This window comes from Furipterus horrens, unplaced genomic scaffold (assembly GCF_987537825.1).
Source record: "Furipterus horrens unplaced genomic scaffold, mFurHor1.1.pri manual_scaffold_9, whole genome shotgun sequence".
NCBI classification, from domain to species: Eukaryota; Metazoa; Chordata; class Mammalia; order Chiroptera; family Furipteridae; genus Furipterus; species Furipterus horrens.
The window spans coordinates 100,243,230-100,301,940 of record NW_028327179.1 but is presented as its reverse complement, the minus strand read 5'-3'; the positions used below and the strand labels follow the sequence as shown (position 1 = coordinate 100,301,940).

General features: G+C 55.8%; 2 protein-coding genes across 4 annotated transcripts; one reads left to right on the top strand and one right to left on the bottom strand.

Moving 5' to 3' along the window:
- The first annotated feature begins 12,619 nt into the window (after nucleotides 1-12,619).
- Nucleotides 12,620-29,064, top strand: WDR86 (WD repeat domain 86). Of its 3 annotated transcripts, none has more exons than XM_090287713.1 (7): nucleotides 12,620-12,970; nucleotides 13,479-13,736; nucleotides 18,451-18,592; nucleotides 21,350-21,770; nucleotides 22,423-22,558; nucleotides 25,570-25,673; nucleotides 25,967-26,205. In XM_090287713.1, the coding sequence occupies exons 2-7, from the start codon at nucleotides 13,574-13,576 to the stop codon at nucleotides 26,138-26,140; spliced, it is 1,140 nt and encodes a 379-aa protein (XP_090143839.1). In that variant the 5' UTR covers nucleotides 12,620-12,970; nucleotides 13,479-13,573; the 3' UTR covers nucleotides 26,141-26,205. The 3 variants fall into 3 exon arrangements, with proteins under 3 accessions (XP_090143839.1, XP_090143840.1, XP_090143838.1); XM_090287714.1 differs by lacking the exons at nucleotides 12,620-12,970; nucleotides 25,967-26,205 and adding exons at nucleotides 13,153-13,311; nucleotides 28,280-29,064; XM_090287712.1 differs by lacking the exon at nucleotides 12,620-12,970 and adding an exon at nucleotides 13,153-13,311.
- A 988-nt stretch (nucleotides 29,065-30,052) lies between these two features.
- Nucleotides 30,053-50,011, bottom strand: NUB1 (negative regulator of ubiquitin like proteins 1). The gene is made up of 15 exons (XM_090287711.1): nucleotides 49,934-50,011; nucleotides 47,314-47,431; nucleotides 44,753-44,920; nucleotides 44,569-44,627; nucleotides 43,416-43,486; nucleotides 41,127-41,309; nucleotides 40,879-40,967; nucleotides 39,511-39,617; nucleotides 34,481-34,667; nucleotides 33,795-33,902; nucleotides 33,129-33,281; nucleotides 31,595-31,741; nucleotides 31,165-31,260; nucleotides 30,402-30,612; nucleotides 30,053-30,284 (listed from the first exon to the last, which is right to left on the bottom strand). Exons 2-15 carry the CDS (start codon nucleotides 47,428-47,430, stop codon nucleotides 30,106-30,108), a joined length of 1,875 nt encoding a protein of 624 aa, XP_090143837.1. The 5' UTR covers nucleotide 47,431; nucleotides 49,934-50,011; the 3' UTR covers nucleotides 30,053-30,105.
- Nucleotides 50,012-58,711: the final 8,700 nt, after the last annotated feature.

Below are 58,711 nucleotides of genomic sequence, written 5' to 3'. Positions count from 1 at the left end.
CTGAGCCTCTCCCTGACTCAGCCACAGGGTGGCTCCCGCCCTGCGCTTCCAGCCAAAGCCTGGCCCGGGGTTAGTGAGTCTTGGCCTCGGGGTTCACGTGGCCTCGGGCCCCCTGCAAAGACAGGCTGGCCCGCAGGGACACTCACCCCTTCCAAGCCGTATGGACAGAAAAACAGGCCGTTGCATGAACAGGTGAGACCCGCGCGGATGGACGGGAAGGGGCTTGGAAGGAGCTTTCAGGGCTGAAGCGGGTGCAGGCCTCTGCCCCAGCCCCCGCCGGGGATGAGCGCATGGACCGTCTTGGTGGCCTCGGTCCTCCCCAAGCCCCTAGGTCCGCCTGGTGGGGGTGGGGGTGACGGGGGGCAGGCACCACCTCAGGGGGAGAGGGAGGAAGAGCCTGTCTTGGAGGCAGCGGGATGTCCTCGCTCACAACACCTCCCCACCCACACTTGGGGGGGACCCTGCTGAGCACTAGGGGTGGCCCAGGCAGCTCCTGCCCCACCCGCAGCCCCGCTGGACCCCCACTAGGATCCCGACTGGCAGAGCTGCCTGGACAGACCCTGTCTGTCCAGAGGGACGTGGGTGTGCACCTTGAAGAAACCTGGTGCTGTCCTCTGCTGTGGACTGGGCTTTTAGGAACACAGGGGCACTGGTGCGGACAGGGGTCCGTGGAGTTGGGGGACCCCTAAGGTGACTACCATGGACCACACCAACCAAGACCTCTGGCTGGAAGAGAGATCGGGGCTGGGACGGCCTGAGTTGCCCGCAGCTCTGACCATCAGGTGAAGCTTGGGACCAGCTCTCCCAACACCACGCTCTGCCATCCCGGGGTCCCCTGCCCCCCACAAACAGCCTCCTGACTGCCCATGCAGGCTTCCGTCCCCTCCTCACCACACATCTTCCTGATTGGTAAAGGGGCTCCCAACTGGGAAGGACCGCTCCCCTTCCAGGTCGGCCCCTCCCTCAGGACCCCATGGGAAAGCACTTGAACCCTGGCATGAACGTGTAGGCTGGAACTGAGACGCGTGGGCAGGCTGGGTGGCCGTGGGACTGGAACCTGGAGCTTAGGGAGGGAGCACAGGGTCTCTGAAAGAAAAACAAAAATCCTGAGTACTGGGTTCTCCAGGAGGGCCCGAGGGTGGAGGAGCCTGGGATGGTGGCCCAGTGGAATGTGACGCTGCAGTGTCCCCGGTCCCGGGGACCGCTCACCCCCACCTCCTCGTCCCCCAGTGAGAGAGGTGGGAAAATGTGAAGCATCCAAGGCCCCCACAAGTCTCCCAAGACAACACGCACCCAGAGCTGGGTGGCAAGGGTGCGTGGCCCCCGCGAGTCTGCTGTGGGACCCTCTAAGCAGAGGAATCACACTGAGTGTCCACCCTGCCCAGGATGGGGAAGGGGCTGCCCTGCCATTTGCAAATGGGGTCCACAAGGGGTCTGCCCTGTACCCCCAAAGCTCCTTTCACCTGCACCCCAGGGACTGGGGTCCTCGACACCAGGCCCTTGGAACCCTGGGTGCTGGGCACAAAGGCTCCCCCGCAACCTCCCTCAGGCCTCGAACTGGGAGAGAGCCCCGCAGAGCTAACAGCAAACCAGTTCAAATCGTTAAGCCCGGGACGAGCCGACATTTAAATGTGACGTCACTATCTGAGTGGGAACAGTGTTTGTTTAACGTTGTGGTCTTGCTCCTCGTTTCTCTGCTAGTTTGTTCCTCGAGGTTGCACGGCCTGGGAGCTCAGCCACACTCGTGTCCACTGGCGTGGGAGGCCCTGCCTGCGGCCAGCCCCTGTCCCTAAACAGCTGGTCCTTCCTGCAGCTCTCCGACCCCCAGCCCCTCAAAGCTGCAGGCCAGGCATGGAAAAGGGGGGTCAGCGGGCCTCTAGGATCTCACTCCCCTTTCCACCCATGTGGGACATGGTGATGACGTCACTGAGCCCTGCCAGTGAGCCTCCCTCTGCGAGCAGAATTTGTCATTTTACTCATGACGTCCAATGGCACCGAGACGGTGACACACAGGTTATCACCCCTACCAACGAGGACAGCTAGACATGGTCTGAGCAACTTGCCCAAGGTCACACAGCCATCAGGAGTCAAACCCAGGTCGGGCGGATCTGTTTGCCCCAGCCGCTCTCCTGCCCGGATTGGGGTCTGTAACGACCGACCGTTTCAATAACGGTGGCTCCACCCATGCCCCATGGCATGCCAAAAGCATTGTCCCCTGTGACCTGGGAGGAACGGAAGGCAGTGGCCTTACCCTGGAGCAGGGCGTGTGGGGAGAAGCAGGCCCCGCCTTCTCCACCCACTGGGGCGGTGGGGGCAGGGGTGGGAGTGACGTGCGTTAGCTCAGGCCGCTGTAACAAAGAGCACCACCGCGGGTTTAGAGAACAGACATGCATCTCCTCATAGTTCTAGAAGCCGAGGTCCAGCACCAGGGCTCAGCAGCAGGCGTGGTTGCTCCTGAGGCTCCTCTCCTTGGGGTGTAGATGACCGTCCCCTCCCTGTGGCCGTCCCTCTCTGTGTGTCTGTGTCCTGGTCTCTTTATAAGGGAACCAGTCGTATGGATCAGGGTCCCTTGTAACGCCCTCGTTTTCACATTGTCACCTCTGTGAAGATCCTGTCCCCACGCACAGTCTGGAGGTGCTGAGGGTTAGGACTGCAACCTACGAAAGGGGGCGGGGACCCAGCTCAGCCTCTGCAGCTTCTCCAGCCTCCGCCTCCTGCTCTGGGAAGCCATTGCAGGCACGTCTGTTGTTCCCACTGTACGCAGCTGTGGAAGCCACGCTACTGACCCAGGAGACGGTGCTTATGAACGGGGGCTATTACTTGTTAAGTGACGACCTCAGCGTCACCCGGGGTATGTTGGGGGAGCCGGGAGGAGTGTCTGCATCACGCGGGAGAGGAGAGAGGTCAAGAGCGAGCTCTGAGTCTGGGCCCTGACTAGACCTTGGACACACGGCCCCGTGCCTCAGTTTCCCCAGCTATGCTGTGGGAACAACAACAGCACCCCCTAGGGGGTTCAGTGAGAACTGCATGGGCCAGGGCGCTCCCCCAGCTCCCCAGTAACCAGGGCAGGAGTCAGGCCTCACAGCCCTGCCCAGCATTCCAGAGGTTCCCCTGCACGTGTCCCCTGCACCCAGGGCTGAGCAGGAGTGGCACCTCCTTCAGTGGTAATTTAATGCTCCACCGATAGGCTCAGGCTCCCGGGTGACCTTCCCTTCACCCCGGCCCCCTGCTCCCTAATCTGCCAGCCAATCTGCTCTTTGCCTGAAAGAAGAAAAACAAGATCCCACCAGAAGGCTTGCAGGCAGGCCTGTAATTTGTCTGAAGTCTGTCCAGGGGGTCGGAGGACCCAGGGCCAGGCCTTCTGAGGGGTCACATGCTTCGCATATTTCTGTCTCCACTCTGTGGTTTGAGAAGCTGGGCTTTCACAGAGCCATCCCCTCGGTCCCCCTGCCCGCGGGGCCCCTGCTGACCACGGCGCCCACGGGTGGTGTTTATCAGGCCCAGTCTGACCGTGGGAAAAACATTCCCTTTGAGGTCCAGGCAGCCGTGCCCTGGGGGGCAGAGGGCTGGCTCAGCGGGGTTCTGTTCCCCTGTCCCCTGCCCGCGCCTCCCTCCCCCCACTGCAGGTGAGCCCGGCTGGCCCCCTGTGCCCCCCACATCTTCAAGGCCCCCTGTCTCCGCCTTCACCTACCAGGAGAAAACCCTTGCAGGTCCTCCATACCTTTGTCCCCTCAAGACCCCTTCAGAGTCTCACTGGAGACCTGGTGAATGCGAGTTTTACAAACTTAGCGCCCGCGTTCCACGTTGGGACGATGAATGGGGAAGTTCCGGGGTGCTCCCTGTCACTGCAGAGCGGCCCAGACGCAGCCCCGCCTTCTGACACCTCGCTGCAGAAACGTGCAGCCCCAGCTCCGTGCTGCCGGGGCGGAGCGCTGCTGGCGTGTAATGCGGGTGTCAGGGTCCCCCGCAGCCTAGAGGACCCTGCAGGTCTTACCCGCCCGCGCCTCCCCTTACCTGAAGAGTCCGTCACGTTTTTGCTGATCCCATCTGGTGCCCCATCCGAGGCCGTGTGGTGACAACTGAGGGAACTGAAAGGGCACAGGGGTCTCGGGAGCCGGGATGCGGACCTGGCTGAACCCAGACGTCCTGAGCCCCAGACCCCGCTCAGCCACACAGGTGTCTGCGGGCAGCCTGGGGACACGGAACGGAGGGACTTGCCTCTTGGGGTGTGAACCCCAGACCAATAGGACAAGCAGCTTTGCAAACAGGCCCTTGGCCTCCCTGCGGCCCGCAGTGGGGCCCCTCTTTGAACTCCGTGACTGAAGACACTCTGCAGCGTCCAGCTGACGTGGCTCCTTGGTGAGGGGAGCCAAGCGGGGGGGTGGTGAGTCCCGGGGGGCCTGCATGTCCGTGGGGTCCTGTGGGTTTGGAGAAGGCCTCTCTGGAAGCCGAGACCAGCCCCTTTCTCAGGACGTGGGGAGCAGGCTGAGCGGCCAGAGGGGCACCCCTGCTCTTGGTCCGTGCCTGCCCGGGGGATCCCCAGGACTGAACGCCCTGGATGAGGAGGCACGAGCCACGTGGGAGGGGCTGTGTCTGACCCGAGAGCTTTGGCATTGCGTGGGACTGCAGGGAGGTGGGTCAAAGCTGGGAGAGCGGGCAGGAGACCGGCTGAGCCACACCCTCTCTGTGCGCACCCCGCCTGCCCCCCGGACCCACACCTGGGGGCTGAGATGGGAGATGGGGGAGGGCGCAGGGAGCAGGGAAGCGGGGCCCCGGCTACCCTGGACCCCAGGACGCCTGAGCCCCATGAATGGAGAGGGGAACCGGAATGGGCTCCTCCCTGCTATGGGGCTGCAGGCTGGAGAGAGGAGCCTCCAGAGGTAGCAGCAGCCCTCCTCGCAGAGAGGGGACACTCAAGTGCCACTTTACACCTCATGGAGGGGCTGGACACCGAGGCCCCTAACATTTCTTGAACAATTACACTGCCCAAAACCCGGTGTTAAACCATTTTTAAAGATGATGAGGAGGGTATCCATATTACTCAACAAACAAGATAGAGGCCCTGTGGGGCGGCTCTATTGGTTAGAGAGCATCATCCTGATACACCAAGGCCGTGGGTTCGATCCCTGGTCAGGGCATGTACAAGAGTCAGCCAATGATGCATCAATAAGTGGAACTGCCCCGTCTGCTGTGGCTCAGTGTATTGAGTGCTGGCCTGTGAACCAAAGGGTCGCAGGTTCGATTCCCAGTCGGGGCACATGCCTGGGCTTTGGGCCAGGTCCCCCATTGGGGGTCGTCTCTCTCATGTGAGAGGCAGCCATACATTGGTGTTTCTCTCCCTCTCTTTCTCCCTCCCTTTCCCTCTCTCTAAAAATAAATTTTAAAAATATTTTTAAAAAATAAGTGGAATAAACTGATATTTCTCTCTCCCCCTCCCTCTTTCTAAATAAGTAAATAAATAATTTTACAGAAAAAAAAAGCAAAAACAAGATAAAAGGTAGAAGAAGATAAGGGAGGCCGGGGTAAGCAGGCACCCGCCATGTTATCAGACGCAGCACCAAGGCCTGATTCTTTGCTGCAATGGGACTCCCGTTGGGGCCAAAGCAAGCAGGGAAGCAGGCTTGGTTCCATGAGGCAGACAGAGTCCATAAGATTAAAAGAAACCAGTTTCCCAGGGGGAGCAGAGCAATTCCTGGGACTCAGGCCAGAGAGAAATTCTTCCCGGCGTCCTCAGGACTCGCGCTGCATGTCAAGAGCTACATCCTCGACGTATCCCTCCTGCAAAGAAAACAGCAAGCTTCCTGGGAGTTTTGTTAATAACATCCCACGGGCTAGGCCGGTGGCGTCATGCCAAGGTAAACTTTCTGCAAGGGAGAAGATTTAAACATCCCTTGTTTGCACAGGAATATTTAATTAATTCTAAGCAAATCGAATGGGGCTAAGAAAGCGCAGCCGGGCCCTACATGCTTACCAGCAAATGCTAACACCACCAATAACAAGGCAGCTAACATTTCTTGAACAATTACACTGCCCAAAACCCGGTGTTAAACCATTTTTAAAGATGATGAGGAGGGTATGTTATTATCGCTCTTCCACAGTCAAAGAAACTGTCTGAAAAAGCTGTGGGAGAACCTTGAGTGCCACCTCCAACGGGGCTCCCTGCGGGAGAAAAACGGGCGAGGCTTCCAGGGCAAAGGCCCCCGGACGCCGCTGGAAACCCCCGCGAGGCCGCGGACGTTTGGATCAGACGGGGTGGGCTGTCCGGTGGCAACGCATTGGGTGTCAGGAGGGCAGGACAAGGGCTGTGGTTCTCAGGTGACGCAATAAGACGTGGCATCCCCGACAGATGAAGGGATTCCCTTGTGGCCACATGTAGGGTGTCCATTGCATGACCCCGCCCTCCATCCCAGACTGGGGTTGCCTTTGTGCACTCAAGAGTCCCTTTCTTGGGGGGCCTACCTTTGGGAACGGAGCATGCACGTGGGGGTCACGTAGGGTGGTCCCTGGAAAGCAGGGGAGCTGTTGGAAATGTGTCCGCGGAAAGAAGGGGCTTGTGGGCTGGGGAAGCCACAGCGCGGCCGGCAGGGAGCGACAGCTGCCACAGTGGCTATGGCTGTGAGCAGTCAGCCAATGGCAGGGCCCTGCCCCCAACCCAGTGAAACTCACGGGAGAGCCATTACATTCCCGCTCCTTGGACATTAAATCTGGGGCCAAATCACACCCGAGAGAGGGTAGCTGAAGCCAAGTCCATTCATAGCATCGTAGAGAAGAATTCCCCAGTTCTGGCTGCTGAGACCCCTGGCCTTTCCCTAGTTCTTATTCCTCTTTTTTCTTTCTCAAGATTTTAATTATTTATTTTTAGAGGGAGGGGGAGGAAGGGAGAAAGAGAGGGAGAGAAACATTGATGTGAGGGAGAAACACCATGGGTTGCCTCTCATATGTGCCCCGACCGGGAACCGAACCCGCAACCCAGGCATGTGCCCTGACCGGGAATCAAGCCAGTGACCTTTTGCTTTGCGTAATGACGCCCAACTCACTGAGCCAGCCACGCGGGTCAGGGCCTTATTCTTCTCTAAATGTTCATGTCTTCCTTCGCTTGATTTCCTTCCAATGAACCCCCCTTTCTTGCTTAAACACACTAAACTCAGTTGCTTTCACCACCGCCCGGGATCTGGACTGACCCAGCTAACCCCCCTGTTCTGTTCCCAAAAAAATAAAGGCGGGTGTAGAGAGGGCCTCCGCCGGCCCTGGCTTCCCTTTAAAGGGACACTCACGTCCTGTAAAATACCCTTTGTGGGATTAACAAACCCTGGAGGAACTGGACTGAGCCTCAGAATCCCCACAGAGAGCAAGCAAATGCCTCATTTGGTGGGCAGCTGGAAACCTTCTGGCTGAATGGAAGCAGATGCTGCTACCCCAGGCCCCCTGATGGTCCCGCCCAGCTGCCCCCAGGCACACGCATGGCACATGCACGCACACACGCGCACACATGCGCTCCAACCAGGACGCCTCACGGTGTTGCGTGAGAGTGAGCACTGCTCACAAGAGAGATGCCTACGTGCGGAAAGTCAGACCTCTGGTGGGGACAGCGGGGCTGTGTCAGGCGCCAAGACACTGGTTATCATCTAGCTTGTCTCCGTCCTCAGAGGAACACATTTAGGAGTGGCACCCACATTTCTCTTTTTTTATTTTTTTAAAAAATTTTACTTATTTGCTTTTAGAGAGAGGGGAAGGGAGGGAGAAAGAGAGGGAGAAAAACACCAGTGGACCAGAGACACATCAGTTGGTTGTCTCTCACACGCCCCTGACTGGAGACCTGTCCCCCAATCCAGGCCTGTGCCCAGGCTGGGAATCGAACCGGTGGCCTTTCAGTTCACAGGCTGGAACTCAATCCACTGAGCCACGCCAGCCAGGGCCACATTCTTCATTTTATTATTCAGGGAAAGGCACTCTTGCCAGACCTCTGCCCAAGATCTCTCTCTAGGAAAACCCAGTAGGACTGGAAAAAAAGGAAGGCCCAGGAGGAGCCTTCTGAGTCTCAGGCACAGAGGTGTGGCCCGCTGCTTTCACGCCCTGACCCTCTATCATTCGGGGGACCCCTCATTGAGACGCGGATCACGACCTACCTGAAAACCCCCACTCCCTGGCTAAGCGATTCGTCTATGTCACCTCTCTGGGCCTCAGTTTCCTCATTTGTAAAATCAGGAAGATAATATGTGTCCTGAGACGTCGTTAAGGAAGTTAAAAGTCATTCCACAATGTACTGAGCACAGTGCAGGCCTTCTTTTTGCCTCTTGGTGACAGTGAAATAATGTACAAATCCCACTAACACAGGCATGATCGTCTGTTTTTGTGTTATTTTTTTTGGCGGGGGAGGGGATACGTTGCATAGAAGAGGTTCTACCAGCCTCGTCAGTCACCATCAGGAAGTGACCACGCAGACCTGGTTTCGCCCGTCTAGGATCTGCGGCAGGCAGGATGCTGGTAAGTGGGGAATGGCGGGTTAGTTTCAGGGAATTACTTGCAAGAGGAGCTCATGAACTTGGCCCGAAACCACCAACCCACCAGGCTGCTGCCCGCGCAGTGGAAGGCCGGGGGGCTTGGAGGCCTCTGTGCCTCCGAATGGCTGCAGTCTGGAATGCAGGGGAAAGCTTTTCTTGTCAGTAATTAAGGAGGAACCAGACCGGAACCCTGACGGGAACGGGCACCCGGGGAGCAGCAGGGACAAGAGGAAAGTCCCTGCCGGCCACGTGGCCGATAAATTGGATGCCGGGGCAGCAAGCCCGTGGAGTCACTTGGCTCAATTCTCGACAGGACGTTTGGGCTGTTTCCAGTTTGTGACTATTGGAAATGAAACGCATGAAAATTCATGAGTAAATCTTCATACGGACACATGCTTTCGTTCCTCTGGGGTAAAGAGGAATGGATGACTCATGGGGAAGGTGTGTTGAACTCTTTAAGGAACTGCCAAACTGTTTTCCCCAGGGCTCATGCTATTTTATATTCTCGTCAGACGTGCAGGAGAGCTCCAGGAGCTCCATCTTCCTGCCAGCAGGAGTTCTTGGGGCAGTCAGACTCGTCCCCTGTAGTCATTCGGGTAGGTGTGTCTGGTGTCTCGTTGTGGTTTTAATTTGCTTTCCCTAATGGCTAGTGATGCTGAGCATCTTTCCATGGGCCGCTTGGTTATGTGCACATCTTCTTGGGGGAAATGTATATTCACATCTTTTGCCCATTTTTAAATTGGGTTATTTGTCCCTTTACTGTTAAGTAGGAAGAGTTGTTGAAGTATACTCCGGGTACTAAACCGTTATCAGAGATGTGATTTGCAAATATTTTCTCCCATTCTGTGGACTGAGTTTTCACTTTCGTGATAGTGTCCTTTGAAACAGAAAAGTTTTTAATTTTGATGAAATCCAGTTTTTCCTCTTATAGTTTGTTTGCTTCTTTACGTTTTACGTGTCATATATAAGAAATTATTTCCTAATCAAGGTCAGGAAAATTTACACCTAAGTTTTCCTCTAAGAGTTGTATAGCTTTTAGCTCTTACGTTTTAGGCCTGTGCTCCGTTTTGAGTTCATTTTGGTTGTGGTGTGAGGTACAGGGTCCAAGTTCATTCCTGGGCATGTGCTATCCGGTTACCCCAGAACCATTTTTTTTAAAGATTGTTCATTGTCTCTTTGGATTGTCTTGTCACCCTTGATGAAAATGAATTGACCGCAGATGGATGAGTTTATTTCTGGACTCTCCATTCTATTCCATGGGTCTACGTTTCTAGCCTTAGGCTCTCCATTGGTTGATTTTTGAATGTTAAACTAATCTTGAATTCCTGGAATAAACCTCACTTGGTCATGCTAATGGTTTTTATATATTGTTAAACTCAATTGTTAAAGTTTTGTTCAGAATTTTTGCATCTATGCTCATGGGGAATATTGGTGTAGTTTTCTTATAATATATTTGATTTTGGTATCAGAGTGATACTAACGTCATGGAGTGAACTGAGAAGTCGTCTCTCCTCTTCCCTTTTCTAGAAGACTTTGTGGAGAATTGGAATTATTTCTTCGTTAAGTGTTTGGTACAATTCCCCAGTGAAGCCAGATGAGCCTTAAGTTTTCTTTGTGGAAGGGTTTTAGCTCCCAATTTAATTTTTTAAATAGATAGAGGGCTATGTATTCTTTTTTTTTTCAACTGTCACCCAATTATAAGTTTATTTATTTATTTAATTTGTATTGATTTGAGAGAGAGAGAGGAAGGGAGGGGGAGAGAGATCAATCTGCTGTTCCAGTTACTTATGCATTCTGTGTTTGATTCTTGTAGGTCCCCTGACTGCAGATGGAAGCCCCGCAGCCTTGGCGTATGGGGATGACGTTCTCACCAACGGAGCCACCCAGCCATGGTCTTGTTTATTGACTTTAGACAGAGTGGGAGGGAGGGAGAGAGAGGGAGAGAAACATCCGTCTGTTGCTTGCGGTGTCCCACAGCTCACTGCTGCTCTTCCGCTTTTTAAATTCTTTTTCCTCTGTTTTTTATTTTGGGTAGTTCCTACTGCTGGGCCTTCGAGTTTACTAATACGTTATTTTACTGTCAAACCCAGTCTGCGGCTAATCCCGTCCAGGGTTGACGCCGTTCAATTTCAGACATTGTTTTCACCTCTGGAAGTCCAGCCGGGACTTTCTGGGATCGTCCGTGTGTCTGCAGCACCTTTGAGCACATGGAACGCAGTCATGGTAATGGTTTTCACGTTCTTGCTGCCCGCCTCTCCGCCCCGCGTGGGGGCTGGGCAGTTACCTCCAGCGCTTTTCCCATCTGGAGTACTTTGCTCACCTGTACCTGTTGGTCAGTCCCCAGATGCACACCGGGGAGGCCCCTTCTCTGGATCTCCAGGGGTCCCTCCTCCCTGGTTCTCTCTCCTGCATCTGTAGCCACTTAATTCTTCCTGGATGCTCAGCTGTTTTCGCAACGCAGGGAGTCCTCTGGGCCCCATCCGGGCTCCCCCTTCCCACTCTGTGGCTGCCCTCATCGTTCACTGTCTCAGGAATCCCCCTTTCCCTGCCCAATGCCCATGGTCTGGAGAACTATGGCTCCGTCTATTTTGTGTGAGTTCTGTGGCTGGTGCAGGTAGGGAGCAGCAGGTTCATCTGGTCCCTGTGCCTACTTACCTCTCAGCCCAAGATGGAAGTCACAGCTGTGACTTCTGAAAGCTGTTTAACAACGGCCTTCCCTTCGTCCTGTTGGCCTCTGACATTTCCCTGATGCTGCCAGGAAGCGGCTGTGGGGGAGACCGAGTGGCCTTGGGGCGGGTGGGGTGCTCAGCAGCTGGCTTTCATCCTGCAGAACAGCCGAGCCTTCGCTGACAGAGCCCTGGGCAGACACCCCGGAAAGGCCCAGACATTCCAGCCCCAGAGGCGTGGTGGCCTCAGAGAGCCACACATACAGGTCCAGACTCTCCACTTCCCTCCGGGCCAGTCTGAGCAAACACTCTCTTGCTCAGCGGGCCTGACTTCTGGGTTCGGACGCCAGCGGCTAGACACCGTGGCCAGTACAAAGATTTTCTTGGCACGGGAAAGAGGTTTGATTGTTCAGCCTGCTTCCTTTTTAATCTTGAACCTGATTGGAACAGACAGTGACCCCTTGGAGCAGATTGAGTGTCGTTCTGGACATGAGGGGACGTAGGGCCCGGGGCTGACCCTCACACAGGGACAAGGGGACACTCTCTGAAGTCCAGTGCCAGCCCCGTCCCTCTGTGGATCCTGGCAATGCTGACGGTGTGGGGCCATGTGCGCATAGACAGGGCTCTCCCAACAATACTTTTAAGTCTCTGATAATGTCCTCCAAACAATAATAATAGTAATAATACTGAAGCTTCTTAAAGCTTTCCTTTTTTAAATGGCACAATATGTTTTGTGCTTGCGCGTGGTAAAAAAAAAAAAAAAAAAACAGCACACTGGAGACCCGGAGTCCTCCTTCCTGCCGGCACACATCCGGCCTCTGCGGCCTCCACCTGGGAGCAGGCTCCGCCTTCTGCCTTCCCCGCCCCTGCGCCCCGAGAGCCCGCCTCCGCCGGCTCCAATGAGTTCAAACCCCTGTCCCCCACCCTCAACCCATCAGTGGCCTTCCCCCACTGACTACAAAGCAGGGTCCTGCTCCTTAGGGTGAGCTGCAAACTGATTCACAAGTTTGGGGGTCTCCAGTTAGGCCGCTTGCAGGAAAAACGGCCCAGCGCCCTGTGGGACCCCCTTATGGAGTTTTCCTTCCGAGTGTGAATATGGTCAACCCCTGCGAGAAGGTCCCGTGGTCATGACGGGGACTGGCTTTGCAAAGCCACCCTGCTCACCAACCCTTGCCCCCAACACACCATCACAAAGCCCGTCCGAGGTTTGCTCCTCAGCGTCTCCCGAGAGCCCTGGAGGTCTCAGGAAATCCTGTTGCCTTTAGGACCTGGAGGATCCGAGTTGGGGATCACCCCTCCCCGCCCCCCGCGAAGCAGGCACCGGAACTGCTCTAATGGGAACCAGCAGACTGGCGCTGGGGGGTGTGTGTGTGTCAGGGCTCCTGCAGAGACGTGGGTGGACCCTCCGAGGCGCGCGGGAGCTCAGTGGGGGCGGGGGCGCGGGCGGGGGTGGCAGCCGAAAGAGGCCGCGAGGTGGGCGGGGCACAGGGAGCGACCCTGACCTCTGCGGGAAGCCCCACGCCACCACCCCCTCCCCGCGGGACGCCTTTAGGATTGGGGTATTGGTGCTTTCCCAGCTGGAGCGGGCTAGGGCGCATTCCAACAAGGGGACCGCCCCCAAGTCCCCCGAGAGCCTCTCCGGCAGGGTCTCTAGGGCTGGGCGTCTGGAAGAAGCAAACTTGCCAGGTGGCGGCGTGCAGCCGCTGCCCCAGTGAGTTACGGGGCGTGCGAGTCTCCCCAACCCGCCTCTCCGTCCACCTCCTCCCGCGTCCCGGGAGCCTAGAGGCGCAGCCGAGGCAGCCGGTAGGGTCCCACGTGGAGCCGTCCCCTCGGGTGCTGGGTCCGTGGGCGGGGGTGGCTCCCGAGGGACCGAGGCTGGGGGTGGGGTCTGGAGCGCTGGCCCGAGAAGTGGGAGGGGACAGGTTGAGGGGTGGTCTCTGAGGAGGAGCCAGGCTGGGCTGTATTGTTCGACACTCCACCTCCCCGAGCGCACAGCACCGGCCGGGGAGGGAGCGCAGCGCGCGGGGCGCTCGTCTTCCCGTGCTCCCCCACTGCCGGCACCTCGAAAAGGGACCTGGGCTTCCCAGCGCGCCCCGAAACCCCACTTCCCCACTCATCCGGGCCCAGAGGGAGGGCCCGCTCAGGTGGGGTACAGGTCTCCCGAGGGCGCGTGGGGCTGGGACTGCCCCATCGGAGGAACGGGGGTCCCAAGTGGGCCGCGCCCGCGGGGTCAGCAGGCTGCGCTGCCGGGTGGGCGGCGCTGGAGCGAGGGTCCCCCATCTCACCCCGTCGCGCCCCGTGCCCTCTGCAGGAGCCTGGCGCCCCGGCCGCCCGCGATGACCGCGGGACGAAGCCGCAGGGAGCGCGGATGCCTGGGCTCCCCTCCCTAGCGGAGCGACGGGCAGGATGGGGGGCGGCGGGTCGGCCCTGAGGGTCTGCGCCGAGCACCGCGGGGGCATCAACTGGCTGAGCCTGAGCCCGGACGGGCAGCGCCTGCTGACGGGCAGCGAGGACGGCACCGCCCGGCTCTGGAGCACCGCGGACGGCCAGTGCTGCGCCCTCCTGCAAGGTAGACGCGCCGCGCGCCCCGCCCCTCCGCTCCTGTCCTTTCCGTCCGCTCGCCGGACTCCGACCCCTTCCGCCGAGTCCAGCCCCCACCTCCCCGGGCCCAGCACCCGACCGCCCGGGGGCACACGGGTAGGGGGGCGGGCTGGGGTGGGCGCGCAGAGCGAGCCGCGATCCGGGTCGGTGGGCCGGGCCGAGGGGCGCCCTCTGCGGGGCGAAGGTCACTGGTCAGCCCGCTGCGTGAAATCGTTTCCGTTACAACAGTTTTAACAAAGAAAAGAAAAGAAATCGCACCTCTGGGTGCTCACCCCTTGGGGTGAGCGGTGCCCTCGCCGGCCTCGCACTGGCCAGGTCACCTCTGGCTGGACGTCCCGCTCTCCGGGCCTGTTGAGCGCCGCGGGTTCTGAGCGCCCCAGTGCGCAGTCCTCACACTCCTGTTATCCCACTCGTGCAGACGGGGAAACGGAGGCATGGGGTTAAGTAACAGCTGGTGGGGGATGGAGTTGGACTTCGAACCCCCCCTCCGCATCCGACCGCCCCCCCCCGCCCCTGCCCCCCCGCCCCCCCCCCCCCCCCCCCCCGCTCTCTGCTGCCTCATTTCATCTGCAACTTAGCATATTTGGAAACTGGATGAAATAGCAGGAGTCTCATACAAATCTTACAAACGCCTGCCGGCTTTTATCTGCATGCGTACTCATGGGAGGTGGATCTGGTTCTTACCCTGGGCCCCTGTCCCACCACAGCAGGGCTGGGGGTCCCAGCTGCCTGAGCCCTGGGGGCAGGGACGGGGGTGGCCGTGATGTATACGCGGGTGGAGGGAGCTGCAGCGAGCAGGCTGGAGAAGAGGTCCCTGGAGGGACGGAGAGAAGCCTGGCCAGGGACCGCACAGGGCAGGGGGCCACCACTTCTCACGCCGAGTCGCAGGCGTGTGCCAGCTTGGCCCACTCCAGCTCACCTGCTACGGCACACCCCGGACCCCTGGAGTGGAGCCCCCCTGATTGTGGAGGGGCACTTCGACTTTGAACTTGTAGCCAGTCCAGGGGTGTAAGGACAAGGAGGCGGGGAGGGCCCACGACCTTGGCAGGAGCCCCTGAGCCTCACTCAGCATGTTCTTCTGAACATAATAACTGCATCTTATCTGTGCTCTTCATCCCTCCGAAAATATTTTTGGTTTGGCTTTTTTGCTTATTCTGCACAAACCCGACAGCTGGCTGCCAAGGCGCTGTGGTCCCTGGAGCCGCGATGGGCCCTGCCTCCCCCATCCATCCCCAGGCTTGGGCGGGGCCTTGCTCTCCCGTGACCTGCGGGCGGAGGGGGCGGGGCGGGGCAGTGAAGCCCTGCCTCTGTCTGTAGATTAAGGTCAGGGGTCAGGGACGCCCTCTGTGGCCAGCAGGGCCCCCCCTCTGGCAGGGCTCTGAGCCAGCACCCACTTGGCTTGTGTTTTCTGATCCCGCTGGGTGCTTGGCGTGCACAGAGGCAGGGCTGTCCATGGGGGAGCCTTGATTGCTGCGGGGACCCCCGGCCACCTCCAGCCAGGTCCCCGGCAAGGGAGAGGATCAGCCTGGCCCAGCTTAAGAGATGAGGTCTTTTTTACATTGAAAAACTTACTTTTTAAGAAGATTTTATTATTATTTATTTTTAGAGAGAGGGGAAGGGAGGGAGAAAGAGAGGGAGAGAAACATCCATGTGTGGCTGCCTCTCATGGGCCTGCAACTGGGGACCTGGCCCGCAACCCAGGCGTGTGTCCTGACTGGGAATCGAACCGGCGACCCTTTGGTTTGCAGGCTGGTGCTCAACCCACTGAGCCACCCCAGCCAGGGCTGAAAAACTCATTTTTGTTCTCACCTCTTAAGTCTTTGTTTTGTGTTATATTTTTATTGATTTGCAACCAGTTTACATCTTCATCTTTTTTAAGTTTCATGTCATTAAAGCAGTCCCTTACGGCCTTCAGCATCCCTGGTTTCCTGGCGACAGGTATCCTCATGGTACTGTCTTTGTCAGTGTCTTTCTTGGCCTAATTTACACTCGTACCTGTGAGGTCTTCCTGTGAGGTGGGAGGAAGCAGCCTAAATGGGGATGATGCCCCCCAAGGTAGATTGTCTGGGGGGGGCCTGGGTTAGTCCGCTCAGGCCCGTGAGGGCCGCTGGACGGGAGGCTGTGCGGGCCCGTGCCGTGGCACCTCGCGGCCTTCCAGCCAGCCCCCCACCGTGCTGAGCCGCCCAGTGAGCACCTCTGGTCTCCGGGAAAGTTTGCTGATCATCTTAACATATTTTATAGACTCTTTTCTTTGCGGTTGGCAAAAAGCCGAGCTGTGTTTTGCCAAATACACTTTGCCCTCGACTTTTAAACTGACGTGTTTTTTAAGGGAAACATAATCTGCAGTTTCTTCAAGTGTTTATTTAATTCACACAAATGTTGTTTTCTCAGAGGCCTGGTCTAGGCCATCCAAGAAGACTGAAAACCATTTCTTTCTTAATTTAAAAAAAAAAAGTCTGTTTCTTAGAAGTCAGGAAATTGAGTTCTTCCAAAAGTAGCTAAGCTTAAACTCGGGGTCCCCCCCCCCAAAAAAGTATGAGTTATCCTGAAACTGCCCAGGAGAGTCTAAATCCCCATCTCCTTGATCCTGGATCTAAATGAAATTTTAAAATTCTATCAGTATCCTTGATATAATAAATACGTGTCCCAAACATGTGGATATTTTAATTCATCAGTCTTCGCATCTGCGAAATGGCTTGTAGCTCTGACATTCCTTTGGTTCTGTTCATTTTCTGGCACCTGAACTCACTTCCCCTGAATTCACTTCACGTAGACTCAGCTTCTGTCTGCAGTAGGAAGGTGTGAAGCAAGCCAGAGACACCTTTGCCTGAAGGACAGGCCCTACTTTGATGGGTCCCCGAGGTCTGCAGCTGCTTAATAACGTGGGTTCTGCAAAGACAGTGATGTTTGTTGTTGTTTTTAATTTAAAATATTTTATTATTTATTTTTAGAGAGAGGGGCAGGCAGGGAGAAAGAGAGGGAGAGAACATCGGTAAGGATCGGCTGCCTCTCACACGCCCCCCTGGCCCGCAACCCAGGCACGTGCCCTGACCGGGAATTGAACCGGCAGCCTTTTGGTTTGTGGGACGATGCCCAACCCACTGAGCCACACCAATCGGGCACCAGGGCGATGTTTAAAAGACCCGACAGCCGCACTGATAAGAGGGATGGCCAGGTGCACTGGGCCGAGACCCCGGACTCTGCACGGCTCTCCCTCTGTCCACCTTTGCTATGTCTCTGCTTCATCCACCATTTCTGCCAAACGCCTAAATTCTAGCCGTAGGGGCCTGTCCTTCTTTGGGGAGTGCTGTGTCCACTCCCAGATGCTCTCCTCCCCGCACAGGCACTGTGGGGACACTTCCTCCTCGGTCCTGCCTGTGTCAGGCTCGCTGACCGTCGCTCCTGGGTGGCTGCCCGCTCAGCAGGGACGGCGCCTGCACCCTCTGGGCCTCTGCACCGTTTCCTGTGACTGCCGTGACCAATGATCACGCTGGGTGCCTTAAAGCAACAGAAGTTTATTCTTGCACAGTTCTGAATGCCAGGAATCCAAACTCGGTGTCCCCGGGCCGAAATCAACCTGTCGGCAGGGTATGCTCCTTCTGAAACCTGGAGGGGAGAATGCGGTCGCCTCTTCCGGCTGCTGGTGGGTCAGCACTCCTTGGCTTGTGGCCACATCACCCCAGTCTTCAGCACCAGCCCCCTCAAGTCTCTCTCTGTTCTGTCTTCACACTGCTTTCTCTCTGTCCTCAGATCTCCCTCTGCCACCTTCTCATGAGGACACTTTAGGGCCTGTCCTCATCGTCCAGGATAGTCTCCCCATCTCAAGATCCTTCACGTAATTAATTACATCGGCATATGTGTCTTTGTCCAAGCAACGTAACGTTCTGAGATTCCAGGAGTTAGGACCTGCTCTTCTGCCTACCACGGTGTCTGTCCCCGAGTGTGAGAACAGCTGATGCCCTGCGTTGGCTCGGTCTGCACGACAGCCCTGCGAGACAGGCGCAGGTACCCCCCCCCTGTCAGACGAGGACATTGAGGAAGGGGCAGGTGAGACAGCTGCCAGTGGGCAGTCAGCCACAGCCCCGGCTGCTAGCCCAGACATTTGGGCTCTGAAGACGACGCCCTTGGCCTCTGTACTTCCTGCCTCCATAACACGGGGTTTGTTGAATGACTTGAGTGAATACCAATAGCTGAAAAGTTTGAGGAAGACTGAAAGGTGATGAAGAAGAGGAGGGAACAAAAGAATCCGGGAGAGCCCTGGCCTGTGTGGCTCAGTTGGTAGGAGTGTCAACCCGTAACCGAAAGGTTTTGGGTTTGATTCCCAGTCAGGGCACATGCCTAGTCCAGCCATGTAAGGGAGGCAATCAAATGATGCTTCTCTCTCTCATTCCGTGTTTCTTCCTCTCCTGTTCTCTCTAAAAGCAATGGAGAAATGTCCTTGGGTGAGTATTAAAAAAAAAAAAAAGATTCGGGGATAAGGTGAGTGCCCCCCGAGTTGCTCCTGGCACACCACAGACGCTCCCAGAATTGACTCGTCATTTCAAAGGGCCAGTCAGTTCTGGGTTTGTCTCAAACACGGCTGCCCCGTGCCGCCTTCCCGTCCTCGCCGTCTCAAGCATTCTTCCCAGGAGAAAAGCAGGAGCTGGCACGCCCTGTAGGCTCACGTCTCCCCTCGTCCGCAGGGCACGAGAGCTACGTGACCTTCTGCCAGCTGGAGAACGAGGCCGCCTTCACGTGCAGCGCTGACCGCACCATCAGGAAGTGGGACGTGCTGACCGGGCAGTGCCTGCAGGTGTTCCGAGGACACACGTCCATTGTGAACAGGTCAGCATGGCCTGGGGGTCCCTGGGCTGCTGGGCAGTGAGGACAGAGAGGTAGGCCTGGGGCTCTGCCCCGGGGGAACATGGCTTCTCTGGGGGAGCCCACTTGTGGCCTCGTGGGTTGGTCGTCAGGAGCACATAGCGATGGAAGGCTCAGGCACAGGACAGAAGTGCCCCGTGTGACAGGTGCTAACTGCACAGGGCTGCCGGTGGGGTTTGGGAGGCACCACCAACAGGTGGACCTGGCTGCACCACTGCCCTCTGCTGGGCGCAGGGAAGGGCAGCGGAGGCCACAGCTTCCAGGATGGGACGTGGCTTAATTGGTACCTGATGGTGGAGCAGGGACTTGGAGGGAGGAGGAGCCGATGGGGTTGGCTCTGATGGCTCTGAAGATGAAGCCCACGGTAGTCTTATGTTTCATTTAAATTTATATTTACTTATTCACTTCAGAGAGGGAGACAGAGAAACAAGAACTTGTTGTTCCATGTATTCATACATTCATTGGTTGCTGCTTGTATGTACCCTGACAGGGAATTGATCCCACAACTTTGGTGTATTGGGATGATGCTCTAAGCAGCCAACTGAGCTACCCGGCCAGGGCAGCCCAGGGTATTTTTATTTTTAACATTTTATTTATTTTAGAGCGAGGGGAAGGGAGAAAGAGAGGGAGAGAAACATCACTGCGTGATTGCCTCTCGTGCACCCCCAACTGGGGACCTGACGTGCAACCCAGGCCTGTGCCCTGACTGGGAATCAAACCAGTGACCTTTTGGTTCCCAGGGCGGCGCTCAATCCCCTGAGCCACAGCAGCCGGGGCCTAGCCCAGGGTATTTTTAAACCTCTCCTTTCCCTGTTGCACTTGAATACCTCTGCTCTCCCCCCACCCCTAGCCTCTTCTCAAGGAGGTTTGAATTTTCCCTATTAAATTTGGGTCTGACCTGAGCCATGGAAATTCCTCTGCTGATCACACTGATTTGACACTCTGTATGAAGCTTGTGGCCGGCTCAGACTCCTGAGGAAGTGCCCGGGATAAGCAGGAGTCTGGCCGTGGCCACCTGCCCTTGGCCCTCCCGCCGCCTCACTGACCGGGGAAACTGCAGAAGGAAAGGCCCGGCGCAGCGGGAGTGGGAGGGGTCGGGAGGCTGGGGGGGCCAGGCTGATGGAGAAGCGTGTTCTCAGCCAGAAGGGACGCCGCCAGCGAGGGCTTTGCGCACACCTGGGTCAGGGCGGGGCCTGACTGGCCTCATGGGCAGCACCTGGGATGACCAGACCGCCCACTGACTGACTGGGTACCAGCTGCCTGCAGTTGGAACGGTGCGCCCACGGGGCGAAACGCCACAGCACCCCTAGGATGGTTCCGAGCGGAGGAGGCAAGCCCGCCCTCCCCCACCTCCCAGCGGCCTGCCTTTCGTCCCCAACCCTTAGCTAGAGCAGCCAACAGGTGGCAGCGAAAGGGCTGCAGCTGGGGCCCGGCTCTCACCGCGCCTGCCGGCCCCTGCCCAGCATCCCTTCCCGAGCAGGAAGTTTGTGGCTGAGGAAGCGTAAGGGCAGCGGGGAGTCTCCTTAGGTGAGGCTGTGGGGGGCTGGAAGTGCTGACAGGAGGGAGGCGGCCAAGTCGCAGGTGACCAGCCTGCCCTCGGTTTGTTCCCGGAGACTGTCAGCTGCTTCTCAAGGGGAAATCTGGGCAGCGAGGTTTAGACTCTCCCATGCGCACACACTGTACACACATGTTCACACACACACACTCACTGCTTTTGAGCTCTGGGAGGATATTTGCATTGTTAATTAAGTGAACCTCTGACCTGGGGACAGAGAATTCCCTTCCTCCCGTGAATTCAGAGCCTGGCCTGGTGCATGAGCTTCTGGGGGCACTGCCCAGGCCCGGTGTCCGTGCCCACTCGTGCCAGGCCACACCTGGCAGCATGCCGGCCCCCAGAGCATCACCCGTGGGTGCCATGTGGCAACAGGTGGCCGCTTTCCTTTAGAAATGCACATGTCATGAAAGCCACAAGTACTAGGGAAGGAGTTGCTCAGAGACAGAGTCCATGTTTTAGGGGGTCCTTGTGGAGGCGAGGGGCCCCGGCATGATGCAGGCAGGGGTCTCTTCTTTCTGCCGGCCCAGCCCTCCCCCACCTGCGCTGCCTCCAGGCCAGAGGGAGCACAGGCCCCTTGAGTCTGGCCTGTCCCTAGGGGACCAGTGTGCCCCACCTTGCCTGGTTTTCAAACTGCAAGTCCTGTGTCCCCAGAAGCCCTTCAGTTCTGGGCAAACCTGGAGAGTGGGCCTCCCCTGCCAGTCCCCCACCCCTTGCCCTGGCTTCTGTGACTATGGAGCAGCTGCCATGGGCCACGTGTTGGGACGGACTGAATCATCCTGGCCATGGTCCCTGCCGAGGGGAAGGACGGGGGACCACAGGCTTAGCTCGCAGCGGGGGTTCTGGGCGGCTTCCTGGAGGAGGGGCGCCTGCAGCTGGACCCAGGAGCTGCGTGTGGCCGCTGGGTGGAGAGAGGGGCTCTCTTCTGGCCTCAGAGGCAGCCGATCTCTGGCCTGGGCAGGTGTCCACGCAGGGGCGGGTGGTGGTGTGGATGGCGCTGACCGAGGATGCTTTGAGACTGAGCTCCGTTCTGTGGGTGGTGGCCTCTGCCTGGGCTCACTGAACACGGAAGACGCCAGCCAAAGGGACCCTGTGACAGTCTGCTGGGTGACCTTCCCTGCCAGGCCACCTGCAGGTGTGACCCCCTGACCTTCCTCTTCTGCCCCCAGGATCCTTGTCACCAACAGCCGGCTCTTCAGCAGCTCCTACGACCGGACTGCTCGCGCCTGGAGCGTGGACAAGGGGCAGGTGGCCCGGGAGTTCCGGGGCCACCGCAACTGTGTGCTGCCTCTAGCCTACGCCGCCCCCTGGGACCTCCCCGGGGCCCCTTTCGAGGAGGACGCCGTGGCCGGGGGGCTGCTGGTAACGGGCAGCACGGACGGCACGGCCAGGGTGTGGCAGGTGGCCAGCGGCTGCTGTCACCAGACGCTGCGGGGCCACACGGGCGCCGTGCTGTGCCTCGTGCTGGACACGCCCGGCCACACGGCCTTCACGGGCAGCACGGACGCCACCATCCGCGCCTGGGACATCCTGAGCGGGGAGCAGCTGCGGGTGTTCCGGGAGCACCAGGGCTCTGTCATCTGTCTGGAGGTGAGACCCGCCTCCCCCTGGCCCCCACCTGCCGGGGGTCCCTGGGGTCCCCTGTGCTGCCGTGACCCAGGAGGACGACAGAGATTTACGTCTCACAGGTCTCGAGGCTGGAGCTCTGAGATCCAGGGGTCCGCGGGGTTGGTTCCTCCTGAGGCCTCCCCGCCCCGCTCTGTGCTCACGTGCCCGTCTGTCTGCGTCCAGGTCTCCTCTGCTGAGGACCCCAGTCATGCTGGATGAGACAGTAACCCCCTAACTGACACCAGGCAGTGGCCGTCACCAAGCCTGCGTGCACTGGTGGCCCTCCCGCGCGGGGCACCTAAGTGCCGTGTCTGTGGCCCCATGAGGAGGAACTGGCACGGCCCTTATTTAGGGTAAAGCCACCAAGGAGCAGAATCCGTGACTTGGCCAAGGGCAAAGTGACGGTCAAGATCTGAAGCCGGGCCGGCCTGACAGTCTGCTCGCCTGCCGGACCCCGCAGGCCCCGTGGAGCAGGGAGGCGCGGCGAGACCTGGGTGCCGGCCGGGCAGGCGGGTGGGACCCATGGGCAGGGGCATTGCTGGCTCCTGCCCCTTCTGCACTGAGGCCGCACATGCCCTGCGCGGTCCCCTTGGAGAGGCCGGGAGGGGCCTCTGAGCCGCCCCCTCCTCCTCAGCTCGTGAACCGGCGCGTGTACTCGGGCAGTGCCGACAGGACCGTGAAGTGCTGGCTGGCGGACACCGGGGAGCGCGTGCGCACGTTCCCGGCCCACGGGCACAGCGTGAGCGCCCTCAAGTACCACGCGGGCACCTGTAAGTGCTCCTGCCCCCGACCCTCCCGCATGCCCCAGTCTGCCGCGCCCGCCTTGTTACCGTCACTTGTCCCTGTCACTTCTCACCCCGACCAAGCCCTCCCTGCCCGGGGCCTCTCTGCTTCTCTACTTCTCCCCGAGGTTCCCCCCGGAGCCTCAGCTGCCGTTCAGGATGGCAAGCGCCCAAGGCAGAGGTGGCCGGGCCACCTCCAGCACCTGCACCTAAAGCGTGCCCTGCAGAGAAGGCCCAAATGAGGGTGTGGGGACTCTTCCCTACCTTTACGCCACAGGAACATGTCTCGACCTGAATATTCAGAGGTCCTAGGGTCAAGAGCACGTCTCAAGGACACAGTCTAATCCCCAGAGTGACACACTGCCACATCGCTTACTCCAGCCAGGCTTGAGTGCCACGTGCGTTTGGCCTCACCTGGCACTTAGGCTTGACTCCAGATAAGAAAACCCAGACCGCAGTGGTTCAGATGAGACAGTAGTTTGTTTCTCTCTCGGATAGAAGAATTTTAGGAGCTGTCAGTCCTCAGGCACCCAGATTCCTTCTGTCCCTTTGCTTCACGATCCTTGGCACGTACCTTCTATCTTTGAGGGGCCTCGTGGTTCAGAACGGCTGCTGGAGCGCCAGCCATCTCGGCATGCTTTAGGCTGGTGGTAAGAAGAGGGAAGGGCCAAAGGGGGCGTCCCTTACCTGTCCAGGATCCTTTAAAGCTCCTTCCTGGAAGCCCCACCCAAAGACTTAAAAAAAAAGATTTTGTTTATTGACTTACAGAGAAAGGGGAAGAGAAGGAGAAAAAGAGGGAGACGAATATTGATTGGTTGCCTCTTGCATGCCCTGAACTAGGGTCCTGGCCTGCAACCCAGGCAGGTGCCCTGACTGGGAACCGAACTGGTGACCTTTTACTTTGCGTGATGATGCTGAACACACTGAGCCACACCAGTCAGGGCAACCGCCCAGAGACTTTTGCATATACCTTATAGGCCACTGCCTGCAGGAAAGACTGAATAATGTCTCTTACCTGGGGACCTAGCTCCCAGGATTAACCAGGGTTATTTTGTAAAGGAGGAAGGACAGGAGGGCTTCATCCCGCAGGTCTCAAACTGTCACGCATCTGGGCTTTGCCAGCTCTGTCCCCATGGCTTGCTGTGTGGTTACACCCCAGACACACCCAAAGATAGACACTGTTCCCAGGAAGCAACCCCCCAGCCTCAGCACATCTATGTGGCAGGGGACCCCAAATTCCTGAACATTAAGTGATCCCCAACATTATATTTTGGTATCAGTCGCCCTTCCCCCACTTGCGCGCACGCACACACACACACACACCCCTTCACCCCAAGGCAGCCAGCCCCACAGGTGCTGAGCCTGAGAGGCATCTCCTCGGTCCTCTCCCTGGCACTGGAGGGCGGGAGCAGACCCGGGGTGGGGAAGAGTCACGTGGAAAAGTCACTGTGACTTCACAGTATGGGTGTTAGGTGAGGACAGAATGTGGGGCTCTGAAAAGAGCCTGAGATGCCCTCAGGATTCAGGTGCCTGACACAGACAAGTTATTTTTTTCTGCTTCCTGTGTGCGAACCTGTAAGTGTGATAACAACTCTGCTCCCGAGTCGGAACCGCCGATTTACAAAGGTCGCCTAGAGCGCCTCCGCTTGGCAGCCGCCCCTGTGTGGGATCCTGGGGAGCCCACCTGTTGCTCCGTGCGGAGGGCCTCGGCCCTTGGTCTTTGCCAACAGACTTCACTCCTGACCCTCCTGCCACCCCCGGGACACACAGCAGCCTGGCTGAGTTGCTGGGGAGGGGACAGTGGGAAAGGAGCTGAAGAGACCCCGACATGAAACTGCCCCCCCAGGGCTACACTCAGCGGTGGCTTTAGCGGGAAGGCTGGGAATAGGCAGGTGACGCAGGAAGGGGGTGCTTGCTGTGGCTGTTCAGGCTGTGGGGTGGGTGTAGCGGATGCTCAGGGTGCCGTGGGCAGGGGTGCTCCCTGCTGCAGCGCCTGAGGTCGTCTGCCCGCCTGCGTGTCCCTGTGAGGGGCGGGGCAGAGGGGGCTGGGAGCGGACAGCCACAGAGGCCTCAGCCGAGGACTAATGTGAATTCCTGGGTAAGTCACCCGGCGTCCTTGCCCTCGGATGGGGCAGCTGCGACTCGGCCGGCACCTTCTCCTGAGGGCTCGCCCTGTTTCTCTCCCACTTCCTGGAATGTCCTGCCAGGGGAGCTGCTGCCACCAAAATCCTAGTGTCCGGGTTGGCTTCTGGGACAACCCGGGCTAGAAGCTAAGGGACCCAGAGGGTCAGGGTTCTCAGTGCGGACCCTGACCAGCAGTATCAGCATCACCGGAAACCGGCCGGAAAGGCAGGTGCCCAGGCCCCGCCCCAGGCCGCCTAAATCAGAAACCCCGGTGGGCCCAGCAGTCTGCGCCTTACAAGCCCAGCAGGTGATTCTCATGACGCTGGGGTTGGAGAACCTTCTCCTGGTCCTCCAAGGAAAGGTGCCGGAGGTTGGGCAGGGCCCTGGTGAGCCCCTGAGGGCCTGGGCTCTGCTGGGAGGGCCAAGGTCATTACCGAGGAGGGCAGGCGCGCTTCTGGCTTGTCCTTGGCCCCAGCAGGCCGCTCAGATGGCGGGCGAGCCCCCTGAGCCGGGCTGCAGAGCTGCGGGAACACCGGGCAGAGACGCTGAGCTTCGCCTGCGGCTCCCGCCCAAGGGCCTGAGTGGGCACCGGGCCCCGGGTGGTGCTCCGGAGCGGTGAGGCCCCGGGGGCGGTGCAGGAAGAGGGTTCCGCAGCCACCGCCCTGCAGAGCGCAGAGGGCCCCGGCTAGACCCGGGAATGTAGTCAGTGAAGGGCCGCCTCTCTCCGCCACTTGAACCTTATTGACACCCTCGTGGGGGGCGGGGGCGGCCCCGAGCGGGTCCAGGTGAGGCGCCCCGCCCCGCCCCTGCTCTGCGGCGTCCCGGAGGCGCTGGGGGCTGGCTGGCGGGAGGCCCAGCGGCGCGTGTGTCCACAGTGTTCACGGGCAGCGGGGACGCCCGCGCGCGCGCCTTCGACGCCGAGTCCGGAGCGCTGCAGAGGGTGTTCCGCGGCCACGCCTTCATCATCAACTGCATCCAGGTAGGGGCTTCCGCCGGCTGTCCCCTGGGTCCCGCTGCCCTGGAGGGAGGGGCGGGGAGGGAGTGCGGGCCGCGCGCCCCCAGCACTGCACGGGCAGAACCTGCTCCCCGAGGCCGAGGTCCCCTGGGCTGACGTGTAGTGACCGTCGCGCCGACGCCCGGGCCTGCGGTGGCTGTTGGAGAGCCGGGGCTGTGCGTGGTTGAGCCCGCACCTGCGGCGCGCTGGGGCCGGGGCTGGGGGTGGGGGTGGGGGTGGTAGCCGGCCGCCCCACGCCCCGCCCCGCGCGCCCGCAGGTGCACGGCCAGGTGCTGTACACGGCCTCGCACGACGGCGCGCTGCGCCTCTGGGACGTGCGCGGGCTGCCCCGCGCCCCGCCGCCGCCGCGCCCCGCCGCCCCCCAGCGCGGCCGCTCCCGCCTCTTCAGCAACAAGGTGGGCTGCGCCGCCGCGCCCCTGCAGCCGGCCTGAGCCCGCCGACACCCCCAACGGCCACATCTAGGGACCCACGGAGTGAGCGCGCCCGCCCCCCGGTGGCCGGAGGGGACAGGGCGGCCCAGCCCGCGACCCGCGCGGCTGTTTTCTTCGCGTTCGTGGACGTTTGACTCTCCCCGTGCCCTGCGAGCCCGTCCACGGAAGGAGACTGCTCGCCCCGCGGGGACCCCAGCCCCACCCCCTTCACCCCGGGACACTCCAGGGTCCCCAGTTTCAAGTGCCCGAGGTCCCCGGAAGCCAAGCCTTTCCTGCTGAGAGGAAACGGACGTTTCTTCAAAAAGTCGCTGAGCCACAGATGATTATTTTTGCAAATCGTTTGCCTGAGGACGCTGGTAAAGACCCGAAATAAACGTCCTTCAGGGTGCTCTGGAATTCCTTTTCTTTTGCAAACTGAGTCCCAGCTTCCTCTCGGAAGGACAAGGAGAGGTGCCAGGAACCGGGGCCTCATACAGCTGCCCCTCTCAGCGGGTGAAACGAGAGGCTGCGGCCTGATGACCCCTCCAGGGTCGCTTGTGCAGGCAGTGGCCGTGGTAGAGGCTCTCCGGCCTGCTTGGGGCCCTCGGAGACCCATTGCCCCGGCTCCGGAGTGCCCATTTCTGCGTGAATCAGGGAGGGCACTGGAGCCAGCTCTACCCTCCTCGTGGTGAAGGCAGGACAGAGACACGAGCAACTGGAGTACCACTAGCCAGGAGGGGCTTCATGGGGGAAAGTGGGGTTCAGGCTGTGGAGAGGCTTGAAGGGGAGCTGTCCCAGCAGCCCTCTCGTCCCCAGAAGGGGCGCTCTTCTAACGCCTGGCTGTGCTGGCTTTCTGCACCTGCGGTGCCCTGCATGCCAGGCCCTGGCTGGCCCCTGGTGCAGGAAGAGAACCTGCGGTAGATGGCACTGCCTGCCCTTGAGAGCTCAGCATCTCACCAAGGACAGGCCTCTGCGCAGAGGCAGCCCTCCCTCGGTGTAGAGACGCAGGCGCTCCGTTGTCTCACAGAAAAGGTGTTTCATTAGCGAGGTGCACAGCTGGGCGGGCCTTCCCTGCTCCCGCTGTGCCCAGGTCCAGGCCTGATGAACAGGGCAGTGTTGGCACTGGGTGTGGTAGGAAGGGGTGCACACCCCCAAAGCTTGGGAGCCCAGGGGTCTCCCAAGGAAAACGGGCTTGCTGGTGGGAACTGGCAGAAGGCCCACCACTCACTCCGCATTCTCTGGGAGAGGCTCAAAGCACACAGTCCCCGTGCGGGGGGTCGCTGGGTGTCACCTGCCCGTGTCTGGGAGCACTCGCTTCCCAGCCGGGGCCTGCGCATCCAAGGGGGCTTCCCAGGACGCTGGCGTTCACGTCGGGGAGGGCAAGCAGACCGCCACCTCGAGTACCTGCGCCCAGGCTTACCCACCTTTTCAGACTGCTTTGCAGACAGAGGTGGCTTGAGGAAGCAGACGCTGGGGATGCTGCCAGCTGACACTGCATTTCTGCCTCCCCATCTTCGGTTCCCTGTTGTGCCCGCGACCGACAAGAGTGAGCACGTGTGCTGTGCACACTCGGGACGGCCACCAGGTGCAGCCGCTAAGCCAGGGCTCGCTGCGTTGGCTCCCCAGCCTGCCTCTCCCGGAGGGAGGCGGAAACGGAGCCCGCTACTGGGCGTTCACAGTGCGTAGCCTCGGGGAAGTTTGTAGTTCAGCATCACAGGGGCCTTCCCTGAGTGTTGAGCATGTAATGACCAGACAACCAGAAGCTGTTTCTTTGCCTTTGATAAATATATTCAGTTGGCTAGAGGAACAAGGAAAGGAAGTACTTGAAGGTCGTAAGAGCAGGAGAACAGGGACCAGACCTGGCAGTGTCACCGGGGCCAAGAGCAGACAGATTTCACAAGAAAAGTGATGGGCATCAGGTCTGACGGGGGGCGGCATGCCCTGGCCGCAGCCTCCCATGGCCTCGTGCTGCAGCCTGCAGCCCCTCCTGCTGGGGGCCCTGTGATGGCCCCCCACATCTAGACCCCACGTGCCACTCAGGGTGGTCTGTAGCTGGGCTGAGCAAGCCCTCCAACCTCCCCCGCCCCCACAGCCTCTGGTGGGTGTGGAACAGCCCTGAGACACCATGAATGTGGCCCACTCTTACCTCCTTTGTCCCAGGCCTGGAATGTTCCCTTTCCTCCTCTACCCAAGGAGCGCCCCTCCAAGGCCCACCTTCCTCTGTGACTCTCCAGTCTCTCTCTCCTCTTGACATCAATAGCATTTTCATCACCAGCGTCCTTTGCTCCGTCCCTTGCCCGCCAGAGCAGGGAGTGGCGGTCACAGCCTGTCCAGCGTCACACCAGCCAGAGGCAGGACCAGAGCCCGCCTCCCATTTCACGGTGGCAGGAAGCCCCGCGGGGGGACAGTGTGCGCCCAGGACTGTCCCCAACTCGAGAACTGGCCTCTCTGCGTCGCTTCATGAGAAAATGGACCCAGGTCGGAGACCTGCAGCTGCGGCCTTTTCCAGGATCACAGAAAAAGCACCGAGGAGCTACAGGCCATGCCTGGCCCAAGCCCAGGACAGGAACTTGTTGGCCAAACGTTGCAATTCAGTCCCCAAACTGAACAGTCTGACATGGTCCCAAAGACCCCCTCACCCCCTGGGCCGGCAGCACTGCCCCCCTGCCCCACCCGGCTCAGTCTCCCTCCCCGCCACCAGCCCCTGCCCTCCCTCTTACATGCGTCATTTCAGAGCAGACATTGGTGGTTTGCTTTCAACACAACTCAGTGGAAGCAAAACCCTCCAATCTAAATGGAAGCTCTAGACCACCCGGATGCTTTCAACGCCCAGAACAGCCTAGGAGTTGGAGTTACCTTACTGCAAAGTGAGGCTGAATCCATTTTCCCCTTTTATTTCCGTCCGTATCACCCATCGTAAAAGAACGGCAAGAACGGATTTCCCCCGCCCCACCTGACTGCTGTCCAGGCTTTAGGAAACCATGAGTGGAGAAGTCCCAGCCCTTCCGCCAGCCCTCTGACGGGACGTGGCAGCCCAGCCACCTGCGGCCTGGGGACACTGCTGGCCCTTGGGTCAGGCGGTGCCCAGCTGCTGCCAGCTGTGTCCTGTGCTGGAAGGCTTCTGTAACACCCACCGACAGAGGGCCGCATGGCGCCACGAGAGATGGTTATGGGAGCCAGTGAGAGGCTGTGCATCTGTGGAAAGTCTCACACATGCCCCGAACCCCACAACACCGGGGCAAATACACCGTCCTCTCTGGTAGGGACCGTGGCCAGCAGTGTGATGTGACAGCGCAGCGCCTGCAAGTGCTGACTGAGAATAAGTTGCTGGGGCTAGCATTGAAGACTTTCCTAGTTAATAGAAGGTTTTATTTTTGTAAAGGATTTTGAACACATATAAATCCTGAATTTCAACCTTGAACTTCAAGTGCATGTTTTACTAAACTAAGAGCATGGGACGCAGGCATTGCAGGCCGAGGGCGGCTGGCACATCAGGGGTGGCTGTTAGAGCTGGTGCCTCATCTCTGCCCCCAGAGCCCCTGGAATGGCTGGACACTTACAGGACATTCGGGGATGGGCAGACGGGGCAGCTGGAGGGCAGAGCTGCCTCGGGGGCAGAAGGAAAAGGCGAGCAGTGGCCTGAGGAGGGCGGGAGAGCCGGGCAAGGGGAGGCGGCGGCAGGTGGAGCGCCCCCCCATCTCTTCCTGAGACCCTCCCAGGGCCGCCCTGCACTCCAGCCCCGCCCACCTTGGGGCGGAGAGAGACCACGCAGCTCCGCCCCCGACCACTGCGGGGGGGCGGGGGGGGGGCCAGCACCCGGGCCCCCACCCCGACTCACCGCCAACCTTGTAAGTCCCTGCCCATCCTACGCCCAAGGAGGAAGCTCTCTGGAGCAAAATCAGACGAAAAGAGGAAGAAAGAAGACCCGCATCACACTTTTCATAATGATAGAATTTATAAGCAGAAACAGTGCTCCCTTCCGGTCATTAGTTTTCCTTTGCCGCTAACTTTATGGTTTCTACGTAGGACAGGTACTCCGCAATGATAACCTCCTCCTCTTCCAGCGTGGAGTCGAGGTAGTCCTCTTCGTGCTCCGGAATGTCCTCCAGCACCTCGTTGACGGCCTCTGTCTCCACGTCCTCATCTGCCGACGCGCTGGAGGCGCCTGCGACAGTCCCGGGGTGACAGGTGAGTCCGGGGGGAGCCCCACCCACGCCCGCTCAGCCCCGGGGCCGCCCCCCGACCACCGCCCCCGCCCCCCGTCCAGGGGCCCCGGACCCACCCGCGGAGTCGGAGGGGGACGCAGAGGTGGAGGAGGACGCGGAGTCCGAAGGGGACGTGGACGGCGTTGAGGCGCCCTGGACCGCGAGCTGCAGGCCGGGAGGGAGGCTCCCCCCGTTGTGCGCGAGGGTCTGCGCGGCCAGCTGCACGTTTCCCCGGAACACCCTCAGGGCGGCTTCGGCCGCGACCGCGTCAAAGCCCATGTACACGAGCTGGGGGGAGCGCAGTGGGGTGGCGGCTGCCGCCGAGGCCGGGCTCCCGGGCGGGCCCACCTCCGCCCCCCGCGCAGCCCCCGCCCCCACGCAGGGGGGCGGCCTTCTCCTTGCCGGAACGCGCTTTCAAACCCACGGGCGGGGGTGTGTGTGCCACTGGCCAGCACCAATGTGCACGGCCCGGCCTGGGGCGCGTGGGGGAGGCTGGCACGCGTGTTGGTGCCCAGTCACCTCAGGAAGGCGACTTGCCCACGGGCTGAGGGCAGTGCTATCCAGACCTCATCACCAGGGCCACTGACTAAGCAGCCACATGTACCAGGTGTAGGTCCCGGGCAGAGCTGGGCCGCGGGACGCAGGCGTGCAGGTCAGCGGTCCCTGTACCAGACCCTCCCGCGCCCTCTGTCCCTGCTGCCCCCCCCCCAAGCCGGTACTTCCTGGGCCCCTGGGACGGGCCGACGTCACACCGTGAGCACAGGGGCCAGGACTCAGCCCTGTCCCACGGCCACTTTGTCACCCACCATAGGCAGAGGGGCACAGGTGACTCTCACTTACTTGGTCGATACTTTCCTGGGAAGGGCTTTCCTGACGGTTGTGGCCTTCAGGACCGGAGTCACTGAGCCACCACATGTGAGGGTTGCTGAGAAGAATCTAGAAACACAGCAACACCCACGCTTCACTCATCCCGAGCGCCTGCCCATGTGCGCGGGGGCTGAGCCGCGATTACACGCCAGGCGGGCACACCGCCGGCTCGCGCCCGGAGGACCCGGCGAAGAACCACGCCAAGGGGCTGTGGGGGCAGAGGAAGGGGACCCCAGCCCGGCTGGGCCGCACGCTGGCGGCCAACGGCTTCCCACCGAAGGTAGGGACGAGGCGGGGCCCGCCGTGCCATCAGCCGCGGGGTTGGAGGGGAGCTCTGGCCCCCAGATCCAGCCAGGAACGAGGGCCCGGGGGTGGGCGCGGGGGCCTGGGCCCGGGGCGCTACCTTCAGGGCCGCGTCCAGGCTCCCTCTGGCCTGCCGGAGGGCCTGCCGGGCCGCGTGGGCCGAGTAGCCCATCCCTTTGAGGGAGTTGATGTTCTCCAGGCGGCGGCGTTTCTTCTCCTTCTCCTCTCTCCTTATTTGGGCCAGTTCCTTCAGGAGAAAACAGCAGGAGCCCACTGAGCGGGGGCTGAGGTTTGCAGGAAGCTTCTCCTGCCGCGCTCTGGGACCTGCGGGCCCGACGGGCAGGGGCACGAGGGCGACAGGGCAGAGACCTCAGTGTGGGGCGGCGGGGGGAGAACACGTCACCGCTGCCACCAGCTGACATCACAGCTGGCCGGGCGGGGGCTGCTCAGCCTGAGCCGTGGTGCTCGGGTGCTGGTACAAGGGGTCCTAGGTGAGGCCACAGCTGCTAACCCCACCACACTCTGGGCGTGTAAGGAGTGATGAGGATTACATTCTCTCTTCTTTTAAAAATTATTTTATTTATTTATTTAGAGGGGAAGGGAGGGAGAGAAACACCGGTATTCGGGTGGGTATCGATGGGTGGCCTCTCACACGCCCCCAACTGGGGACCTGGCCCACAACCCAGGCGTGTGCCCTGACTGGGAATCGAACCGGAGACCCTTTGGTTCACAGGCCAGTGCTCAATCCACTGAGCCACACCAGCCAGGGCTCAGAATTACTTTTCTAATTATCTCATTTTAAAACACTGGCTTTCCAAATGCTAATAAAATCTGACTGATAACTAAGTAACAGTACAGTAATGAAACGCTGGTCGGCGATGTCTGCTTTCCGTTAGTGCTGAACCAGCCGGTGTAAAACGCTGACACTCAGGCCTGGGCTTTGCAGGGTCTCCGCCTTGACCTAGAGGCCCCTGCGGTCGGGCTGCAGCTAGAAGGGGCCCTGAGATCATCCACACCAGCCTGGGTTTAGAGAGGAGGAAGCGGCCCCACTTCTTACTAAGCCACCATGACCCCCGTCTCTGGACCGCAGCTCCTTTACTGCATGCAGACCTAGCGTGTTAGATGGGCCATACTGCCTCCAACCCCGAAATTCTAGGTTTTTTACTGTTCTTATTTCTCCTTGTTTTTAAGTGATTTTAATTTTGTGCCTTTGCTTTCATTAACATATTATTTCTGATTTGACTCATGTTTCTAGGCAGGAATACCACCTCAAACCATAACAATGGCCCTACGGGAAAATAAGCCCCCCTTTAAAATGCTTTGCAGAAACATACTGTGATTAAAAAAAAAAAACCGCAGGAAGACTCCTTGGATAACTGTACTTACGAGCGACCTCCCGCCCCAGCAGGAAATGAGGGAACGGCACTAACGTCGCGCAGTTAACGAAGACAGTTCCTCCTGACTGCCCTGTCTGAAGTGACGGCGCCCCGTTATTAATACCTGCTACGGAATCATCTTTCCCTGTTTCTCATCTCCGAGAGCTAAGGCCCTTAGCAATGAGCTGCCTGCCGCCTTGGGGTCACACCCACTGTGGGCGCGGGCGGCGACCCCGGGTCCCGGGAGCAGTAAGGTACCTCTCTGCGGCTGGTGATGTGGGCGGCGGCGTGGTCCACGTTCCCGTCACAGGCCCGGAGGCCGAGCCGGGCCTCCTGGGCGGTAAACCCCAACTGCATCAGGTTGTGAACCTTCGATGGGTCAATGTAGAGCTCCTTAAAGAGCTGGCGGGCCTGCAGACAGACAGAGGTCGTGTGACTCAGCCATGCCAGGTCGGGGCTGGGGGGATCACACCGTGCCCACTGCGGACTCAGGGAGGGTCAGGCTACCAACGGAGGATGTGTGGGCTCACGGGCTGTACCCGTAACCTGACAGAGAGCACAGGCGGGCTCTGAGCCACCCCCCCGGGGCGCTGGGGGCAGCCTCACGGTTAGGTCTGGGGCCCTGGGGTCAGTTCCCCGAGGACTCTCGTGCCCCCTCTGCTGGCGGGAAGCAGCACTGACGGGAGCAGCTACCGACTGCCCCACCGCCCCCACTGGATGACACAGAACTTCTAGCCTTAAAGTCACCGTCTCCTTAAGGGTTCCTTATTGTGGCATCTGACCCCTAACAAGTGCAAACGTGTTCCTGGTATATGTGTCCTCTCAAGGCTCAAACTACTGAGTTTACGAGACACTGCACCTCTGGGGATAAAAAGATGCGCAGGAGGAGGAGGTGGTTGGTTACACCTGACTGCTCGTCCTTACCTTGTTGAGATACTCACGAGCCTCTTCACCATTTCCACTGTGATAATTTCGGATACCTTGAAGCAAGTAAAGCCTTAAAAACAACACTTTCTCTTTTCCACAATTTCCCTAAAATTATTGGGGGGAAAAAAGGATAAAACTGTCTTATTTCTAATTACAGATCAATAACACTCACGTGTAATTTCTTCATCTCCACGGGGTAAAGTGGAATTACTAAAACATCTGGATCTTTACTATTATTGATGGCCAAGGGGAAGAACCCGCAGGACAGTGACATCCTCTGTCCACATGGGAGGAACGGTGTCGGAACGCCTGTCTCCCCGGGGCCCCCCGGTCCATTTGGGAAGCATGTGAAACCCAACCCAGGAACAGCTGACGCTGCCCTGTCCTTCCCGAGCAGAATTCTGAGGACTTGGAGAAATCGCCTAGGAAAAACCCGCATTCAAATCAGGGCACTGGAGCCGTGACTCACTTATGGGAACTGTTACTCTTTAAACTGCGCGCTTTCTGCATTTCAGTCTCCCATCAGACTACTGAGCAGTCAGCGGCCCCTTGGGCAGGGGACCAGCGCGGTTCTGGGACCAGGCAACTGGGCCTCTGGGCAGCCGTCTAAATACAGTAAGAGGAATGAACTCCAGCTCTAGAAGTGGGCTCAGTAACACCCCGAACCAATTACAGTGACGTACTTTTATGTGGACCAGTCTCTGATGGTTTTCTCCATAGCAATTTTTAAAGCATTTCTGGGCCAAGTTTAATTTTTTTTCTGCATCGTCGAGACACTCCAGCTGCTCCAGGCGGAAGTAGCACCACACGATGTCCAGCTGGAGCACCGCGTAGTTATCCACCGTGTCCAGCAGCTCTCTGCCGCACTCGCTGGGGGGAGGGGGGGGACGTCACTGAAGTGTGGCCTTAAGCACCCACTTGTGAATCCCTGGCTTTCTTCTCCAGCTTTGGTGTATTTCCAAAGACCGGATGCTCTAAGATACTTGCGGTCTATCCAGGGAGCTATGTTTATAATCTGAATACTTCCAGTGGGGAAAAAAGAAGTTAGGGCTCAGGATCAGTGCCAGCGCATGCGTGTGCGCGCGCACACACACACACACACACACACTCCCTGTTGTGCTGGGAGAGGGTTGGCAGAAAGCAGAAGCTGGAGTCACTGGCAGACCCCTGAGCGAACATGGGGAGGCCATGCTTCAAAGTAGTGGTTTCCAACCCTGAATGCCAATTAGAATTACTTGGATATGAGTACCTTTTCTTTTCTTTCTTTTTTTTTTTTTTGACTAATATTGATTCTGGGACTCAACCTAGATCAACCGTAATAGCGAGGCCTGGGTGTTGTATTTCTAAAATCTCCCTGGGTGGTCTAATATACAGCCAAAGCTAAGAACCAACACTTTTAAAAAGTCACTACCGACACCCTGGCTGGTATGGCTCAGTGGATGGAGAGCAGGCCTGCGAACCAAAAGGTTGTGAGCTCGAATCCCAGCCAGGACACAGGCCCGGGCTGCAGGCCAGGCCTCCAGGTGGGGGCGCACAAGAGGCAACCCACTGATGCTTCTCCCGCTTTCTCCCTCCCTTCCCCTAGCTCTAAAAATAAACAAGTAAAATCTTAATTTAAAAAACTACAAATGGCTCAACTGTGGAAGCCTGAAAAGACACCCATCTCCGAACACATGGACACTGGCAGGAGACGAACTCGGGGAACGGCCAGGCCAGGGCCTGGCAGACCCGGGGGCCCAGGACCTAAATCTCTGGCTGTGGCAGCAGCCTGCACCCAGGCCCGGAGAGAGGAGAAAACAGTGGATGTTGACAAAGACGGACCTCGAGATCACGGTAAAAATTCCTCTGAATCGTCTGCCCAGCCTAAGAACTCAACTTTGAGGGAAGAGGAAGAACTCTGCCAACTGCGGTTTGATCTTACACTCAAGGTAAAATTTTATTTTTATTTTATCTTATTTATTTATTAAAGGTTTTATTTATTTTTAGAGAGGGGAAGGGAGGGGGAAAAAGAGGAAGAGAAACATCAATGTGAGAGAGAAACATCAATTGGTGGCCTCTCACAAGCCCCCAACCTGGGACCCGACCTGCAGCTCAGGCGTGTGCCCTGACTGGGAACCAAACCGGTGACCTTTCGGTTTGCAGGATGACGCCGGACCCACTGAGCCACACCAGCCAGGGCTCAAGGTGAGATTTCCTGATCTCTTTCTCTAGACATCTCTGTTTCTGTGACAGAGGTCCACCCCGCCACCAGGGAAACACTTTCCCACGGTTTTCAATGTCTTACATTTGTGAACAGGCTCGCTCATGTTTAATAGCATCCAGAGCAAGGACAGAAATTATTTCAGTTAATAACAAAATCATGTGTGAGAGTTCAACCAACAATTAAGGATTTGGACAATTAAAAAAAACAAAACAGAACAGCCCTGGCCAGTTAGCTCAGTTGGTTGAGCGTCATAACATACACCCAAAGGCTGCAGGTTCGATCCCTGGTCTGGGTGTGTGCTCTCTCCCTCTCTCTCCCTCTCTCTCTCTCTCTCTCTCTCTCTCTCTAATCAGTAAGTAGATCCTCAGGTGAGGATTTTAAAAAAGAAAAAAAAGCACAGGTCTCATATTAAAGAGGTACATTTTATCCTTTTAGTTTCGAAAATAACACTTTTTATTCCTAATCTAGGCCTATAAAGGAAATCATGAAATCAACACTCATATATAATTTTGAAACTGTTAGGCCTGCCTATATTTGAACTGATCATGTCACTCAGAAAAAACAAATTGTAAAGCCTTGTATAAAATTGTCTCTTAAGAGTATATTTTCATTGGCTTTTTATTTTAGTAGCTTTACTATTCAACAGCATGCCCTGGCTGGTTTGGCTCAGTGGATTGAGCGTCGGCCTGCGAGCTAAGTGTCGCTGGTTCGATCTTCCAGTCAGGGAACATCAGAGAAGGAAAACTCTGACTCCAAAAAACCTCCGCTGCCTTGCGGCATACCTCTTCAGGGGAAAGGCTAAGGGAGTAAACCCCGACAGAAAATCCGGAGCCGGAGTCCCTAAGGCGGTTTGACGTTGTAGTCAACACCGGCAACTCCTGCGGCGCACCTGAAGCCAAGCTGTATTGACTCCGTCTTTCCCTTGGACCCTTCAGCTCCGAAGAGAGGGGGGGTCTGCTGCATGGGCAACAGCAGACCCTCCATATCACCCTGCCCAGGCTCTGTAGCTTCAGCTTCACTGGAGAGGACACTCCAGCGTTGATTCAACACGGGAGGAGACAGATACCGTGTCACTCCCGAGTCGGACTGCACAGCCATTCTCGGCGGTGCAGATAGACTCTTAAGAAGCTACACCATCGTCTCTCGAGATGGACGGCTGCCAACTATTCAACAGTCAATACATTTTCATGTTGAAAACATTAAAATAAATTAATTTATTTAAATAAAATTTACTGAGCTAGCTTTAGAAAAATTAAATCCCATTGCAGCTTATGTCAGTTATTTAGCAGACATTTATTCTATTTGTCTTATGACTTTTAAATAAAGACATTAATTTCAAGAAAGGTAAGCTAAGCTTAAGTATTTCTTTTTATTTTTTATTAGAGAGGGGAAGGGAGAAAGAAAGAGAGAAACATCCATGTGTGGTTGCCTCTCATACGCCCCCAACCAGGGACCTGGCCTGAGACCCAGGCCTGTGCCCTGACTGGGAATTGAACCGGCGACCCTTTGGCTTGCAGGCCGGCACGCAGTCCACTGAGCCACAGCAGCCAGGGCCAGTCTCCATTTTTATATCCATTTGAAATGTCCCCTAATAAAGAGTTAGGAGCTACTATGGGAGGAGGTGAAAACTGTGCCTGAATTTTAAGGACCCCGCTCCCAGCCTGCAGCGCCTGCCGCAGGAGGGTGGCCGTGGCACTCAGAAAGCAGCAGACGCGGCAGAGCGCAGAAAGCCCAATGGCACCAAGCCCTTGTGCCGGTGACGTCCAGCTGTGCCCTCCTCCCAAGGAGTTGAGCCAGTAAGTCTCCCTTTTTGCTAAAGTTGGGATTTGTTCACTGGAAACCCAAGGGTGCTGCCAGCCCAGGTGGGGACCTGCACGCTGTGCTGACCTCCGTGAGGTGCAGTGTATCGAGGGGACTCTCAGCATGGAAAAGAAAATAACAGCAAAGTTGCTACCTTTGGACCAATTTCAAACACCATCTATTTTTCAAATGTCTCAGCTACCTTGACGGTGGTCTCTTGGCATCGTTTCCCATAACAAGGAACCAGGGGTCGCTGGGGAGCTGCTGCCCTGGTCGGGGCAGGAAATGCCCACGATGGTTCTGGGCCCTGATTGGGGCAGGAAATGCCCGCAATGGTTCTGGGGATCTGGTCAGGGCAGGAAATGCCCACGATGGTTCTGGGGCCCTGGTCAGGGCAGGAAATGCCCACGATGGTTCTGAGCCCTGATCGGGGCAGGAAATGCCCACGATGGTTCTGGGCCCTGGTCGGGGCAGGAAATGCCCACGATGGTTCTGGGCCCTGGTCGGGGCAGGAAATGCCCACGATGGTTCTGGGCCCTGATTGGGGCAGGAAATGCCCACGATGGTTCTGGGGCCCTGGTCGGGGCAGGAAATGCCCGCGATGGTTCTGGGCCCTGGTCGGGGCAGGAAATGCCCACGATGGTTCTGGGGCCCTGGTCGGGGCAGGAAATGCCCACGATGGTTCTGGGGATCTGGTCAGGGCAGGAAATGCCCACGATGGTTCTGGGGCCCTGGTCGGGGCAGGAAATGCCCACGATGGTTCTGGGCCCTGGTCGGGGCAGGAAATGCCCACGATGGTTCTGGGGATCTGGTCGGGGCAGGAAATGCCCACGATGGTTCTGGGCCCTGGTCAGGGCAGGAAATGCCCACGATGGTTCTGGGCCCTGGTCGGGGCAGGAAATGCCCACGATGATTCTGGGCCCTGGTCAGGGCAAGAAATGCCCACGATGGTTCTGGGCCCTGGTCGGGGCAGGAAATGCCCACGATGGTTCTGGGGATCTGGTGCACCAGAGACCAGCAACTTATCAGGATTAGGTCAAAAGGGTGCAGGACCTGCCCGCCGGCTAGCACTGAGGCTTGAGACACATCCAACATGCTGAAGTCTGTGAGTTCCTCTACGGTCACTCAGGAGAGAAAGCCTCACTGGTGACATCAAGTTTGGAGGATGCTAGGAAGCCACTCCTCTATTCTGAAGGTGAGAAGATGAGGGAGAGGCACCCAGCACGTTACTGTCTTTCGGGACAGACGCTCCTCAGCATGAGCAAACAGCCAGTGAGGAAGGTGCTCTCTTTGCAGAAGGACTCTAACAACAAACACAGAAGGAACAGGAACGGGTCACCTCTCCGCAGCCCCAAGGAAACAATGGATTTGGGGGACGATCATCTATGCCAAGTCCACTGGGGGAAAAGCTGGTGGCTGCTAACCCCTCCCAGGAAAACAGCCACGACCTCCTACCTGTCTGTGAACGAAGTAAGTGCATCTGTTTCTCACGTTCTTTCCAGGGAAGGGAGATTGATTAGAAATAGCCATAAAAGAAACCATTTATAAATCGGTCCACATCATATCTACTCTTTCCCATCCACCATCGCCTGGGATGAAGCCCGGAAGTCTGAGGTGTACGGAGGCTGGGAGGGGCTGTGCCTGACTCGGGGCCACTTCGTGGGGAGCTGTCCCTCAAACCTGGGGCTCAGCAAGTACGGAAGGGCCTACCAGAAGTATCTGTCGGCGTCCAGGAGGAAAGGCAAGGCTACGCTGTACTCTTCTCTTTTCAGGAGTGCTCTGCCTTTCTCGTGGTGCCCCATGGCTAGCATCAGGGCCTGGGGGGAAGCGGGAATTTTGAAAACATCACTTTAAACTTTAATCAAACATAGCAAAAGCGTGTTAAGTCTAAAGACATAAAGGTTAAAAAAAAATTATAACTAATTTAAAAGCCCTAATTAAGGAAAATGTAATTAAAGCTTAATTTCATTTACACACTGAAACCGAGCGCCCAGTTTAATGTGGCCGACAGCGCCCTGGCCAGCACCTGTCCCTCAGTTCTCGTCGGTGACGTCGGTGTCTGACCTACATCCTTTCCTGGTTTTCTCTAAGACCAAAGATATAAAAAGCAGCCACAGTCCGTGTGTCCTTTGTGTTCTTTTTAAAATGAGCATTCGTTTCATAGTCTGTTCTTCATCAGGTTTTTTCTGAAGTACCTGTCAACTCCAGTATTTCCAAAACCATTTTTAAACAGTAATCCAAAAAATTTTAAGTTTATTAATATTTTTAGATTTGAATTTTTACATAACTCAATCTTGCAAAGGTATTTCAAAATAATCTGGATGTCACCATTTAGTATAAGAGGGCAGTGGACAAATAATCCCAACATTAAAAAAAGAAAAAAGCGAACATCAGTCCACTGGCAGCTACAAAGTTCTCTTATTAGAACTTAACGTTAATCCTCACTTTTAACAGAATAATTCATATAGTGAAACCCACTCAAACTTCCCTTTAAAGACAGAAAAATTAAATTCACGAGACCCACAGTCATTAGAGCTTTTCCTTGTAAGAAGCTTCTGGACTCGGGCTCCGGGACTGAGCTCAGGGCCCGGGTTGCACAGTGCTGCCGTAAGAACCCCCTGAGTGTGTCCGAAGGTAAAACCACCTCTACTCTTCCAAATTCTAGGACAGGGAAAGGGGGAGTGGAAAGACGGGAGACACAGCAGAATCACCTGCCATCCCTTCCCCAAACTACACCCCCCAGCACCCCAGTGATCCACCCCTTAGGGGACATGGCTCTGGGAAAACCAACCCCACCAAACAGCCAAGGCTGAAGGCAGGGCATAGCATCAGTGGGGAAAGTTCAAGGTCGCTGCTGCGGGACGGCAGGGTCACGCCGTTGGTACCGCTGCCCTGGAAAGCACAGGGTGAGTCTGCCGGACGCAGCTATGCACCGGGTGGCTACGTGCTCTGTTTATAAACTGGAGACAGAAACCGCGTTCTGGCCCTTTGTAACATTCCGAGATAACACGACTAGAAAACCAGCTGCGTTCCAACAGCAACTCCAAGAACAAGCCACGAGTTTCCTACAGGACTTACTTTTCTTTCTGATGGAGGAATTTTGATGGACCTGCCCGTCTGGTTAGCGATTTCTAAGTACGGCGTGGTTTCGGAATCCACCATCTCAGCTGCAACAAGACCAAAGGGAACGTGATGAGTTCTTTGTGGGAAAGCAGTGACAGCATCCCTGAAAATGTCAGACTGGGGGGCAGGAACGCCCCACGGCGGCGGGCTCGGCTGCTGCCTGGCGGTACCGAGCGAGGGGAGAGGCCCAGAGCCCCGGGTACCTCTCTCTGCCAGGATCTCCAGCCCTCTCTTCGTCCTCTGAATTCTCCTTTCTTTCAGTTCAGCTTCGTTTTGCTCCTCTTCCTCGACCTGGAAGTTCCGCTTCACGTCCTCCTCGGACTGCTTCAGCTCCAGCACCATGGCCTTCACATTGTGCGTCACGCCTTGCTCTTCGAGTGCTTTCCCTGAGGATCGGAAGCGTGACTGTAAAAGGAGCCCTTCCACGGGCTGGACAGGCCGCTCTCCAGGCTCACGGGGTCCTTACACCTGCCTTAGCGCCGGCCAACCGGGCCACCCCGGTGCGGACACGTCCGAGGCGGGCTGAGTAACTGGGACTGATAGGCAGTGGATAAAATCGACCACTGAGAACAGCGACTGATTCATCCCTCCCCGTTTCCTTTGTTCTCACTGAAAGACCAAATCGAAGCGACACACAGTTGAGGCTGCCTCAGCGAGCACCACACTAGGCAACAGGGAAGGCAAACGGGAGGGTGTAGCACGTGAACTCTCCCACGCCTGGCCGGGGAAGGAGCCCGCCCCACGCCCAGCGAGCAGCCGCCGCGCAGCAGTGCGCCGCGAGAGGTCACCTACTGCCCCGGTTAAGAGCAGCGACCTTGGCTTCTGTCCCTGTCTAACTCGGAGGGCCCTGAGTAAGCAGCTTACTTCTAGGACCCCGTTCCTCATACTGAAGCGCGTTCCATGAAAAAAATTAATCAAATATGCAAACCCACCAAAAACAAGTCAAAGATGCAAATGAACCACCCTCGAGATGAAAAAGGGTAAATACAGATGCAAACAGATTTTAAAGTAACAAAATATTATGAACTATAAATATATACATTTGAACACGCTTCTGGAAAATGCGATTTGGAGATATATATATTAAGAAACCTGACATAGTTCAAGAGGGGGATTCATTTCTCTAAGATTTTAAAACTGCAACAAAACCACGGTAATAATAAACTCTATAGGTGAAGGTAGTCAAAAGATACAAACTTTCAATTACTAAGAAAACAAACAAATGGCTACAGGCCTGGCCCAGGAGTAAACTGACAGGTACCGGAAACAATATACCCACGCAGGGGGCACCAGACAGCACTGCGGAAAAGCAGGTTTAGCGGGGGTGCTGGACGAACCACAAAGTTGGGTCCTTAGCCCTGTAAGGAAAGGGGGACTCTGGGCAGATGAACCCAGACTACCCCTGCGACTGCTTACAACACACACAAGGAGAAAAACGGATGGACCAGACAATGTCAAGGCTTTCTGTGCTGTGAAGGACCCACGAACAGGAGGAACAGGGATGAGGACAGACCGGGGAGAGAGAGATGCCCGTGCGCCCGCAGCAGGCCACGGCCGTAGCCGGAGACTGCGCAGGCAGCACTACATCAGGCTGGGCTGTGAACTCGACCCTCTGGGCCACGGACACCCCAGAAACCCATCAGGCTACAGCGCCCGCCTGAGCTGCGGCCAGAGCTGTGGTCTCCCAGGCCCACTCACGCCTCCTTCCAGTCCACCCCCTACTGCAGCCAAAGGGATCTTCAAAACACGGATGGATCACGTGTCCCTCCGCAGCACCCGCGGCTTCCCACGTCTCTTAGGAGAACCGCGGGCCAGGCTGAGCGTCCAGCGTCTCTCCGCTGCAGCACTACTGACATCGTGGGCTGGAGGATCTTTGCTGAGGCGCCTGCCTTGTGCCTTGTCCCGGACCTCTAACCAACCAAGCGACAAAAAGCACACCTGCCCCGTCCCCCTGCCACCAAGTCATGGCCACCAAAAATGTCGCTAGACATCCCATGCGTGGCAGAATCACCCCTGATTGGGAAAGTGCCATCGCCCCTACAATGTGGCCTCTGCCGGGCCTGCGCCCCGCCCTTCATCGGCGCTACCCGGCTGTCACCCTGCATGCTCAGCCGTGCCGGGCCTTCCTCCGCCTCGGGCTCGCTCAGGCCGGGACCGCCCCACCGCAGCCTCCGCCCCAGCCGGCCTCCCTCGGGAGCCTGTACCAGAACCCCAGTCTCACTCTGAGCGCCCCACACTTCCGTTCTGTAACGTTTTATCAGACCAACAGCGCGTCTCTTTCTTCCCCACTCGCACGGAACAGGCAATATTTATTAGAAAAGCTGCTTGCTGCTTTACCTATTTATTGCAGTAAACTCTAGAATAACTGGTCTTGGATTATATATGCAATAAAGCCAGTAGAAGTTTGTGAATAGGGGAAGAAAAAAACAGATGCAGTCATTATTTCTATATTAGCTTGATTTTAAAATTCTGCATTCTGTGCCATAACTTACCTAGTTGAAGTTGTTTCTTATTTATGACAATTTTGATATAATTTTCTCGAAATCCAAAGGTTTCAGCTATTCTGTAAAACAAACCAGTTAAAACTGTAGGTAATAAAATTTGTTATTTTCCATTAGATAGATTTTAACCATGACAGCTACTTTATACATTTTACCCAGAAACACCCAGTGTTTCAATGTACTGACTCACAAATATCAATTCATGAAGTGTCAGAGACCACGCCCCCTTTTAAACGGTGTCACTACCTGCTTCCTCAGGAGACGGAGACCCCGGGGGTGCGTCTGAAAGGAGGGCCCAGCAGGGCGGCAGGAGAAAGCCCTTCCCTAACCTGGCCCTTCCCCAGCCTAAGCTCCTCTGTGGCCTGGGCCCACACGGCCAGCCTTCTGCTCTTGTATGTGGAGTGAATGACGCCTCCAAAACCTGTCCCGAACGGCCCTGACGCGGACCAAAGGGGAACGTGAGAAAATCAGCCTCAGAAACACGGGCTGGCTCGCCCTGGAGGTGCCGAAAACCCTGACCATTCAAAACCACGCCGGTGAGTGAACCGATCGATCAGCCAGCTCTCAAAAGTAAGAATTTCACTAGCATGTGACAAGCAGGTGTTTTTTTTCTTTTTTAAAGATTTTCTTTATTTATTAATATTTTTAGAAAGAGGGGAAGGGAGGAAGAAAGGGAGAGAAACATTGATGTGCAAGGAAACACCGATGGGCTGCCTCTGCTATTTTTTATTTTACGGACGGGCCAGCAAGCGGAAATGGGCTCAGACACTCGCTGAACATCTGAGCAGGTCATCAGGGCGCGGAGGAACGAAACGGAAAGCTGGTGCCTGGGCGGCTGCTAGGCCGTCCCCTGTCGTACCACTCACTGTCATACCCATGTACCAAGGACCTGGCAGGTGGGGGGCCCGAGTGCCCACCTGAGCTCCAGTTTTACCGGGAAATGAGAAGGGCAGTGTGAGGCCTGAGGTCCCACCTGCCCTTAACTGCCAGTGGGAGCCCAGGTAAGCCCTGCAGCCTCAAAGCTCCCATTTCCCCTTCCTCAGCGTGAGGAGAATAGCGCCTGCCCTCCCCCTCTCCCAGGCGGGCCACCAGGACCAAACAGCCGACGTGAAAGCGCCGGGGTGCCGGGCACACGGGTACGTACTTAGATCTCAGCTCTCTGCCTGTGATGTGTAACCGAGTTTCCAAGAGGCTCTTCCGGTCCTGTTTAAGAAAATCAGACAAACAAAATAACTTTGGGTTCTAGCTTTTAAAAACAATCGTAATTTATTCGATCACCTAAGTTAACAAGGCATCAGTACCTACAAAAACCTGAGAAAATGACTCACTTTTCTCTGTCGTGCAGGTAAGAACACCTCAATCGTGGCAATCCCGGTTGTCTTGTAGTTCTCGTTTCCTGTGCCGCGTGCAATGGCTTTGCGACGTATTTCCTCTATTACGTCCTCCACCTCGCTTTCACAGCATTCCAGCTTGTCAGCGAACTTCTTAGCCAGGTCCTCGGGAAAAATCAGGAAATGCAGATCAATGCAGTACCCACCCAAATAAGGCGAGGGGTCAGACCACAGGGCGGCGCGCGCAGGACTCTAAGGCCGGACTCTGACGAGCGGCGGTGCCCCCGTTGCAGTGAAACCCAGGCTGGCCTGGTATCGTGGGAGGCGAGGAAACAAAGGGCAGGACAACAGACCCCACAGAAAAATGAACATAACTGAGATTATTCTAGGGAGAAAAGACAAGGGGACTATAACTCAAGTGACTGTAACATAGAACAATTATTTTAAGGAATAGTGAACTGATCAACTCCACTGGAGGGAAAAAAAGAAGAACACAGAAAACATTCTAACTTGTAAGAACAAGTCAGGGTAGATGTAAATAACTTTTTTTTTTTTTACTTTTTGTTTTTCATCCTCACCTGAGGACATTTTTTTTTTCATTGCTCTTAGAAAGAGAGACATCGATTGGTTGCCTCCCATACAAGTACACTCTGGGATACAGGATTGGCTCCTGGACTGGAAATTGAACCCACAACTCAGGTATGTGCTCTGACCGGGAATCGAACCAGCAACCTTCCAGTTACGGGAGGATGCTCCAACTGAGCTACACTGGCCAGGGCCACAAATAACTTTCTTAATGGAAAATTCTGAATCACTGGTACTCCATGTAAAAGAATAATTTGCTAGAATGACTCAACAGAACTCAAGAAAATGCTCTGCTTACTATTATGGTTTATTATAAAGGGTACAAGTGAACCTCTATAAAGAGGTAAATAGGTGGAGTCTGAAGGGCCTGGGGTACAGCATGTGGACATGTTTGCCAATCTGGAAGCTCCCCCAAACCCACCATTTAAGGGTTTTATGGAGGTTCCATTATGTGGGCAGGACGGAGGAACCACTGGCCACGTGATTAGGCCCTCTCCCCTCCTGCCTTCCCTGGGGCTGGAGGGCGGGGCTGAGAGTTCCCAGCTTGTGACCCGCTGCCAAGAGCTGCCTCATTAGAACAAAAGATGCCCCTCTCACCCTTAGCACTGGGGGAATTCCAGGGATTTAGGAGTTCGGTGCCAGGAACCAAATAGCTTTTGTATGACGCCACACCTAAGCTCTGAGCCAAGAGATAACACACAAATTCAGAAAAAAGCTCAGAAGGCGGCTACAAAAATAAAAAGTGAGGCCTGTCAGGAACAGGAGAGACAGAACTCTTAAGACCCTGATACAGTTGTCACCTCCCAAGTGCATCATTGTGTCACAAAGATCTGCCACCCTCGTGACATCCCTTAGTCCCTGGTAAATGTTACACATTTTTCTCTAGAAGCTCAGACTGAGGACGCCAAAAAGTTTATGCTAGGGTACTCCAATATCATAGATTTCTATAAAAAATGATTCATGTCTTTCTCTGCTTAGGAAAGCAGAAAAATTTCAATTTCTAGAAATTTCACTTACATGAAATAAGGCCATGAAAAACTGAGGCATAATTAATAGAAAAATTTAATCGTTTAGAAAAATGACAGAGCCGTCATGTAAGGAAGCTGGGGGAGGGGAGCGATGGCTTTCTAGCAGACCACACTAGCGGGGGGTGGGGGGGGTGCTGAGACCCGACCAAGCCCCTCCCCCAGAACACGGACACACTCACCTACACTCACCCACAGCCACTACTGCCACACGTGCAGATTAAAGTAGTCCCCAGATTAATGACCTTAGGCAATGCTGGGAGGGTTTTAAAACCAGTATATGCCCCAGAAATCATATAACATTCTCCTATGAATAAAATCTGATTAAACAAAAATAAGCTTGTTAACTCCTAGTGGGAAGAGGGTACCTGCTTATCGCTACTGTTTTTGGTTTTACATCCGTGGCTGTGCCTGGCAACTTCTGGTGACTTCAGAAGTCTTACCAATGTGGGTGAAAAAAGGCTCTGTAAAAAACTGGAACCAAAAGGAACCTCCCTGGGCGTTCTGATCATAAATTCCTAACTGGGCAGGTCATGTGGGCAGGCCCGCCCCAGGCATCTGATGTCTATACTGAAAGGTTACCTTTGCCCTAAGGGAACCCTGTCCCCTGTTTCTGTGCATCTAGGCTGACACACCTTTGAAATGCCTCTTCCAGACCCTTCAGGAGAGGCAGGTAACCACCCCCAGGGGAGCACAGACTCTTGTTAACTGCCCTGTAACACAGCCCCACCTGGCCTTCTCCCTTGATTTCCCGTCATCTTCTTAGGCTCCCTTCTCAATTCCAAAAGCATTTCCCTCAGTCTGTTGAGATCCTGCTTCCAGGCTTATCCTCTGTTTTGCTCAAATAAACTCAAACTTATAAAAATTTCTACAGGTTTGGACATTCTTCTGCCGACACCAGGGAGACTTATAACACTGCTAATTATCTATGTCTTAAAAGAAAATTACCTTCAACGCCAAACCAACTTCTTTATTTTCATCTGTATATGGAGGTTTCCAAAGCTGAATTCTGTCTTCCCTTAAAAACTGGGTCAGTTTTGCTTGGAGATACTTCTTTTGCGCCATCCTTGAAAGCAAAACAGCACAGCAGTGACCCCCACACGACATCTCAGAGTATGTGGAACCCCCTAATATGTTGACACGCTTTGTAGAGCAAGCAGAGCCCCCGCCCCCTCTTCCCACTCCAGTTTAATCCAAATTTCTCTTAGATTAGGTTTTCCCTGGCTCCAGACTTCTCCGAAATATACATATACATACATACATACATATATATATAGAGTCAATTATATATTACATTACATTAAAATATACACTTCAAAGTTGCTACTATGTAGCAAGGTTTATTATACTTTTCTGTTTCTTAACCCTGCTATTATTCCCTAATCTAAGAAAAAAGATAAAATGAGAAAGATGAATCCGTAAAGTAGTGAACTTTTCTAAGAAATTCAACACAGAGTTTATAAAGTCTCTTGTATTTGGGCTAGTTTAACACAAAACAAACACCAATTACCCTGGTAGGTAAACATTAAAAAAGTTAGCTTGAACTGTGAACTAGAAATAATAAATACCCTCTATATTTGAATTTTTTTTAATTGAAATTTTAATACTTATAATACTGGAAAAGTACTGCATGATATTTTGTGGTGCTAGCAAAACCGCAGAGCTACATATCTAACACTGATTGGTGGGCCATCATTTTATAGCTAAGAACACCCTGGCCCCAAGTTTGTAAAATAACCCAGTCGAGGTCACAAAATGGGGCAGCACTGTGCTGCACTGAGGCTTCTGCCCCCAAGTCGGCCTCTGCATTGTCTCGGAATCCCTTGCTGCCCCTCTGTCCCGCCTATGTCACTGCTCTCTTCCAATGAAGCCCCTGCCAGCAGCGGAGCTGGCTACGTGGACCTCAGCAGTAGAGTGATCAAGGGGGTGGGCAAGGCCGCCAGGACAGGAAAGCGCTGAAAGGGGGAGTGCAGCCACATCAGATGAGCAGGAAGAAAAGTAGAGGCCCTGGCCAGGTAGTGCAGTTGGTTAGAGCATCGCCCTGCTATGCCGAGGTTGTGGGTTCAACCCCCAGTCAAAGCACACACAGGAATCAACGAATGAATGGGTTAAATAAGTGAACAACAAATGGGTGGTTCTTGTTCTCTCTAAAATTTAAAAACGTAGAAAGTTGTTAGGCCCTGAGGATGAAAACAAGTTCTAGAGAGTGAAAAAATAGGAGTTAGTGTAACCTAGATAAGTGACTTTATTTTTTTTCTGTTCAGGGACTGTATTCCACACTCCCCCAAACCCAATTCACCTGATTTTTAAGTCAAGTTTGATTTAAGTGCATTCGATCCACAGGTATTTTAAAAGAAACTCAAATCTATTTTGTATCCGTTTGGGGGAGAGGAGGAGGGTAACCAGGACAGGAAAGAGAGAGGGGAGAAAGGAAGGAACACATGGGGGAGGGGACCGTGCGCGTCCAGGCCACCGAGACAGGCCTTGGTCTTCCGGCCCTAACTGCTTCTCAGTCGGAAAGCATGTGTGAGTCCTGACGTGTATCAGCTTCCCAAGCACCAGGACCGTGCACGACCGCCACACCAAAGCGAGCTCCCTGCTCACAAATCTTCCCAATCATTTCATGAGCCGCTGACGGGAGCCAAGCTTTCGGGAAGGCTGAACGCACAGCCCTCCCGCCATCGCACCCGCGGCCCAACGGGTCTCACACACCGGGCGGGGCCCGCACCCCACCCACGAGCAGGGCCTGCCCCCCTCAACGTTTAGACAAAGATGAAACCACGGTCGTTCCGCCTACAAAACCTCAGGTTTGCACGGCAGAAGAAGCGAGGACACAGATCGGAGGATAATCCAAAGGAAAACAGGCTTCCTTTTTAAGACAGAGAACACCCGCTTTCTACCGTAACCGGAGAACTGAAAGTTTTGTGGGCGCCTACACCGTTCCACGTTATAGCCCCCCGCCCGCCGCAGGCAGAAATCCGTCACAAACGCGCTCCAGACCGAAGGGGCGAGTTACGGGCCCCGCCAGCAGTTTCACTTTTACTTTTGGAATAAGCTGGTCTGCGCATCCTTTACCCAGAGCTTCTCACACATGTATGTAGATTTCAAATGCATTACAGGGTCCTCCGCCGGAGTCATAAAACACCCTTGCATTTAAAGCGAAGGGCCGGGGAAGGGGTGAGAGGCCGGGAACCAGACCGTCGAGGCCGGAGAAAACCAACCTGTTCCCTCCCCGAATGGCACGTAAGTGTCACGGTTCAAGGCTTCCGTGTGTTCCCATGTTCCCTGTCTCCTCCCAGACAGCACTTGCTCTTTAAAGACGAAACCGTCACCCTCGGCCAGACCGGCGCAAACCTAGGGCCCCGCGATCGGAACGGCGGGCGCCTCCGGAAGCCCCAGCCGCCGCCCCCTGTCCCGGCCGGGCCTCCGCGCAGGAGGCGCAGCGCCCGCCGCTCAGGCCGCGCCGGACCCGGGCAGGGAGGACAGGGATCGCGCCGGGGACCGGGGGCTCCGGGCGGCGCCGCTGAGACCCCGGTCCGGGGACTGACGCTGGGTGCTGCCCGCTCACCTGCGCCACCGCCGTGCCGCCGCGCCCAGCCGAGTGCCCGGATGCGGTGCGGCCGCCGTTGGTATTCATTCCGGGTGAGGCTGGCCCCGCCCCCGCCGCCGCGGCCGCCCGCCCACTCGGCCTCTGTGAGGCCAGGAAGTCGGCTTGTGGGCGGGGATTGGGCGGGGCTGGCCCTAGGCGGACTTCTGATAGGCTGTGAGGTGGGAGGGGGCTGATAGTGGGCGGAGCTAAGGCGAAGACAGGTTGTGCGCGGGGCGGGGAGGGGCGGGGCGAGCGAGGATGGGGGCGGGGGCGGGCCGGGCTCTGGGCCTGGGCGAGGACCGGGACTCCGGCGGTGGAGACCCAGAGCCGCGACCCCGGGAGCCGAGGGGCGACTGTCGGCCCGACCCAGTTTGCCGGACTCCAGAGGACGTTGATCTTGGTCTCGTTCTTCCAAAGACTTCGAAGAGGCCAGAGCACCTTGCGGGAAAACCCAGAGGGAGGTCTGTACCTCCTGCAGCCCGCTGCGGCCCCCTCGCCCGCCCCGGGATCTCGGCTGGACCAAACGGTTGTCCCCCATAAACCTCCGGTGTCATGCCGCCCTCCTTCACGCGGCACCGCCTCCCCTCAGGGTCAAGTTTCGATGCCTGCGGCCGGCCCTGCGAAGCGGCCAGAACTGTGTCCGTGTGTGCAGGTGAGGGACTCGGACGAACGCACAACTGTGTCCGTGTGTGCAGGTGAGGGACTCGGACGAACGCACAACGAAGAGCAGCTGGAGACCTGGCCTGAGAATGGGGCAGAGCCCAGCTGGTGCGATCGGCCTCTAGCAGGTGGACCTGCGGTGGAAGATAGAGTCCGGCCCAGGCCCCAGAAAGTTTGCTGGGACGAGGCCATGGGCCCCTCCTTTCCAAATCCCGAGGCCCAACCTTGGGCCTGCCCTAGCGCAGTCGCGGGTGGGGCGGGAGCTTAGGTCCTGCACGCAGGCAGGGGGTAACCCGGGGAAGCCACGTGGCGCTCGGTCTCAATGGGGGTAATTGTAACACTGCCCACCGGGGAACGGTGGAGAGTCTTGAGCTAGGGTCTGCCCCTGTCACTACACCGGGACAACCCCCAGGGCACGGTTAGCCCCAGCAGTACATTTCCAAAAATGGAAGTACTGGGTCTAGAATAACGCCAGGGCGCCCTTCCACGGACGGTCCCAAAGGGGCTTTGCACGCGCTCTGAGAGCGTCCGCCGTTAGAGGGCAGGCAGGACCCGTCCTGGAGCCTTAGGCAGAATGCGCGCCTATATCCGTTTTAGGGAAGAGAAACGCCTCCCAGAAGGAGCGGTGTCTGCCAGTGTTCCCCGCCCACCACGGAGGGACTTCACAGAGGATGCAGAGCGATTTCAATTCCCCTTTCCACGTCTGGTGACTTGCAGGTGTGGTCCACCGACCTAGCAGTGCCTACGAAGCCGGCAGGTTTCTCTCTTTCCAAGTGACCTTCCTGTCTCCATAGCCTCCTTTGTGTACCCAGACACGTACATAATCTTTATCTTGGGCCAAATCGACTTCTTAGTCAAGGCAACAGACAAATGGCAAAATGGGGAAAACGTTGTCAATTTACATCAAAGACAAATATCTGTGGTATAGAAAAAGCTCTTCCAATTCAATGAGAAAGAGACTAAGACTTCTGGCCAAGATGGAGGCCTAGACAGATATGCTGCATCTCCCTCCACAACTAAGAAGGAATACAACTATCTCAAAACTAGAGACAACCAGAAGTTCCAGAAGATCGAGTTGCATGGAAGTCCAGCAAACAAACATACAAAGAAGAAATACTCATCCAGACAGGTAGGAGGGGCGGAGAGGATGTGGTGGTGGCAGCAGTGGTGGCAGCAGCAGGCCAGTGGAAAATGCAGTCATACATTTTACAAAGTAGGGAGAGACACCTGGGGAGCACTCCCAGCACCAGACCAGACCACACTGCGCAGCTACGGTTGCAGCGCCGGGGAAAATAAAGCCTCATTGCTTCTGACTGTGCAGATCAGTGGGGATTGGGGTGGAGGAAGAAACTGCCAGTCTCTCAGCAGAGTCTACTTATTTAAAGTGCCCCCAAGATCCTAGAACATCTGCAAACCCACTCACTATGGGAACGACAACCAAGGCAACAGCTAGGGGGGGTGCCAGTCCCATACGAAAGTAGAAGTGTCTGGAAAAGGGCCAAGTGCTGAGCAAGCAGCATTGTTCCCTCTCAGACCCCTCCCCCACACACAGTGCCACAACGTGGTGAAATGGGTCAACCTGTACTGACAAATACCTAAGGTCTGCCCCTTATAAAGTAACAGGTGTGACAGCTCTACCTAAGACACATAGGCAAACAAATAGAGGAATCTGTCAAGATGAGGCAGAGAAGTATGGCCCAAAAGAGGGAATGGATCAAGGTTCCAGTGAGAGAACTAAGCAACGAGAGATAGACAACCTAACAGACATAGAGTTCAAAACACTGGTGATAAAGATGCTCGCAGGCTTGACAGATATGCTTAAGTATGGCAAACACATAAGGGAAGAAGTGAAGACTATGCTAAATTAAATGAAGGAAAATCCACACAAAACCAATGGTGAAAGGAAGGAAACCGGGGTTCAAATCAATGATTTGGAACATAAGGAGGAAAAAACAGTCAACCAGTACACAATAAGGAAATAAAAATTGAAAAAATGAGGAGAGGCTTGGGAACCTCTGCAACAACTTTAAACGTGCCAACATCCGAATCATAGGGGGTGCCAGAAAGAGAAGAGGAAGAACAAGAAATTGGAAGCTTATGTGGAAAAATAATGGAGGAAAACTTCCCAAATTTGGCAAAGGAAATAGACATACAAGTCCAGGAAGCACAGAGAGTCCGAAACAAGCTAGACCCTAAGAGGACCACACAAAGACACATCATAATTAAAATGCCAAGGTTAAAGATAAAGAGAGTCTTAAAAGCAGCAAGAGAAAAGCAAGAGAGTTATCTACAAAGGGGTGCCTATAAGACTATCAGCTGACTTCTTAAACTTTGTAGGCAAGAAGGGACTGGTAAGAAATATTCAAAGTGATGAAAAACAAGGGTCTACAACCAAGATTCCTCTACCCAGCAAAGCTATGATTTAGAATGGAAGGGCAGATAAAATGCTTCCCAGACGGGGTAAAGCTAGAGGAGTTCATCATCACCAAGCCATTATTATATGAAATGTTAAAGGGACTTACTTAAGAAAAAGAAGATCAAAACTATGAACATTAAAATGACAACAAATGCACAACTATCAACAACTGAATTTACAAAATAAAAACAAAATCCAACTAAGCAAACCAGAACAGGAAGAGAATCATAGGTATGCGAATCATTTGGAGGGTTATCAGCTGGGAGGGGGAGGGGGAGAAATGGGGAAATGGTGCAGGGATTAACAAGCATCATTGGTTGGTACAAAATAGATGGGGGGAAGATAAGAATAATACAGGAAAGGGTGAAGCCAAAGAATTTATATGCACAACCCATGGACATGAACTAAGGTGGGATTGCTGGAGGGGAGGGGGGTACTGGGCAGAGGGGAGCAAAGGGAAAAGAAACCGGGACTACTGTAACAACACAAGCAATGAATACTTTAAAAAGATGTTTAAACAATTTTTAAAATATCAAAACTAAAAAAATAAAAATAAATTGTATGAATGACCCACAGTCACGGACAACAGTGTATGGATTGTGTGTGGGAGCAGAGGGGGCAGGGCTGGGCAGAGGAGTGCAAAGGGGGAAATCGGGATAACTGTAAAAGAATGAAAAAGAAAAAGAGAGAGAGAGACCAAAATAGAAAACTGGGCAAAGGCTAAGAAAATATGATTCACTACAAAGGAATTAGAAATGGTTTATAAAGATATGAAAAATTACTTAACCCCACTATTAATAAGATAAATATAGGTTAAAACTACAGTAAGATACCACTTTTTACCTACTAGATTGGGGGGAAACATGGTAACACGCTGTGACGGCAGGGCTGTGTGGAGACAGGTACCCTCCTACATCACTTGTGGGTTCAACCACAGTTTCTTGAGGTGATGAATTCTTCCTAGTTCATGTTTGTGCTTTTGTTGCTATGGGTTTCATGGCGATAAAAGAGTCAAGGAGCTTCTGCAGAACTGATCGTACGTCCGATGGAGTAAAATCAGAAAACCCTTAAATGTCCTTCACGTGATGGTGAAATGTAACGCTGAAGGTTATCAGAACTTACTAGAAGCGTGAAGAGCAACAGGAAGTGTTGGCTTTTCAGCTTTCTTTGTAGCTGTTTTAATCAGAACGATACATATGCATTGGGCTAAGTTGTGTGGTAAACTTTTTTTTTTTTTTTTTACAGATGGGGAAGTGGATTGAAAAAGAAACCAAGTCCATTGTTTATTTCTCTATTTATAAATGGGAATTTCTGGGGCAATTTTCGGGGAACTTGAATGCTGACTCACTTTCAGTCGGGTCAGATTTTTATTCCACTGACAGCCCTATTTGGGAGCGTGGTCACTGTGTTCAGCCTCTTGGCTGACCGAGAAGAACATAGACGGAACAGAGAAGCAGACAGGGAGGGCGGGAAGGTCGTTCCCACTCGACTGGAATGTGCCATGCCAATTGCCCTTGGCGAGAGAAGCTGAAAGCAGTCACGGGAAGATCAGGTAGGAGAATGACTGAGTCTCAGGAGATGCGGGCTGGGAGGATGGGCCTCAGGTGCAGTCGGAAAGGTGAGGCTTGCTCACCTGTGACTCAGGTGGAATCCTCCTGGAAGCATGTAACCCTCAAGTTCTGTGTCCTGGCGTTTTGAATATGACGTATTCTGGTCCCAGAGGTTAACCCCAAGTGCCTCCGTTTATCTGTCCGCCCACAGACAGGTAGGTGATGTGCTAACTCTGAGAAGATGAAGAAACAGGGCAGAGATGATGGAGTGCTCATAGCTGGTAGCAATACTGTTGACTTCAGCTCAGGATGATCTGTGTTTTGCTGTTTAACTCATTTTTAATGTTAGAAAGAATTTTATATACTACAGTATTCTCTCACTTACCGCGGGTATTACGTGCCAGACCCCCCGCCCCCCGCAGAGTAGGAACCTTACACTTATTCTACACTCTCAAACATGCGTAACTTTAACAACACATGTACACAGGACCGCAAAATCCCACGGTAGAGCGAAACATCCGCAGTAAATAATTAAATATAATATTTTACAAAATCCCGTGATACAGTGAGGCCGCGATCAGTGCCACGTGCGATATAGCGGGGGACTCGTATATTAATTTTGTGATTTTAAGTTTAAGGGTGAGTGAAAATGGAGGTAAACACGTAGGCAGGAAAGCGGCTGGTCATCGCGGTAAGGCTTACAGTCGGAGAAGCTTCTATGGAATGCTAGAATAAGTTACCTTTAAAAAAAAAAAAAGATTAATTTAACTGCCCTGGCCGGTGTGGCTCAGTGGGTTCGGTGTCCTCCTGCAAACCAGAACAGCACCGGTGTGGTCCCCGGTTGGGGCACAGGCCTGGGTTATAGGCAGAGTCCCAGTTTGGGGGTGTGCAAGAGGCATCAGATTGCTGTTTCTCTCTCACGTGGATTTTCTCTCCCTCTTTTTCTCTCTCCCTTGCCCTCTCTCTAAAAATAAATAAATTTAAACACACACACAGAAATTAACCACAAGGAGAAGTCACTTGCCCGCTCTGGGACTGGCGCAGGTGGCTAATACAATGCCCAAGGTGGGTAAGGGCGGGGCACTGGGAAGTGCGCGTCTTCGGACTTCGTTGGCGAAGGTACACGTTCGTACAATTTGAAGGCAAGTGAAGACTGTGAAAAGTCTTGAAGTTTGTACCCTTGAAGGGGGCCTGGCCCTGAGCGGGTCCGCCTAGAGCCGGCCGGTAGTAAGTGGGTTCTTGACTTCGTGCAGGGAAGATCGCACAACACAAGGCCAGGTGACTATGAGGAGACGTTATTCAAGCTGGGGACAGTGACACAGGACAGAAGCAGCAGCAGGGGAGCTGAGGCGGGGCTGCCTTCGCCCACGGGGAAGTCAGAGGAAAGGAGGCCGTGGGGACACGGTCAGGCTTCTGACAGGGCCCATTGCTCCCCTGTGTGCAAGTCTCCTGGGCCCCTCAGAGTTCAGGAGCCGCCTGCCGGTGGGGGGAGAAGAAGGGGAGGAGGCGGGGGGAGAAAATAGCTGGGGCGGCTCCCTGGAGGGAGAGCATGCCGGGTCCTTTGAGTTTCTCTCTCTGGCAGGCGGGGGTCCTAGGAGGGACCTCAGGGGAGGGTCTCAGCAGAACAGTCACCGTTTCCCAGGTGCGCTCTTTCAGGGCCGTGGCGCCCACTGAGGGGTCCGTGTCGGGCCGGGGTCCTTAGTCACTGCGGTTGGTCCTGGTGTCACTGCCTAGTCCTGCTGCTTTTCTGCTCCTGGAGCTGCGATCAGCTGAGGCCTAGATGTCGTCTCCAGGGAGGTGGCCTCCTGTCTCTGGCTGTAGGTCGCTCGGCCAGAGTGCTCAGCCGTCTGTCTCAGTTCCCCTGTTTTACTTGTCCTGGCTCACTGGCCTGTCTCAAGAACCTTGTCCCCAGCCTGCGGCTGAGATTGTTGGGGCCTTTGAAAGATCGATTTCATGTCCCCAAACACTCCCATTCTTAAAGAGCAGCCTCTTGGGGCCCTGCTCCCAATTCCCTGTGCCACAGATGGGGAAAGGGACAGACAGACGGATGCCGTACTCACCCACCAGGTCCAGGGCTCAGGCTTCACTTCCCTCTCCTTCCCTGCCCTCCTGCCCCATCACACGCGCACATGTACACACGTGACAGCCGTGCGGTCTTGTCCCTCAGGGTCTTGAGCCCCAGCCCTACAGAGACCTGGTCCCCCCACATCCTGTGCTCAGGGAACTGGATTGGATGAGCTCTCTGAGCGCCCCCAGCTCTAACCCTAGCTCTGCCCTCGAGGGGCCTGCCATCTGCTGCAGGAGGCAGGAGAGGCACCGAAAGTCACACCAACACCTACTGAGTGCAGGCGGACAGTCCAGTCCTAACACGTGTGTACGTAGGGTATGGCCTCTTCCCTCTAGGGTTTTAGTCCGAACATCCGTACAAGGTAGGACGTGACCCTTGCTGCGACTGAGAGCACGTGACCGTTGCTGTGACAGAGAATTCTCTGCATGTCCAAGGAAAGGGAGGCACGTTTGTGTGAAGCTGGAGAGGACTTTAGACAGGGGCCTGGGACAGGTGTCACAGGTGAACCTACAGATTAAAAAAAAAAGTACCTATGACGGGTGAGAGTTGTGTCCCCACTTCCGGGGACCCAGCCCCTAAAACCTGGAGTCTGAAGTGACAAATGTCTTTGCCAATGAGACGGCTGGGGACGAGGCTCCCGGTAGCCTCAGGAGCGCGACTGGTTGCCAGGGCCAGCCCCGAGACCCCGCAGGGCCAGGAAGGGAGCAGAATGACTGGGGTGGGCCTGTGGGGGACGCAAAGGGCAGAACCACCTGCAGGACTCGGAGTTAAGAGTGAAACCTTTCAGCCGTGGGGTAACCGGCACTTCCGCCCCCAGAGTTTGCACCCACGGCTGAGGACGTCCTGTGTGCAGACACCTCGGTGCTCAGCGGCCGCCTCAGGGACGCTGTTTCCTCTCGGGGCCTCGGCGCACCACGCCAGTGCCTTCGGGGGCTGGGGGCGCCCGGCCTTCCTGGCTGCCGTGATGATGGCGGCACCCACACACCTCGAGGGGGGTGCCCAAAATACTTAAAAACTTAAATGCTGCCATCAGCCCCCTCCCCATGCTGAGATTCCGACTCTGGGGAGGGCAGGGTGGGTGGGGAAGAATCCTCACAGGGTGCCCTACATACACATGGAGGACCCACTGCCCTTCCGTTCTGTTTCTTTACCTGTTTATCGATCGTCACCCGGGGCCTCAGGTGTCCAGGGCGCCTTTGGAGTGACAGGCTCAGGTTAAACAAGGAGCGCGTTATTTTCCCCGTGGGAAATCTCGGATAAGGAGCTGGGTCAGGACCAGCCTCTGTGAGAGCGTCCCACCTCACCCGGGACAAACCTCACCTTCACACCCCAGCCAGCCTGACCCAGGGCATAGCACACGCACGCGCACACACACACACATACATGCACACACCCCACGGCCTCATGACAAGCTCCGTCTCTCCCTGATGTGCGCTGTCTAGCTCTCCACTCTGTCTGCTCATCCCTTCCAGCTCATTTCGCCTCCTCCATGAAGTCTTCCTGGATACAGCTTGATGCAGCCAAGTTAATGCACTATCAGTCCTCCCCCATTTCAGCCATAGCGCTCATTGCCTGGACTGTGCTCGGGTAGAATAAAGGCCTTATCAGATATGAAACATCTCCACGGTTCAGCCCTCACACATCCTTCCTCAGGAGGCTACTGTGTTCAATCAAAACGGGAGAATCAAAGGGACCCAGGAAATTGGGGCTGCCACGCAAGAGAAGGGTGGAGGGTGTCTCCAGGAGGCCAGCTGGGCACCAGACACGGGTACCAGCCCATTCCCATCAGAGCAGAGCAGAAGGACCCAGGAAAGAGTCGTTCAGGACACCAAAATTCTGAGACTATCTGCCACATTTGAATTTATCAAAGGGAGGTTTACAGAGCTGGGGAAGAATTTGGTGATAAAATGGTAATAAATATACGGAGAACTGGGCAAAAGAACGTGCAAGAGAATCATTAAATCTAGAGTAAAATAAAATGCTGTGGCAGAAAGGAAAATTGATCATCATATATAGTTCACGGTCATCTGTGACCAGTAGTTAACTAATCTGTTACCATAAAT

Excerpts from the sequence above, each read along its gene's own strand:
- NUB1 (XM_090287711.1), bottom strand. The coding sequence starts at position 47,430 with ATGGCGCAAAAGAAGTATCTCCAAGCAAAACTGACCCAGTTTTTAAGG. Across the intron at positions 31,261-31,594 it reads GCCTGGACGCGGCCCTGAAG|ATTCTTCTCAGCAACCCTCA; the intron begins GTAGCGCCCCGG and ends CTGTGTTTCTAG. Across the intron at positions 30,285-30,401 it reads GTCCCCCTCCGACTCCGCGG|GCGCCTCCAGCGCGTCGGCA; the intron begins GTGGGTCCGGGG and ends GGACTGTCGCAG.
- WDR86 (XM_090287713.1), top strand. The coding sequence starts at position 13,574 with ATGGGGGGCGGCGGGTCGGCCCTGAGGGTCTGCGCCGAGCACCGCGGG. Across the intron at positions 13,737-18,450 it reads GTGCTGCGCCCTCCTGCAAG|GGCACGAGAGCTACGTGACC; the intron begins GTAGACGCGCCG and ends CCTCGTCCGCAG. Across the intron at positions 18,593-21,349 it reads CACACGTCCATTGTGAACAG|GATCCTTGTCACCAACAGCC; the intron begins GTCAGCATGGCC and ends TTCTGCCCCCAG.